General features: G+C 38.3%; 2 protein-coding genes across 2 annotated transcripts; one reads left to right on the plus strand and one right to left on the minus strand.

The window, feature by feature from the left end:
• Nucleotides 1-6,044: 6,044 nt before the first annotated feature.
• Nucleotides 6,045-7,079, plus strand: ACRALDRAFT_1062778 (uncharacterized protein). The gene is made up of 2 exons (XM_071016667.1): nucleotides 6,045-6,322; nucleotides 6,381-7,079. The coding sequence occupies exons 1-2, from the start codon at nucleotides 6,154-6,156 to the stop codon at nucleotides 6,782-6,784; spliced, it is 573 nt and encodes a 190-aa protein (XP_070876181.1). The 5' UTR covers nucleotides 6,045-6,153; the 3' UTR covers nucleotides 6,785-7,079.
• Nucleotides 7,080-32,809: 25,730 nt separating this feature from the next.
• On the minus strand, nucleotides 32,810-33,348 carry ACRALDRAFT_1093110 (uncharacterized protein; the record flags this gene model as incomplete). The annotated part of the gene is made up of 3 exons (XM_071019660.1): nucleotides 32,810-32,818; nucleotides 32,954-33,111; nucleotides 33,180-33,348. 3 exons carry the CDS (start codon nucleotides 33,346-33,348, stop codon nucleotides 32,810-32,812), a joined length of 336 nt encoding a protein of 111 aa, XP_070876182.1.
• Between the last annotated feature and the right edge of the window lie 38,741 nt (nucleotides 33,349-72,089).

Below are 72,089 nucleotides of genomic sequence, written 5' to 3' on the forward strand. Positions count from 1 at the left end.
TCAAGTAGCAGAACGATATTTTTTATTATTTATTTAAGTTAAAATTAACTAAGTTATTTAACGATTTACTTTTATTATTTATATTCGTTTTCCTTTATTCCTTTTCTTTATTACGTTATCGATAAAGGATAGAAATAAAGAATACTAAGCCATAGGTCTGATTCTGATTAGCCTAGCTTCGAAAAGTAGGTCTAAAAGTGGGTCTATAAAGCTATTTCTAGATCTCGCGGCGCGAAGAAAAGCGATACTCGTATAAAGCGAATAACAAGATTTCTATAGGCGGACTTTTTACTAAAAGCTTATATACCACGTTACGATATCCTGTTATTATAGGTAACGCGGTAGGTTAAGTGGCTTAATTATTATAGCTATTATTCGTGGAGCTATAATAACTATAAAAGCAGCTATATGTAATCCACGTATCCGTTATCCTCTTTCTTCTTTTTTAAAAAGTCCCTTTATAAACAAAGGAATAGTATATCCGATCATGATAAAGAGTCTTATTCCGATCGGGTGGTTCTTCCCGGTCAGGAAGAGCTTGGCATAGCTCTTAGTAACCGTATTAGGAAGAATAAAGAGCTTTAAGCCGTGGTAACGGCACGAACGGTTCGATTTGATTAGCTATCTTCAGGAGATAAAGGGATTTCGTACGGTCAGAGATACGGATCTGCGACCGGGGGAGGATAAAGGGATGGCCTAAAAAGGCAGGTAGGAGTCTTTTAGTATTTTACGAGTAGAATAATAGGGTAGAAAAGAGTAGATTTCCTTCTTTACTAACCCGGGCTTATAACCTTTTAATAAAATAGCCTATGAGTAGGCTGTACGCGCGGAAGAGAGGAATATTAAGTAAATAGCTGTTAAATTCGTAGATCCGTAGGGTTACTGCTTATTTTACTTATATGTAAGGAACTAATTTCTGGGATTTCTTCCTGGATCCGGGGCTGGCAAAAGACCCTAAAAGATTGGGTGGCGACTATTACGTTAACAGCCTACGTGACGGTTATCACGCCACGTTATTTAGTTAAGTAATAACCAAGATATCGTATTTACGATACCTAGTATATTTATATTATTATTATTATAATTATTACTTATTATATGTATAATATCAACAATACTTGCTAATATCAGATATAGAACCTATAGACTTAGTAAATTATGCTATAGAGGCGCTATCTTATATAATAAAATTCTTTAAATAATAAAGAGAGAGAATGCCTATAGCTACGATATATTATTAGTGTGATAATTGGCCTAGCCGAGTCTAAGCTAGACTATATAGACTTAAGCACGGTTAGAAGCCCGAGGGATGCAGGGCTTTATCTTTCCCAGGGTATATGCTACGCACCACTATTCTATATTATACCGGCACTAAAGCCCGTATAGCGCTGGATTAGCGCTAGCACTATACCGGCAGTAAAAACCGTATACCGCTGGATTAGCACTAGCACTATACCGGCACTAAAGCCCGTATAGGGCTGGATTAGTGCTAGTACTATACCGGCACTAAAGCCTATATAGCACTAGACTAGTGCTAGTACCACCTAAGTCCTAGATAGACCGAGGTTTCCCCGTGGCTATATAGAGCAGGAACCTCGCCCTCTCCTTTAGATAATCCATCCTATTTATATATTATTTATGGACCCTAAGGTTGCCTAACTCAAATCCTCTTATAGGTCCTATAGTACTGGCTGGCCAGAGATATATACGGTTAGTGTATGTTATCTTCTATCTTAATAAGGAGGCTTCCGGAGTTAGTGCTAATATAATAGGCCTTAGCCAGGTCTTTATACTTCCCTTAGAGGCGCGTGCTAAGCTAGTAGAGGATGGACCGCTAGTACGGCTAGTCTTATTATGTAAGCTATATATCCTAGGGGCAGGGCTGCTATTCGTTCTTCTAGTCTAAGGCGAGGTAGTCGGGATACCGGAACCTAACTAGGTGCTAGATCTTATCTAGCTATAATACCGCGCACTAATCGTAGCGGTAACGCTTCTATTTATAATAAAAGTAAGAGGGTGGTTAGTTATTAATAGGGTGGTATTATAACGGGCCGCCAGAACGGGGGTAGGAATTCCTATTCCCGTACCGCTATGGCTATCGCCTATACTATATATCGTCTTTATGTATTAGTCTAATTAGGGGTAATATAATAAGCTACCGGAGCAGCGTCCTGCCTTTCCGAAGTGGACTACTTCAGGGCGGCGTAGAATAGAGTCTTTAGGTAAGGGTCGGTAGCTAGGATCTCGTTAACTTTATCGGCTCTTACTTATCGCGAGAGGGCTATAACCTGGTGGACCGCGTTCCTAATAACGTCTATACCGTTATAAAGTATAAAGATAGCGTATTTCTTTGAAAGCTCTGTTAACTTATCTATATCGCTCCTTATCTATATAGCCAGTTTAGGCATTATAGTAGGCCTCCGTAAGATTATCGGCGTATACATTATCGGGTTAGCCTAATTAGGCCGAGGCGTAATAGCTAGTATCGGTTTAGTGGTTAGTATAGAAGTAGGAATATCTATAATACTCGCCACTTTATTAATAGGCCGCTTATCAGCTACCTAGATATCTTCTGCGTACTCTTTTAATATATCCGATAAATCGTAATACCTATATAGTCGGTCCTTTAAGTTAACGAACTTATACCTTATCCGGTTAGCGAGCTATATATTAATATCTCTATATAAGAGAGCGAGGAAGATATCGTAAAGCTTATAGTCTTCGACGAAGGTACCGCTAACCTTATTAGCTCTCGATTTCCAAACCGTGATGCTAGTTAATAGCTACTTAACTTACTAGACTATCTTAACCTTCTCGTGTTTATAAGTAAATTATAGCTAGCGCACTTAGTCAGATAGGTTAAGCTAATAATTAGAATCTAGGTAAGAGTATATATTAATAAGCCGCTGCTTTAAGTGCTTTTATCGGCCACTAGATACTTTAACTAGTCGGATTATCTTATTAGCCGTAGGACGGATACTAGCCTCCATGAATAGGCTAATATAGGAGATCTTATTAGCCTCGCTAACGCGGTTAAGCTTAGTATAGTCTTTATAGTCCCTAAGGAAGTTAAATAGGGCCCTTTTACTAAAGCAAGGGGCTCCCGCGGCTAAGGGGTTTAGGGGCGCGTAAGATATAATAATAGCTCTAGTTTTCGTATTATCGTATAGGCTAATATACTAGTAGATAGCCGCGAGCGTTTTTAAGGTAAGGATTACTTTAAAGTTCCTTAGGATATTATTAAGAGACGCGATATCCGTGCTAAGTGCGTAAGGCTACTAAGGAGCGCTTAGTCCGGGGGAAATAAGGGGAATAGGGGGAATATAGGGAGCGGGGGGCGCTAGCCCGCCGCTAGGGGTCGGGTTACCCTAACTAGGCGAAGGGGAAGCTAATACGGCTTTATAGCCGGATACCAGGACGCCCCGACCATAAAAGACGGTTATTAACGGGCCGATACCAGGGTCTATATCCCTTTACCTAAGTAAGGCGGTCGCGAAAGGAGGGTTAGCGGTAGCAGCGGCGTTACCCTAATTAGGCGTAACCGTGGTCGCTAGGGTTAGGATAGCCGTATATATGCTATTATTATCGGGCTTAAAGTCGTTATAGACTATAACCGTAGGGGGAGGGTCGTGATAGTCGGTCTATTATAAAGCCGTTATATTATTTAAAGGGGGGGGTTAATCTATTATAGTAACTAGTTTAGGTAGATTAGGGGAATCATAGTCTTTAGGAAAGAAAGGGTTAAGAAATTAAAAGTAATCGTGTATTATGTCTATAAGTCTAAGGATAATTCTACTTAGCGATAGGGGGTAGGAGCCCTTTTTTTAGGGGCCTTAAAGGATATAATATAAGTATTCTCCGCTAGGGCTTAGGAGGGAACCTACTATAATTAAATTAATAGAGATACCTATAAGGAATAGGATAGGGAATGGCTAGCTATTATAGAAGATTAGTTTAAGTTATATCTAGGATCCACTAGCAGGTTTACCTAACCGCCGGGTCTATAAGGGCACGGTATCTCGGGGCTCCTCGATAAGTTTTTCTAACTATCGGGGCCTTATATAACTAGATTTTCTTAAACTTCTCCGGGCTAAGGACTTACCGTTATTCGTATAGGCCTTTATTACCTTAATTATAGTAAGGTTAACCCTATACCTTTATTATTTCCTACTTAAAGGGTTATAGTAAAAGATTTTTTTATATCTAGGCTTTATAGCCCCTAATAGTCTATATCCGTAGCTTTTATTATTCCGGTAAAGGAGCGCGCGCTTTATTTCTATACCTATACTATATCCGGAATCTATTTATAGTTAATCCATTCTTTATTCTATTTATTATACCTTTTTCTTAATTATTTCTCGCGTTTCTATCCACTTCTACCTTATCGGCGGTAAGGGCCTATCTCTCCGTCTATAGCTCTTATTTTATTTTTAGTAAGGAGGATCCGTCCCTGTTTTTTAGTTATTGGGTTTTATTAAGGCTATATAGGGGGCAGGTTTCCTAGGCTATTATCGTAATCTTAATACTAGTTTTAAATCTTAATACTTTATCTTAATCTCGGCCCTATAGCCGTATACTTCCCTTTTTATTTTCGTAATTAATATATAGTTTATTTAGGTAGGCTGGAACTCCCCTCGAGTACTTTTAGTTACCCTAATTAGATGATTAGGACCTCCTAGACACCGATTAGATCTGCCTCCGAGCACTAATTAAAAAGAAAGGCGAAGCCGTTACTATATAGAACGGCTTAGGTAATATAAACTCGGATAAGTCTTCGATAATAGGAGTGCTTAAGACCACGAAGTGTATATAACTAAAATAATATATATAATGAGCAGACCTTTAAAAAAGGTGATTGGGGGTGCGCGCTGCTCTAATCAGGGTAACGTAGCTTAAACGAAGTGAATATAATAAGCGTAGCAAAACTTAGGGTTAAAAGAATAAGAATTATATAGAATAATAAGTATGCTCTGTGTCTAGGTGGCGTCGCCACGTATATATAATGTACAAGACAAATACAAATGGTACGCGCGTCTTATAACGTCACGTGATGTCCTAACGATATAGCACTGGGTCTCCGATCCACCCCTCTATAGTAGCGGCTTAGGCCGATTCTCTACGTCTTTTAATCGTTGATAGGCATAAGAGCCATATCTTAACTAACTTTATATAGTAATACTTTATTAGGAATATTATAGCCTTATTTTTACTACCCTAGTCTACCCACGTTACTTAACCTCTTAATATATCGGTCTTTAGTCCCTTATAGTCCTTATAATAGAAAGATTCAAAAAATATAGCTAATCTACGAGACTCGTCGCCTATTAGTAAACGGGCTTTTGTAGAGTGCTATTAGAAGGCACGGATTAACGCGTTAACGGCTTAGAATATTAAGGTGGGATAGAAAGCTATAGGGCTATAGCCTATTAGTCCAAGGCAGGTCCTATTAAGCTCTTAAGTAGTGGATAGGAATCCCGTTATAATCTTAACAACCCTTATAAAGCGGGTAAATCCATTAAATATATAGTGGATAACTCCTCGGAGCTTAAGGGAGCTTAGGGACTTAGCGGCGTTAATATCCACGCTATTAGGATATACAAAACTTAGGGCTATAACCCAGCGCCGGTCTAGGCGACTACTCTAGCATATAGGAAGGGCTATTAATGCTAAAAACCACTAGTTAGCTATAAAGGAGACTCGGATTAATTAGTTAAGCTATTAAATAAAGCGCCTATAGCCGTATAAACGGCTAAAGGTGGTACCGGATCCTAATACTCGATTTATTAGTATCAAGGCGATTAAGAGGGCGCAGGCTCGTGGAACGCAGCTTATTCAGCTAAAAAACATTACTACTAAGGAATAGGAGATGCACTTTAAGGAATAGTATTCCGAATTCCTACTAGAATAGCTAGTATATTACAACTATTAGTCTTAATAATTTAAGTCGCTTCTTTAAGTTATATAATCGGGAGGGTGGGTGAGCGGTTGGTCTGGGGGCGGACTTATACAGATACCGGTTCTCTATATATTTGTCTTATGCATAAGGAGAAAATTCCGCGACTCCGGCACATGGTCTGCTTGCTCCCTCCAGTTTGTTCCTTAGGAGACACACGTTGCAGTATTCGCCGCTGTTGGAAAACAAAGTACCTAACTATGGCAACGTTCCGGCGCTTTAATCCCGACGATGTGCACAGGATCTCAAAGTGCAATCTAGATCCCTTAACCGAGACATACGAGCTTAGCTTTTACCTCCAGTACCATGCTAAATGGCCATCCCTCTTTCAAGTCTGCGAGGACGCGAATGGAAATATCATAGGGTATAGTAAGTGCAGAAGCCGTAAGAACTGTTATCCGACGTTGACACTAATTCACAAATGTAGTTATGGGAAAGCTGGAATCCTCGCCTGAGGTTTACAAAGTCTCGGAGCATTATTTGCCGTGGCATGCCCATATCACTGCCCTGACTGTTGCCCCAGAGGCTCGCAGGCTTGGTATCGGAAAGATACTTACCGAACAGCTCGAGTCAGCTGCAGATGCAGGCAATGCCTGGTTCGTAGACTTATTCGTTCGGAAGAGCAACGCCAGGGCCATCGCTTTCTACGAACGGCTGGGATACAGTGTTTTCCGTGTCGTCAAGGACTACTATGGCGACCACGCCACAGACCCCTTTGCCCAAAGTGAAGACGCATACGACATGAGGAAGCCTATGAAGCGAGACAAAAAGCTGCAACATATCAGAGAGAATGGCGCGATATTTGAAGTCGATGCTAGTGACGTTTGGTAATAATGCTAAAAGCCTGGGAAGGCACATGGTAGACAGGTGATCTGACCTGGCCTACAGCGGGATATTGCAACTTAAAGAATTGCACGCTCTAAAGGAGAGTGTATAGTTTGCAAGGGCCTCGGGCTAGTTCCCAGGGGCCTCCAAAAAGTACCACTTTAAGTTTGCAAGGGCCTTGAACTCGAAATGCCAAGGAAAAGTGACTTAGGTATATCATTAAAAAAGTCCTACACATGTATCTATCGTAGCAATACAGTATATTATATTTTATATTTATAATATATATAATATATGCCTGGCATATGCCTTTATCTTTAATTATATAAATCTATTAATATATTCTTAGTAAAATAGTAAGTATATACCTAGTATATATTCTTTGCTTTAAATATAGATATCTAGTAATATATTTTAAGTATTATTATATAGTCTATGCCTAGTATATACCTAGTATATTTTAGATATTTTATATAAAAAATCCTTTATATCGGGATAGTATATAAATATATATAATACTGTGTATATATACTGTATATATTATATAGTTTGCCTATACGGAGTATATACCGTTCGAAACCCCTATAAACTTTAAAGTGGATACTATTTAAGGCCTATACAAACTAGCGCAAGGCCTCTGCATACTAGTTCCTCCTAAAGAGTAGCGGTAACGCGCATAGCCCTGGTCCGGTAACGCGCATACGACTATCCTTTTTAGGAAAGGTTGCCAAGTCGGGTTCGTTAAGTAATGTTTTTCCGGAAATTAGAATCTATGCCCGAAGTCCCGGTACATTGTGAAATCATAGACAAGTTAACAACCAAAGGAAATACAATTAACAGTCATAGTTTTAAATCGGTATACTTCGGATAGCAGTATTAGCAGAGGCAGTTTTAGTTAGATTATAAGGTTTATAAACAGGTCAAATACAGGGCAATTTAAACTAATTAAAGAACACTACGCCTTATTCTATTCCTAACCACGCCCTTTAGTTGTCCACGATCTTACGATACCCGGCGTAAAGAAACTATATACGATCGATGTACCGGGAGTTTAGGCATAAACTGTATTTTCCGGAAAAACATTACTTAACGAACCCGACTTAGCAACCTTTCCCAAAAAGGATAGGCGTATGCGCGTTACCGGACCAGGGCCATGCGCGTTACCGCTACTCCCTCCTAAAGGAGGAGTACCGGTATTTATATGCCCCCTGTTCGGTATTTGCTATCTACTCAACCCCAAACAAGAGGTAACGCGAGCGCGTGTGTAAGTAAGATCTTGGCTGTAAATGTTACGTACCTGTACACATTAGAGTAGGTAATCATGACTACGTGGTATACCTTACCGAGAAAATGGGGTGTAAAGATACAGTTGTAAAATAGCTGTTAATAGCTGCTGGACACTAGTGGACGATTGCATTATTGTGCAGCTTGGCAACCACTAGTATAATTATCTGCCGTTGCATAGCGTTACAGCAAAAATACCTTTTTGAATGTCACTATGGCTTAGGCCCTTAAGTATAGAAATTAGAGACTGCTTAATAATTATTCGATTCATAGTGGTGTAGCATGTCTGCCCGTAGCTTATATCCTTACGAAGTAAAGTTATCTGTTCTATCCTTGTGACTGTTGTAATGCTTATGACTATTATAATGTTTTAAGCGATTTCTGTAGATTGTACTTTGTAGATTATAGATTGTAGATTATACTTCGTAGATTGTACTTCGTAGATTGTACTTCGTAGATTGTAGATTGTAGATTGTAGATTACCTAATTAAGCCTCCGGAATAGAAGGCTTGATTTTCTTTTTCTATTTTCTTTTCTTATTATAACGGCAGAAAACTCTATAACGGTTGACCCATCCAGCAACTGTTGTTCTGCTAGTTACGATAAATTTTTCAGCAACACTTGCCAGCCTGTACAACTATAAACAACTATATCTTCCTCACACATCTTCCCGGTAAGGTATAATAAGGTCGCTGGACTAGGGTATTAGGATTATATAATATATAATAGGTAAGAATATTCCGTTTAGGGTAATCGGATACTCCGACTAGGGTCCTATGTTAATAGTCGGTAATACCCGACCCCTTATTCCGATTACACCTAGATATTTCTATATACTATAAGATATCCGCGTAAAATAACCGCAGCCACGATACCGACGATATACTTAATTAATTATAGCGACGATACACTTAATTAATCGTAACGACGATACACTTAATTAATTATAGCGATGGTACACTTAATTTATCGTAGTGACCATGCACTTAATTAATGGTAGCGACGGTACGCTTAATTGGTTATATACGTGTCTATAAGTACCTAAGGATAAGAGGAAGTTATGCAGCTGGCGCCAGGCGTTATCAGTAGGACCCTAGTCGGAATATCCAATAGCCCTAGTCGGAATAATCTCACTATATATAATAAGGTACTTAGTATAAGGATATTATACATTCTTAATACCTTAGGGTTAATAAACATAGAGGCAGAAATAGTAGTGATTTCGTGACTTAAGATATCTACTTTTAGTTATAAGGAATAAGGCTTATTATAAGGTATAGATATACAGTATATATAGGTAAAACCTTACTTCTATACGCGGTTACATAACCTTTTAAATATAGATTAATTAGATAGCAAAGACCGAATAGGGGCGTATAAATACGGGTACACCTAAAGGAGCTAGTAATAGACACCGAAAATACAGTATTATCAGAATTAACGACTATATATCTTTATAGTGCTAACTCGGGGGCAGCTATAACTATAATAATATAATTATACGCGTTAGATATCTATATTCTTTTGTATATATATACTCGATATATTACTATGTTCTTTTTAATATATTATGTTTAGAAATGATTATATCTATATATTTTAAAAGTAACCCTATAAAAGTATAGTATAGTTTATATTTATATATAGAATGCTTTTCTATACTAGAATATAGGCTAAATGGGGATATGTATATAAAGTTATATTATAGTAAAAGATACAGATAATATAAAAAAGAGACGTCTTCTTATTATGGACTATATAATAATACTCGTTGATAACATGGAATATATAGCTAAACGGAGGATAAGAATATTCTACTATGTCTAGATAAAATACAATTTTAAGTTTTGTATAGGGAGTAGAGAGTATTATGCATATCTATAGGACTAGTTATAGGTTAATTATACTAAGTAAGGCCAAGTAATTATATTAGCTAGAACTCAAAAGAGAAAGAAAAACTGCTATAAGGGGGTATAGGATCTACTCGGTTTGTATAAGTCTGCTATAAGGGCACCGCGCGGTCTAAGCATAGGACCTATATGATAATTAGAAGTTCCGGCTTTATAACGATACTATATATTTAATAGGGTTAACTTTTAATATCTCGCCCCTTTTTAATATCCCCTTCAGGCCATAATAAGTAAGGGCCGATTCTCTTTATTCCAATAGGGAGTAAGGGACTTGTGTGTTATATAAACAGTGTATTTACATTAGTAGTAGATATATTAATCCAATACACGCTATAGAATAGTTCTGATCTGCTAGACAGATTTACTATTAATTCTAAAAAAGATACGTTATATCAAATCCAGAATAGAATACCCTATGTTATCCCTCTTTCGGTCTGACCTATATTTTAGAGCTTCTTAACTAAATAGCTATTCAATAGTTACTTAGTGAAAACTATATATAGGCATTTTCTATTTCTTATCTATTACCATATATTAATAGATATATATCTTTTATCGAATTTATCTCTTTTCTCCTCCAAATACTCCTATAAGAACTCCTCTAGCTTATTTATATAAACCAGTCTCTATGCATTCACCATTAGGTTTTCTAAAACTAATAAATTTCTCGCTAGCTAAGGCTTTTATTAATCTATCTACGACTATCTCTACGTAATGTAGGTTACTTTAATCCGACCTATATACTCTACCTTTTATAGCTAGTTATTATATATATCTATATACCAGGGTCGCGTATTAAATATTACGACTATAAGCGGAGCCAGTTATGGGTTAATAGCAGTAAGTAAGGCTAAATAATTATATTAGCTAAGATTAAAGAAGAAAGGAAAAAGTATTATAAAGGGTAATAGGATTTACTTAGTTTATACGAGTTTATTATAAGGGCAGCGCGGGGTCTAAGAGTAGGGCCTATATGCTAATTAGCAGTTCTAGCCTTATACCGGAACTAGGCTTTTAAAGTAGTTAACCCATAGTATTACCCGCCTTCCCCCCTCCGGGGCTATAATAATATAAGGCCGATTCTCCTTTATGTTAGGGTCGCGTTATTCCGACTATACTACTTAGTTATTCCGACTATAGTTTAGACTCAGACTCTAATCTTCCTACCAATCTTCCCGTTAATCTACGTCGTTATGCTACGTTATTAATCCATACCATTAATATATAGATATAGGCAGCGGGGTCCGTTATCGTATTATATAAAGTAAGAATAAGATAACCGCGGTAGCGGAACATAAAGAGGAAGAAGGAGAGGAAGACGAAGAAGTGGAGTTAGTGCTATTGCGGTTTATAGCTTTATTAAACGAATAAGCTATCTGTTAATTAACTCCGAGAGATTAAATTAATAAAGAGACGTCGAAGTAGTTTGCGACTGTAGTTAGAAAGGGTGTATGTCTGAACTATAGTCAGAATAACTAAGTGGTATAGGCGGAATAACTTGAATCTGTTTTAACTAGGCGTAAGGGAGGCACGCACCCTTCCTTACATCAGGAGGGTATCTATCACGCTATAGTCGCGGCGTCTTCGCCTATAGGCCCCTAGCGCTTCGCACTTTACTAAACGTTTATTAGTCACATTAAATAAGACCCAGTTATTTCCTCTTTTTTATTTATACAATACTATAATAAATGGCTCCATAGGCTTTTATTCTATTCTATAGCTAGATACTATACTATACACTTAGTTTCGCCTGATTAATTATTAATAATATGTTTTTCCTTTTATAAGCCTATAACTTCGTTTTAGTAGTAACCTTAGTTACTTATTACGTTCTAATAGCCGTTTTATTCTCTACTAACTCGTAGCATAACTTTCCTATACTTATATCCTTTTTATTATTTCGATTATTAATATTTCTTTATTTATTAAATTAATTATTATACGTCTTCCGATAGGTTCTGAGTTAACTTAGCTAGTTTGTAGCTAACTCTATACGTATGCCTATAAGGATACCCCTAATAAGCCGTCCATTAACCGTTATAGGCCCTACCACCCCCTCCCCCCCCCCCAACCCTAATGCTAAGGAATAGCGTTAATCGGTTAAGAGCGTAGCCAAAAAGCCCCTCCTTATAATAGCGAATACCGGTAAGTACTTGGTTAAAACCAAGGTTCCTAATAAAGCTTAATACCTCGCTATCAGGATCCTGCTAACCGCCCGGTAATCTACGATGCCTAATAATCAGTAAGGCGGCTTTATACTTCCCCCCGGTTGTTTTTACAATACTCTCAACTAATTATATACTAGCTATATAGCTAGTAGTAAAAAGACTTTTAACTAACTATTTAGAACAAATCTAGACCCGGCGCCGTTTATAATAGGCCTAAGTGGTACGAATATACTATGGGTATTTATATATATCGTCCTATAAGTTCCCTCTATATTATTAGCTAGGTGTATACGATATATAGCCTTTCGCTGCCCCCCGGCGCTATTAAGTTTATTTAGCCTATAACGAATATAAGCTATATTATATACGATTATTAATTCAATAAAAACGGCGATTTAAGACCACTATCGCGTAACATAATTAACAACGATAAAACGAATTAGAGAAGGAACCTAACTCCCTCCTTTACGCCGTGATAGCACCGAGTAGAAGCCGTAGTATACACGCGGGGGTAGATCCGATAAAAGGGGTGGTGGTGACCGGCCTATTACTTGAAAATTCTTTAGACCACCCCCGCCGATAGCGACCACTCGACTCCTAGCGCCCGAATCAGGGTAATCCCGTATATAACCGAACTAAGACCGATATAGGGGCTTCGCGGGCCCCTAGAAAAAAAATACAATAAGTGAAGGTATTACTCTAAAGTCTACTAGCTAATAGGAACACGGTCGATTAGGTTATAAAGCTAGTAGAGGAGTTTATTAAGCTACGCTGCCTTAATAGCTAGAGTGCCGTAGCGATGCCGATTATATACCTTTATACTATTATATCGAGCGTAATTAGGGAGGAACTCTAATAATAAATAAAGCCGACCTAGGCTATAATAGCTATAGAGCCGCCTATTATAGCACTCCCTTAGGGCCTAGGCCGCCCTAAAGTAATTCTAGCTAGATACTATAAAGAAATAATTCTTAAATATAGAGACTAGCTAGATTGGGTACTCTAAGCGTAGTCGCTAAAAGAGATTATTTAAGCTATAAACATGGCCGTTAGCCGCGATAACGCCGTGGCGGCCTATAGACGACCTAGCGGCGTTATCTACTTAACCGTTACTAAAGGGGCGTAATAATAGTCTACCTTCGGGGACCACTAAGTCGATTAGGCTTTTAGTAGCGGAGTTAAAATAGCTACCCAAACCTACCTAGTCCTTATAAAAGCTTTCCCCTGCTTAATCCTAAACCTATTGTCCAAAAATAAGCTCCTATAATCCCTAGGCACCTTTAATCCTGATATAAAAATATACTAAGTAACGACCCGCCTCCTTAGATATAGTACCGGTAAGGTAGCTATACTACTTATTCAGACCACCTTACCAGAGGGCGTAGAGAGTCTTATACGAAATGGCCTCCTCTTTGAATGAGGCAGCTACCTATATAAGCCTTATAACCTAGATATAAGCCTTCTACGGTGCTTTAAATACCTATGGTTTAGGTATAAAGCTACCTAATACCTAATGGTAAAGCGGCGGTGCCGTTACTATACTAAGCCCCAGTCTACCTACTAGAATAGATTCAAAAGATGCCTACTATTGGCCCCGAAAGTCACCTAGAGATGCGCCGCCTACAATAAAAACCATAAAGTCTTTAACGATATATACTAAGTTAGGAAATAGGAAGCAATAAGAGCCCGAGAAGTATATAAGTACCGGGTAAAAGAATTCGATATTTTTGATAAATTAGGCTACGAGTAGTAGTCTGTACGCGCGGAAGAGAGGAAAATCAAGCAAAAGCTGTTCAATTCGTAGATACGTAAGATTACTGCTTGTTGCGCGAGAGTGCTAAGAACTGACTTCTGGGATTTCTTCCTGGATCCGGGGCTGGAAAAGACCCTGAAAGATTGGGTGGCGATTGTTACGTTAACAGCGTACGCGACGGTTATCACGCCACGTTATTAGCTTAACTAATAACCAAGATATAGTACCTAGTATACTTATATAATATATATCATAAACCAAGTATATATACCTATGCCATAATACGTATAGTATTATAGCATAGGTTAAGCTGTTTATAGAGTAGACGTCTAGTTATATAGCTATAACCATATACTCTTTGTTTTAACTTAGATATTATACTTATTATTATTATGATTATTACTTATTACAAGTATAATATCAACACCCCCCCGTAAGCTGACTCTTATATAATAAGTGCAGCTTAGTCGGGATATAGTTATGGTTATGTTATAGCGTAGTAATCCTAATCTATCTAAGACTAGAATATATAGAGGAATAATTTAAAAAACCTCTTCTTTTTTATTTAAGGGAAAATTCAAAAACCCTTATTATTATTATGGTTTGTTAATCAAAAGAAAATTCAGAAGAACCTTTAAGATCTAGAAAAGCCCGAAGGTAAAAACCCTTGTTATACCCCCTTATAAAGAACTAAGAATACTAAGTATTAAAACCTAGTATTTCAATTCTTTAATATTATTATAAGGCGGCTAATGATCCTTAGGCAACGTATTATCCTTATAACCTAGCTTTATATAATTGCGAAGAGTATTTTAAGTCTCTTTTGCTTAACCTTTAGTCACTATATCAGCTATGTTAAATTTCGTATTTATATATACGATGTTTATTTTATTGTTATATAGCTGTTGCCTATAGTAGTGATACTGCCTGTCGATATGCTTTACCTGTTTATAAAATTTAGAGTCTTCGGCGAGCTTCTTTACACTCTCACTATCTATTAAGATAGTAGGAATCTCGAGAGTTTTATTATTATTATTATTATTATTATTATTATTATTATTATTATTATTATTATTATTATTATTATTATTATTATTATTATTATTATTATTATTGCCTCTTGTATTAGAATCTAGACCTAGATTCTGTAGTATATCTTTATATAGATTATAACGATAGATTCCTTCTTTAGAAGCTTCTATAAGAGCCCTATATTCGGCCTGTGTTATTAATAAAGCAACGACTTTTTATTTAGTTAAGGTCTAATTAACAGCGTTATTTACTCCCACGCAGTGAATATATCCTAAAGTCGAGGTTCTATCTTCGATTATATCTGAAAAGCTGGCATTAGAATAACCGTATATACCAAGGTCTTTTTTATTATAGTTATATAAAAGACTAATATTAGGATATATATTTATATTAGCCTAGATTCGATTTAACGCAGTAAAGTGGTCTTGCGAGGGATTATTTATATAGCGAGAACGCTAGTTAACTGCGTAAGTTATATCTGGTGAAGAAAGGCGAAGCCGTTACTATGCAGAACGGCTTAGGCAGTATAATCTCGGATAAGTCTTCGATAACAGGAGTGCTTAAGACCACGAAGTGCATATAACTAAAATAACATATATAACAAGGAGACCTTCAGAAAAGGTTCCTGGAGGTGCGCGCTTACTCTAATTAGGGTAACGTAGCTTAAACGAAGTGAATATAATAAACGTGGCAAAACTTAGGGTTAAAAGGATAATGATTATATACGATAATAAGTATCCTCTATAGCTAGGTAGCGTCGCTATATATATATAATATACAAGATAAATAAAAAAGCGCGTGTCTTATAACGTTATATAACGTCCTAACGATATAGCACTAGGTCTCCGATCCACCCTTCTATAATCGGCCCTAGTTATCTTACTTATATCCTCGTGGCTATAATAACTCTAAATATAATTAGGTTACCCCAATTAAGCTAAGTATAATCTAGTAAAACGATTCTAAAACTCACTTACGCGTATAGAGGGTCTATCCGCCGACTATATAATCCTCCTTCTCGGTATATACTCGCTCTATAATAGCCGTAACTATATCCTTATCCTACTTAATCCCGGTATTATACTATAACTATCCTTCCTAGGGAATCGTATATAAAGGCGGTATATATACAGAACTATTAACGGCGGTGTTATAAAGTATCGCGCGGTAGATACTATTATACGAGTAAACCTAGTTATCTCGGGAGAATAAGCTAGGCCTGATCGGACTAATATAAGAGTCTATAGAGCGAGGATTGTATAGCCTATAGAATAGGTGGCTACGAGATATCTCGACACTCTTATCTTACTCCTCTATATCCTTAATCTATTTACCCTGGATATTAATCTTCCTGGGCTATACTATGACTTTCTTTAGCGATATCTAAATAATCTCGTAGCTATTTAAGTTAATACTAATAAACTTAGAAGATTTAGAGGACTTAGGAGTCTTCTTAGGACTCTTCGTGACCTTAGTAACCTTCTTAGGCGTGACCGGTGCGGAGGGCTTCTTAGAGATAGCCTTAGGTGTCTTAGGACGCGCCGGGATACCAGTATCTTTCTTAGGCTCCTATAACTTAGGGGCACTCGTAACTAGGGCCTAAGTCTTCTTCTTAGCCTAATTAAAGGAACTAGGGGCTATAGGCTTGGATTTAATAATAGGTTTATTAATAGGAGTGAAACCTATACTCTTAGGAGGGGGCGGTAGAGGAGACTAAGGGACTACCGGGACTACTAATATCTTCTAATAGCCGAAACCGAGAATTACTCTAATATAAGATAACTATTCTTCCTTAATATAACGCGTATAAGTAGCGCTATTACTTTTATAGTAACATCCTTATATAAACCGATAAATTTTCGAGCTTTAAGGGAATAAGTAGCCCTCTTAAATAATAGCTCGTATCCACTCGATAATAAAAAGGCTATATAAGTAATTATCCGTTTAGTAAGGACCGGGGATAATATAAAAACGGCGGGTAAGGCTAAAGACGGCCTTATTAGGCGTATTAATACTGCGTAGCTAACCTATAGCGTACTTAAATAACCGTAAAAGGCGGTCCTTAGTATTACTAGTATTCTAAATACTATTATACCTATATATACACTATATCTCTTAATCCATAATTAGACTAATAAAGTGATTATCGAAGTGGTAAATAATAGGGATAAAGCGACTTCTCTTAATACGGTTAATTACCTTAAGTGGCTACGGAGAGTAGATTAGCGTTTAGCTATTTAGCTCCTAGTAAGGCGTAATATTAATCCAGGCTATATAACGGCTATCCCCTTATCTACGCTTAAATATTATACGCATTATATCCTCTAGACTACCCTTCTCTAGCTATCTCTTATTTATTAGGTTATAGTATATCCTGAATAATAACTGTATTATAGGATAAGTATCCTATAACCTCTTACTGAATATACTCACTATAGGGATATAAGGGAGTATTACATTAATTATAGTAGCGTTAAGTTCGCTATCTATAATATTCTCGAGTAGGCGTTAGACTACGTGTATATTATCTTTAGGCTGCTAAGGGAAACCTATAAAGGGAGTAGCGTTATCGGGGACGTTAAATAAATAGTAGAGCAGACCTTACTAGGGAAACACTTATCGGCTATTATTAGGGTCGCCGATACCATAGGGGCGCGTGGTCTTATTAATAGTAACACGAGTAGCGGGTACGATATTAGCGGTAAGGATAGGACCGGCGGGAGCCGGCTCCTAGTAGTTAAAGGTGGGGGATACAGATATTCTAAATATCTCTATTAGCCTAATCACGGTAACGTGCAGGTAGCGGATATAGGGAAAATATATAAGGGCGGCGAGGTAGTAGATAGTAGAGAGATAGATAGCGGGGGTAAGTTAGAAAAATAAACTTAACGATATAGGAAAAGAGAGGAAGAGAGGGAAAACGGGTTAACTAGAGCTAGTAATAGGGGATATATATCCTTTATCGGCGTCTAATATATCTAGGCAGTGCCTCCTTTACGAGACTGGCTTTAACCAGAGTTTTTATTACGGCTACTAGTTAAATAGGGTCGTGATTATTAAAGAAAGGGTAATCCTAATACTATTTATGGCTTTCGGATAAAGGCAACTTAGTGAATCAGGCGCGGGATCTAAATACGGAAGTCGGCTTACCGTGTAACCGATCTGATTAGACAAAAAGATTAGATAGTACCTTTCCTATTATACCTATAGTCGCGACTATATAATAAAGCGATATAAGGACGGTAATCGTGAATTATACTTAAACCCTAATCTTTTTAGTAACTTAAAATAGGCTGTTTATTTAACGACGCCTCCTTAAGTCACTAAAACTATAAATCGCTAGGCCACGTTACTTATCGTCGAGGGATATAAGGCGGGAGGCCGCCGGCTAAAGACGTATCTTTTAGGCTCTACGTCTTTACCTTATCTTACGACTCGATATCGTGTTTTCCTATAAACTTCTTATTATTAATAATAAGAATAAGATTATCGATATATCCGCTAAAGCTCTAATCACGGGGCTTAATAACCTTAGCTCTTATAAGCGTAAGAAAGCCGTGGCTTATCAGGAGTTAGTCTATCCTATACCGTGTTTCTGGTCTAAGACACGACTTATCGCGGGTACGGTTAATAAGTATAATATTTTTTACAACGGTCTAGGATATAGTAGTAAGTTTTCTTTACGCTTCTTATTATATTACCCTAATTATAGTAAGCTAATATTATAGATATAGGTAAACTCGCACTTTATTTAGTACGAAGTGGCTAGTAAGGGTAGCGCTTTATATATCAAACTAGATTTCGTGGGCTAAGTTATCTAAGGTGACTCTAAGGCTACTATTATAGGCCGGGTATAGGATAGCCTGCTAAATCTTACTAATAAAGACGTGGAACAGGAGCTATTTAAGAAGGTAAGGTCTAGTAATAGTTTATCTCTGTTTTATCGCTATATATTCGTGGCTAAGGACCTCGCTAGTCCTTAGAGGGAGTATATTATAAAGACGGTGACCCGGGCTTATATAGTTAAAGCCCTGATTATCTAAGGGTTCGGGGTTATTAATAACGTGCCGTGCTAGTACTATAAGGAATAGTGGTCGGCTATAAGTGATCGGGTTAATAATAAGATCACTTATCCTTTCTTTAAGTATATATCGCTTTAACGTAACGATCGATTTCCGGACTACGCTAACTGCTATTTTTCTAAAACCGCTTATATATATCGCGATAAGGGACTCCGGAAGAAGTTCTGTTAGTCTAATCAGGAGGTCTTATAGCCAGATAGTGACTATACAGGTATTAGTTACTCTGATCTATATACTAAAGACTTACTAGTACTGCGATAGTCCGTATATAACGATAAGATACGTCTATGGCTTTCGCCTCGGTACGGCGTCTTCGTGGTAAGCACTATTACTCTATGCCGTGAAAGTGCTTAGTAGATACACGACGTTTATAGAGGAAGGGGTCTTAAACCGTAGGACTATATAATAGCATACGTCCCTATATTAGCGTATAAATATAAGGACGACCTCGAGAAGTTCTGTTATACTATTTAGAATAACCCGATAAAGAGGGATTAAGAAGAGACGATAGAGTAGTCTTATATCCCCTTTATCTCTAGGGCTTAAGTTTAGCAGTATAAGTCGGAAGTGTATAGCCTTAGTAACGGTAACTATAAAAGCCAGCTAGAGTAAGATATAGATAAGTGATTTAGGTAATAATTACTATAATCAGGGTAACCTTAGTATAATTAGGATATTTTATTTCGGTACGCGGCGTAAACGGGTAAAGGAAAGGTAAATAAATAATAAATATATTTAGTGGATATATCTTTATAGTATCTACCTAGTTAGTGTATATAAATAATAAATAGTAATAGTAAAATATAAATAAAAGAACTAATAAATAAAATAATAAGTGGAAGGGCGTGGAATAGGGTGATTAGGGTAATAAAGGGTAAACAGGAAAGAAATAGGAAAAAGAGCGAGTAAAGGAGTCCTAAAAGCGGTGTTTTTGTTTTAGCGGGTAATAGTTAGTTTTTAATAATAAATAGATAGCGGTACCTTATATATCCTTAGCCCTAATACTATATATAAGACTCTTATTAAGTATAGTATTACCACGATTAGATTAACTAGGTAGGAAGTAATAGTAGGGGATAAAGTATAAGGTCCTAGTATAGTCCTTATACCCACTTCGGTTAAAGTCAGGATCTCTAGGGATATAGACTTTAACTCTTCCCGACTATATCGCTTTCCGGAGCTCTATTTCTAACCTTTTATAATACTCGCCTAGTAAGTCCTAAAGTCTTACTAACTATTATAAAAATACGTTAACGGTCTAATTAAGGGAACCTACGTTATTTTAACGCTCGTTATCCTCGGCCCTAGTATCTTTATTAATAGATTCTCCTAGGAGGAGGGGTACTTTAACTAGCTTTTTATCGATAAGGACGCCGCGGGCAGGGTACGTAATTATTAGTTCTTTAGCGTAGTCCCTTTCTAGTATCGTCTAGTCCTCCGGCTCTTAGTATCCGTCTTTATCCTGGATGAATTTCTTAAGGCGGTTAGCGGTAAAAGTAACGCCTTAGAGCTCTTCCCCTAATAAAGTCGATAGCCTAAAGGTCTTATTATCCTGATTAGACGATATAATACAAAATAGCCTATTCTAGCGGTAATCTAGCTTCTTATCGCGGCTTATATTAATAGCTAGCTTAGTATCGTGTATAAGGATAAGGTCGCCGACTTAAAGTCTTTACTTATATAGGGTCCTAACTCTTAAACAGTTAATAGAGTCCGTCTTCTGCCACCGTTACTTATTAACTATATCGGTAATAGTCCTCCGGTCGGCTTCTAACTAGGCGAAGGCCCTTAGGCGTAGTAATATCTCCTTTTTAGGGGTCTTAACGCGGGCCTAATTAAGTACTCCCTAAGTAAGGCAGGTTATTTCGATAGGCGTGATAGCCTTATAGCTATATAGGAGGTAAAAGGGGGTCCTTCTAGTGGATACTCGGATAGTTATACTGTCCGCGAAAAGGACTATAGGCAGGATCTTATATAATATACCGCGGTAAATCTTTTACTAGATAATAAGCGTATAAGCGATAGGCTTATATCCTACCTTATTTAGACTATTGGCGCGGGGGTAGTAGGCAGAGATAACCTTACGCTTTATTAGGTACGCCTAATTTAGCTTAATTATACTACCCTTATTCTTAGGACCTCTGTCTATAATAATATACTAGTATAGTCTATACCGGCAGATAACTTCTTCCTATAAGAATATCGTAACGGCTCGCGACGTGTTTTTCCGTAGTAGACAGGCTTCGACCTATCCCGTGAATATATATCGAGCTTTTACTAAGTAATACCGGTTAAGATACTAGATATTAAGACTTACCTATATAAAGGGGAGGGCTTATTAAGGCAGTTAAGTAGTAATTAAGAGATCTTCGTATGCTTTACCTCGGCGGCTTTAATACTTAGCGTATACTTCGATAACCTCCTTAGTCTACTTATAGATCCCGTCCTAGGTATATAGGGGGGTAAGCTTCCAGTACGTCTAGTCTCTTATATAGTAGCGTGACTTATCGTAGGCTTTCCTAATTAGGGTAACCTAAGTCTCTTTATCGTTAATCCACCTTTTAGGAGTCGAATCTTTGTTAGTAACTCTTATTTATAGTAGACTATCCTTTACGAAAACACGGGTCGACCGGTCTTTAACGCGGCGGCGTTATAAGGGTCTATTCTAGAGGGTATCCGCAGGCTTATTAAAAATAAGGCCACTTATTAAGAGAACTGGCTCTAGGTAACGTCCGGATCTAAAACGTCTTCGGCTAGGGTAGTGTTATTAAACCTTTTATCCGTATTTATAAGGAAGATTCGGCTATTAATAAAATCGTTAATATCTCCTTTTATAGCGTTATTAGCCTAATTAGACGGAGTGGCAGGTATCCTCGAAAGTCTATAGGCTATAGTGTTCTTAGTTCCCTTAATATACTTAACCTCGAAGTCAAAGAGTCGGATCCAGGCAATCCACCGAGTAATAAGTACGCCGGGCAGGTCTATAGCAGAACCACTAAGCTAGGACACTAAGGCTTAAGTATCTATTTCTAGTATAAAGCGGACTCCGTAAAGATAGTTATAGAGTCGGCGAAGTACCTTTAATACTCCCCTTAGCTCTAGCTTACCGGTATTATAGACCTTCTCCGCCGGGTTTTATCTACCGCTTTCGTACCGGGTAATAACTTTTTTCCTATCGATATACTAGCCTAAGATTCGGCCCTAGCCCTTAATATATATATCGATAATTATATAGATAATACTAGCCCCTTTACCGTACTTAATAGTAATCAGAACTAGTATAAAGGTTAGGGTAACCTTAAGAGTATCTAGAGCATACTATTAAGGCTCGTTATATAGGAAGACGGAAGTCTTTTTTAGTAGGTCTATTAACGGCCTCGCGATAATAGTAAAGCGGTAGATCCAGATACGGTAAAAGGTAGCGAGACTAAGAAAAGAATAGACTTCGGAAATAGTCCGGCACTTCTACTACTTAGTTAACTTAGCCACCTTAGCCTACTTAGGGGAACGGCTATTACTTCTATACATATAGCCTATAATAATAGCCGCTTTCTAATACTATTAGCTTTTAGCGCTAGCTATAATGTCTTTAACGAGCTTTATATTAAAAAGGACTTTATCGATATTACTAATATACTCGGCTATATAACGGCGAATTCTAGGCTTAATTAGGGTATTATTATAAGTAGCAGTCGGCCCTTTAACTATAATATCGTTAATAAAGGGTCGGTAATACTAGGGAATAAGGTTATAAAGGATATGGGTTATAGTATATATAAACTAGGCCACTAAGTTAGTCGCCCTTTACGGAAGGGTGTATATCCTAAAGAGTCCTAAAACCGTAGCGAAGGTTATTAAGTCCCTTAACTCCTTATTAAGGGTGACCTGGTCGTAGCCAGAGAAGAATTCTAAAAGGGAAACTATCTTATATATACTAAAGTCCTCGGAAAACTCGTTAGCCCTAGGTGGGATAAAGGTATCGTGTAGGGTAATAGTATTAATCTTAGTAGCAGAGTTAATAAGGCGTATATTACCGTCTTTCTTTTTTATAAGGAACTAGGAGTTTTAGTAGGCCGTATAGCTTTCCTTAATAACCCCCTTATCCTTCCTATCTTTAATTATCTTAACGATAATAGACTCTAGGGCTCTCGGGATAAGGATCCCTTTTACCTACTATACCTTATACGGAACCACCTTAATCTTTTACGGCGGGGCGACTCTAGGGTTAAGCCTCCTATATTCTTATTAATCCTATATAAGGGTAGCTTCGAGGTTTAAGAGGGTCTTCGTTAAGAGCTCCTTTTTTATACGTAGTAGATAGTCGGTAGAGGCTAAGATATCTTTAAGTCGCTTTTCCGTAAGTCTTAAGCGAGGGGTAATCTTAGAGAACTTTAGGGTAATTAGGCTAATAAAACAGTTATCTTCCTATTCCTATATATCCTCGGGGATTTCCGCTAAGATCTTCTGTTTCTAAAGGGGGTCGCCTTCGGGGACGGAATTATCGGATAGCACGTCGTTTATAGGGTAAATCTTAAGGCCTTTCGGCTTATATATAGTATAGATAGCCTAATTAGGTTTATAGTATACCTCCTTGATTAGGTCTTAGTGCTTTCTCCTCTTCGCGGTCTATAGCTTCTTCACGGCTATTATAACGGCGCTAGTAATACGCGCGTCTTCGGCCCTTAAAGCCGATAATGCTAACGATTAGTAAGACTTCTATGCTTCCGACTTAAAATTAGTATAAGTGATATAGTATAAATTAGGCTAATTAGGGTAACTATAATAAGGACTTATAGATAAATATAGTAGTAAAGGAAAAAAACGGTGGTTATAGGATTATCGGGCTTCCTTATCGTATTTCCTATACCCTTAGCTTTAATTCCGTAGCATCGCCCTTAAGGCTATATATACCCTTAGTAAAAGTGGCTTAATCTCCTTAAAGAATATAAAGGCTACTAGAAACGCTACGTTAGCGTCTCTAATTATATATTAAATCTTATCGCCCTCCTTTAGAACGTCTAAAGGGTAATAGTTAGCCTTACCCTTAACGGATAGCGAGGTAGCGGCCCTAGGCTAATAGGTAGGGTCGCTATCCTAAAGCTAATATTAATTAGCCTAATTAGACCGATCCTTATCGATCCGACGCCTTTTATTAGCCTTATAGTTCGGCTAGCTTTAGTTCCTCGGTATCTCCTTAATCTACTCGTAATAGGCGATAAGTATAAGAATACGGGTATTACTAAGCATAAAGTCGGTATCGATCTAACTATCCCGGAAAAAGAAGGACGCTCTAGTCTCCTAGATCCACGGTATACTAAGTAGTATATTAGGCCCTAGACTAGGGAGGACTTAGGAGTTAAAAACTCCGCTTCGCTCGCTAACCTATAAACGTTTTTCGAGGTATCTAGTATATAGTTACCCCTCCTGGTTATTAACGCCCTTAATTCGGATCTCGGTCTAGCTAATATAATATTCTAAACCGAAGCGTCTTATAATAGCTATAGAGATAGTATTAAAGGTAGCCCCTATATCGATAATAGCCTTTATAAAAACGTTAGGGTTATACGTCACGGTATCCTTTTAAGTAAGCCGGCACTTTAAGACTATATACCGGGTAATAACTAAAGGGTTATCGGTTTTAGGGACTACCTCTCTTTTAACGATACTAAGGGTACTCGAGCTAGTATTATCAGGTTAGGCTTATAAGACGGTATATCCCTTTAATAAAGGTAGGGGAGGAGGTATACTAGGGGGACCTCGTCTATTAAGGAAGAAGGCTTTACTAGCGGTTAGATAAACGATCTCGCGTTATAGTTAACTAGTCTTAGCGGCGTGTATCCTCTTATCGTTTCTTAGCTTTATATCCGGGTCGGTAAGAAAGTGGTACTAGATAGGAACCTTAATACGGAGGTCCCTGATTTACCTATCTAGGTCTAATTAAGCTTACTCTAGGTTATAAGGCTAATCTACGGAGTAGCTAGGCTTATATTTACTAATAGTCTTTAGTTACTATTACTTACGCTATATCGGCGCTTTATTTATATCCACTTTTTTATTAATACTCTTAGCTATAAGTAAAGTCAGGACCCGGTAGCCTAGACTAGGGTTTAACTTTTATAAGCGCTATTTAATAACTTAATTAGGGAAACGGACGGCTTTAGGAGTGGCTTTAACGACTCTCCTGCTCCTAGTCGTGTAAAAAGGCTACGAGGGGGGCTACTCTTTCCGAGTATCCTTTAACGCGGTATAGATATCCGCCTACTAATTATCGGATATAATAGATATAAAATTAACGCTAAAGCTTATTATAGGAGCCTTAGCCTTCGCTTCTTCCTCCTTTAGCCTAATATAATCTTTTAACGTTACTCTTATAACGTCTTTTATCTTAATAAGGAGGCTTCTAGAGTTAGTGCTAACGTGGTAGGCATTAGCTAGGTCTTTATACTTCCTTTAAAGGCGTGTGCTAAGCTAGTAAAGGATGGACCGCCGGTACGGCTAGTCTTACTATTTAAGGTATATATCCTAGGGGTAGGGCTATTACTCGTTATTTTAGCCTAAGGCGAGGTAGTCGGGATACCTAAACCTAACTAGGTACTAGGTCTTATCTAGCTATAGTACCACGCACTACTCGCGGCGGTAACGCTCCTATCTATAGTAAAAGTAATAGAGGGGTAGTTTATTAATAAGGTAATATTACGATAAGCGGCTAGAATAGGGGTAGGAATTCCTATTCCTATACCGCGGTAGCCCTCGCCTATACTATATATCGTCCTTATATATACTAATATTAGTCTAATTACGGGTAATATAATAAGCTGCTAGAGCGGCGTCCTGCCTCTCCGAAATAGACTACTTTACGGCGGCGTAGAATAGGGTCTTTAGGTAAGGGTTGGTAGCGAGGATTATATTAACTTTATTAGCTCCTACTCGACGCGAGGGGGCCATGACTTAGGGAACCGCGTTCCTAATAACGCCTATACTATTATAAACTATAAAGATAACGCACTTCTCTAAAAGCTCCGTTAACTTATCTATATCGCTCCTTATCTATATAGCCGGTTTAGGTATTATAGTAGGCCTTTATAAAATAGTCGGCGTATACGTTATCGGGTTAGCCTAATTAGGCTAAGGCATAATAGCTAATATTAGTTTAGTGGTTAGCGTAGGAGTAGGAATATCTATAATACTCGCTATTTCGTTAATAGGCCGCCCGTCGGCTACCTAGACGTCTTCTGCCTACTCTTTTAATATATCCGATAGGTCGTAATACCTGCGTAGCCGGTTCTTTAGGTCTATAAACTTATACTTTATCCGATTTACGAGCTATATATTAATATCTCGGTATAGGATAGCGAGGAAGATATTATAAAGCTCGTGGTCCTTAATAAAGGTACCGCTAACTCCGTTAGCTCTTAACTTCTATACTATAACGCTTATTAATAGCCGTTTAACTTATTAGACTATCTTAACTTTTTATACTTATAAGTAAGTTATAGTTAGCGTATTTTATTAAATAGGTCGAGCTATAAGTCGGGGTCTAGGTAAGAGTATTTATTAATAAGCCGCTGCTTTAGGTTCTTTTATTATCCGCCGGATACTTCGACTAGTGGGATTATCTTATTAACCGTAGGACGGATATTAGCCTCCGTGAATAGGCTAACGTAGGAGATTTTATTAGCCTCGCTAAGGCGGTTAAGTTTAGCATAGTCTTAATAATCCCTAAGGAAGGTAGATAGGGCTGTCCTATTAAAGCGAGGGGCTCCCTTAGTAAAGGGGTTTAGGGGCGCGCGAGATATAATAGTAGCTTTATCCCTCTTATCGTCGTATAGGCTAATATACTAGTAGATAGCCGCGAGCGTCTCTAAGGTAAGGCTCGCCTTAAAGTTCTTTAGGATATTATTAGGGGGCGCGACCTTTATACTAGGAGCGTGGGCCTGCTAGGGAGCGCTTAGTCCGGGGGAAATAGGGGGAATAGGGGAAACGGGGGGAGCGGGGGGAGTTAGCCCGCCGCTAGGGTTCGGGTTATCCTGACTAGGCGAAAGGGAAGCTAATACGGCTCTATAGCCGGATACCGGGATACCCTGACCGTAAAAGACGGTCGTTTATAGGCCGATACCGGGGTCTATATCCCCTTACCTAAGCGAGGCGGTTATAAAAGGAGGGTTAGCCGTAAGAGCGGCGTTACCCTAATTAGGCGTAACCGTGGTCGCTAGGGTTAGGATAGCCGTATATATACTATTATTATCGGGCTTAAAGTCGTTATAGACTATAACCGTAGGGGGAGGGGTATAATAGTCGGTTTATTACGGAGCTATTATATTACTAAAAGGGGGGGGTTAATCTATTATAGTAATAGGTTTAGGTAGATTAGGGGAATTAGGGTCTTTAAAAAAGAAAGGGTTAAGAAATAAGAAGTAGTTATATATTAAGTCTATAAGTCTAAGGATAATTCCACTTAGCGATAGGGGGTAAAAGGAGCCCTTTTTTTAGGGGCCTTAAAGGATATAATATAAGTACTCTCCGCTAAGGCTTAGGAGGGAACCTATTATAGTTAGATTAACGGAGATATCTATAAGGAATAGGATAAGATATCGCTAGCCATTATAGGATATTAGTTTAAGTTATATCCGGGATCTATTAGTAGGTTTACCTAACCGCCGGGTCTATAAGGGCGCGGTATTTTAGAGCTCCTTAATAGGTTCTTTTAACCGTTAGGGCTTTATATAACTAGATTTTCTTAAAATTCTTAGGGCTAAGGACTTACTATTATCCGTATAGGCCTTTATTACCCTAATTATAATTAGGTTAACCCTACGCCTTTATTATTTTATACTAAAAGGGTTATAATAAAAGATTTTCTTATATCTAGGCTTTACGGCCCCTAATAGCCTATATATATAGCTTTTCCTATTCTAGTAAAGGAGCGCGCCCTTTATATTTATATCTATACTATATCCGGAATCTATCTTATAGTTAATCTATTCTTTATTTTATTCATCGTGCCTTTTTCTTAACTATCTTTCGCTTTTCTATCCACCTTTACCTTATCGGCGGTAAGGGCCTATCTCTCCGTCTATAGCTCTTATCTTATTTTTAGTAGGGAGGATCTATCCCCGTTTTCTAGTTATTAGGTTTTATTAAGGCTATATAGGGGGCAGGTTTCCTAGGCTATTATCGTAATCTCTATTCTAATTTTAAATATTAATACTTTATTTTTAATCTCGGCCTCTTAGCCGTATACTTCCCTCTTTACTTCCGTAATTGATATATAGTTTGTTTAGGTAGGCCGTAACTCCCCTTAATTATTTTCGGTTACCCTGATTAGACGATTAGGACTTCCTAGGCACTAAATAAATCCGCCTTTAAGCACTAATTAAAGAAAGGCTAAGCCGTTACTATATAGAACGGCTTAGGTAGTATAATCTCGGATAAGTCTTCGATAACAGGAGTGCTTAAGACTATAAAGTATATATAACCAAAATAATATATATAATAAGGAGACCTTCAGAAAAGGTTCCTGGAGGTGCGCGCTTGCTCTGATTAGGGTAACGTAGCTTAAATAAAGTGAATATAATAAACGTGGCAAAACTTAGGGTTAAAAGGATAATGATTATGTAGGATAATAAGTATCCTCTATGTCTGGGTGGCGTCGCCACGTATATATAATGTATAAGATAAATGAAAAAGCGCGCGTCTTATAACGTTACATGACGTCCCAACGACATAGCACTTGGTCTCCGATCCACCCCTCTATACTGGTCTTGAATGCAAGGCTAGATATAATAAAGCCCCGATTTTCTATTAGTATTTATTTATATTATTAGTTAACGCTTATTTAGGATTTGGTACTAGGACCTTTTTGTGTATATAAGGGGTGTTAACTGTTTTTAGACTTCTACGGCAACCCATAGGACCGACTATAATAACTTCCAAAAATAGTAATAGTCGACTACTACGTATACGCCGCTTATAGAGTTAGTAAACCTATATACTATAATTTATAGTATTATCGGTAATAGTTAAATAATGAATCTAGATAAAACTGTTAGATATATAGCGCCTATAAATTTATATAGAGTCCGTAGATTGTATTTCTGATTATACGCTAGCGTATAAGAGTAAATATCGATATCGTATTTTATTTCTAGCTCCTTAGAGCTGGATTCCATTTATAACTCATAGATAATAACGAGGAACGTTATCTTATTATATCCGGTCTTAAATATTAACTATATAATTCTATTCTAAGCTAATCTATATTAGGCACGTTATATAAGCTATTATAAATCTTGAAACTACGCAGACCGAGTTATGAGAGAAATATCTCCTAGCTCTTCGGATATATCGGTTATTAATCTAACTGATATAACGCCCCCTCGAAAGGAATATAAGAAAAACCCAGTCCTAATCGGCGCTTTATAAGCCCCTAGGGCGTAGGAATATCGTGCACTACTAAGCGCACTTAAAGATAGCGAGGCAGAATAATAGGCTAGTATTATATAAACGAAAAAGGAGAAGGGGCTATCTCCTACTAAGGAGATCAGTATTACACTATATAGCGGCGAATACTACTTAGTTTCAAGCAGGGGCATTCCGTTTTGTTATTTTATAAATATGCTTAGGCAGAAAATCATAGGATAAGTCGCTATTCTTTTAAATTTGCTTATACTAATACAGTAAGATCTAGTTCGATATATTATCGTATAATTTAATACTTAGCCGGAATAGTTTAAATAAGACTTTATATTATTTTCTTATAATAAGAGGAATCCAAAAAAGTTAACTTTTATCGTAGCGAGACGTATAAGACTATTATTCTCGGAGCGCTTCTTCGCGAGCCGGGATATTAAAGGAATCTTATCTTTATTTTCTTTATATAACTAAAGTCGAGTTCGAGTAGCAGGATCCTAATATCTCGCGAAAAAGGGCAGGACGGAAAGCTAATATCTAAAAGGAACCGGAACTAAGCGAAGACGTGCTAACTATAATAAAGAAAGCAACTATTTAGTAGTCTATGATAAAGAAAGAAATTATTGGGTAGTCCGTACTAAAGAAGGAAATCGTCGGGTAGTCTATAATAAAGAAAGAAACCGTCTAGTAGTCCGTTTAGTAGCCTACGATAAAATAAGAAATTATTAAGTAGTTATATCTTAGAAAGAAATAAGAAGAATAGTGCTGCTCTAAGATAAGCGGAGAGGCGTAACTATCTATACAGGTGGAGAAGGAGGAACTAGTCTAGAAAAAGCCTTAATAGTTATGAAAAATTAGTATACCACTATTAATAATGGATTTATATAGCCAATTAACGTCGTTAACTACTAGACGTAAGCGTATAATTTTAAAGGTTAAAGGGAAAGATTAAGAATAGTCTATTCTTTATAATAAAGATATTTACTTTATTAGTATTATTAGTATCCTAAGTATCTATCTCTATATCACTATATTCTTCGCTAGTCGATAACTCTTTAGTTCTTATTCCCGCTTTTCTAAGAAATTCCTTAATAAAGGTAATACCGCCTTATAGAGTTAGAAGTAAAGTAGGACGTGGTTCCTTCTTTTTATAATCGTATAAATTAAGACCCTTTTGTATATATTCGTATAAGGGTAAAGCAGGATATTCCTTTCCTTATATAATAAGAATTTCTTAAAGGCTAGTTATAGTTTTCTTAATTCCAGAATAAATATCTATAATCGTCTCTAGAAGATATATATCTATTTTCGTAACATCGTTAGCGAGGATATTTTTAACTATATGAAAGCGTACACAATTAACTCGTACTTAGAAATCGGGATTAGTCTAGTAATAAAGTGCCTAGGGTGTACTAGTAACGATATATAGTCTTAATCGTTATGGGCGAATCATATAAGCGTTATAGACTTATGTAAAGCAAGCAAAGTCCATACGAATACGCGGCTTATAGATATAAAAGAGGGCGATTCTGTTTACATTTAAACGAGGATCAGAAAGATCGTGTTCGGTAAGATAAATAAAGAATCCCTATAGTATATTAGTATATAATCAAAAACATTAAGAAGTATTGTTAGACTTCCACGCTAAGAAGCTACGCGAGACTAACAGAGTCTATTCCATTAAGATTTAATCCGTTAATTATAGATACTCTTCCCGAATACCCAGCAATCGTTAGACGAAAGGGTATAGAGTAGTAGGAGCTATTAGCTATAGTAAAGAGCCTCGAGTATTACCGCTATTATCTTAAAGGTATAGGATAGATGTTTATAGTATTCATAGACTATTAGGCGCTTAAGGGCGTGCTAAACGCGCCGGCGCGGGACCTTCGCGGAAAGCTCGCTAAATAGGTATACCGATTATTATTATTCGACTTTAAGATTTAATATCGCCCGGGTAGGATAAACCCGGTAAACGGCCTATTAAGATAGCCGGATTATATAGTGGATAAGACGCTATACGATAATATGCTTCTTACCTTATCGTAAAGATTACTACTAGTTAGCGGCCTCCCGATTAGCGTTTATTATTGGATTGCGAGTATCTACCTTACCCTAATAGGTAACGCGGTAAAGATTATATACGTTTAAGCTGCTTAGGTAATATTACCTTTATATAGGCCTAGTAAGCGTAAGCGGGTGTAGACTCTATAGGAGGGGGCCCTGCCTAGCTTAAGAGATAAGGATAAGAAAGGGCTATAACGCTTACGTGTACCCGATAATACCAGGTATATTAGTATCGTTACTATTACCCGCTCCTAAACACGAGACGTGGGGTATAAAGCTATTACCTAGTAACGAGTCGCTATTAAGATATCACCGATGCCCGAGGCTAAGGCTAGGGTTATTATAATACTAGATTAGTATATCGTATATTCTATAACTAAATAGCTAGCTAAGAATAAAACGGTAGGTCGGTATATTATTAGCGAGGAACTAGAAGATCTGGTCAGTGGGCTATAAACCACTAACCCGGATTATATATCCTTAATTACAAATGTTCGCTAAGGGACTAGAAAAAAAGCAGGGTCCTCTCTCGGAGAAAAGGACATACTATTATTTAAAAGACGGTTAGTACTGCTTATATAGGGCGCCCTAAGAGCCGAAGTCCTGCGATAGCACTATAATAACCCTAGGGCTATATATATAGGAGCGAATAAGACGCTTAAGCTGATTTTAATAAAGTTTTACTAGGTAGACTTAGCGGCGGATATTTACGATTATATCGCCGTATATTTAGCGTGTTAAGGGGTATAGGTGCTATAATATAAGCCGTACGGTTAGCTATAAACGCTACTATTACCCACGTATCAGTTCTAAGAGATTAGTATTGCTTTTATTACGGGTCTACCGCTTATAAAAGGTGCTAATAGATAAACGTATAACGCTCTCCTAATAATCGTTAACCGGTATATAAAATACGCTCTGTTTATTCCTACGGGGAAGGACCTAATAGCACCCTAACTAGCGGCGCTATTATATAACGAGATTAAATACTAATTCGGTAGCCTAAAGGGTATAGTAATAGACTAGGATAGGCTATTTACTAGTTAGTTTTAGATAGAGTTCTGCCGTGAATAGGCGAATACTCCGCGACTATCCACTATATACCACTTATAGATAGATTGTTAGACGGAATAAACGTATTAGTTCCTAATTAAGTACCTATAAATAATCGCTAGTAATATAATAATATAATAGCGCGCTTAGTTATTAAAAGCAGGGTCCGCCTATAATAATAGCGAGTATGCCTCGCCTAGTATCTTATAGTATAAAGCGCTATACGGGTCCTATCTATATATAATGGTTCGAGTTATTCCGACTATACCACTTAGTTATTCCGACTATAGTTCAGACATAGACCCTTCGTAACCACGGTTATAAACCACTTCGACGTCTTTTTTTATTAATTTCATCGCTCGGATTTACTAAGTAATTAACAGATAGCTTATTCGATTAATCGAGCTAGTAGCAGTAACTCCCATGTCTCTGTCTTCGTATTCGTCTTCGTCTTCGTCTTCGTCTTCGTCTTCGTCTTCGTCTTCCTCTTCGTCTTCCTCTTCGTCTTGGTCTTCGTCTTCCTCTTCGTCTTCCTCTTCGTCTTGGTCTTCGTCTTCCTCTTCGTCTTCCTCTTCGTCTTTCACGTCCATACCGACGCCCACGCGACCGCGGCTATCTTATTCTTACTTTATATAACGAGGTAACGGAACGCGCTGCCTGTATCTGTAGATTGACGACGTAGATTGACGACGTAGATTGACGACGTAGATTGACGACGTAGATTGACGACGTAGATTGACGACGTAGATTGACGACGTAGATTGATGACGTAGATTAACGACGTAGATTGACGATGTAAATTGACGATATACATTGACGATATACATTGACGATATGGATTGACGATATGGATTGACGATATGGATTGACGATATGGATTGACGATATGGATTGATGAGGAAGATTAGTAGGAAGATTAGGGTCTAGGTCTAAACTATAGTCGGAATAACCAAGTGGTATAGTCGGAATAACTCGAACCTATATAATAGAGTATACTCGACCTAGGGATAATACCCGGGTATAGGGTATTTAAGAACGTATTAAGAAGCTAGCGGAGATTCGGCGGAAGGTCCGTGACTACTAGGCGCGTGCCACGGAGCCCTAGGCTTAGTATTATAATAAGCGTTACTAGCTATAGTAGTATAAGATAGGCGATATTATTAGACTATCCACGAAGAATTTCCGATTCCGCTAAGGGTTAAAGCTAGCACCACGATATATTCGGGTATAAGTAATTAAAAGGATTAGCGAATAGGCGTGTAAGGTCCGCCTTCTAATATAGGATATAAGGATATATAATATATTCCCGGTATCCTTATCATAACTGTGGAAAGACTAAGTGGCTATAAAGCCGCCGGCGAAGAATCTCCCGCTTCTAGAGGAGGAGTAAGATAAATAGGAGGTACAAGATATCGTAAGTTATAAAGAAGAATAAGGTAAGACGTTTTATCTTATAAAGTAGGCGGATTAGCTAGTAGAATATAATACCTAGGGACCAGAGGACCACCTAGAAAACGCTCTAGGGATCCGGAAGAGGTACTAAAAGCATAAAAAACATATATATAAGAATTAGGACGACTACGAGATAGTATAAGGCGCGGAAGTGTTATTAGATATAAAATAAGAACTTAATTATAGGTTATAATAACCTTCTCCCTTTAATAGTAACTAAATAAACGGGGTCGAGCCCCGACTAGTCCTAAATCCTAAACTATTAGTATAAAGTTTAATACTATTCTAGGCGATTATTACCGGCGATTACTTAGTAAAAATAAAAAATTAATTACTAAAGCTATAGAAATCGGTCTTATTATCGATATTACCGACCGCGGTAGTATTATTATTAGAGTCGAGTTATTCCGACTATACTACTTGGTTATTCCGACTATAGTTTAGATATAGACCCTTTATAACTATGTTCGTAAACCACTTGGATGGTTTTTTTTATTAATTAAATTGCTATGACTTAATTAACGGATAGCTTGTTCGTTCGATCGAGCTAGTAGTAGCAGTAGCAGTACCTCGTTTATCTTCGTCCTCGGCTTCCTCTTCGTCTTCCACGCCCACGCCTACGCTCACGCGACTGCGGCTATCTTGTTCTTACTTTATATAACGAGATAACGGAACGCGCTGCCTGTATCTATAGATTGACGACGTAGATTGACGTCGTAGATTGACGACGTACATTAACGACGTACATTAACGATATAGATTCACGATATAGATTAACGATATAAATTAATAAGGTAGATTAGTAGGAAGATTATAAAGGGTCTAGGACTAAACTATAGTCTGAATAACTAAGTGGTAAAGTCGGAATAACTGGAACCTATTATTATTAGGAGCCGACTAGGTGGCGGGTGCAGGGCGGCGGGGCGTATAAATACGGCGATAAGGAATATCTTCCTTAATAGAGGAGGCAAAAGCCGGCGGCGTATAGTCGATATCGCTAGAGGGAGCCGGAGTGTTGGTGGCCGACGAGACGGCAGAGGCTCGGTGATAGGCAGGGCGGGGATAAGTCGCGGCGGGATAAGGAGCAGGCTCGATAGCCTTATTAGAGTTATTAGTAAAAGGAGTATTATCGCTATCGGCGGAGGTAGTATAGCCGTGGCGACTAGCCGCAGAACGACTAGTAAAACGGCCCGCGAGAGCCTGCGATAAGGGTTATTAATAGCCGATAAAAGACCGGTAAGACCGTCTAATAACGGGAAGGCGTTAAGGCCCTATAAACGGTCCTTATAATTAAATAGGTAGTAACCGTTTGTGACTAAGTCCTTAACGAAGGTAATAAGCGACTTAATATCGCGGAGGTCGCCCTTACGAGGAGGACGAGTTTAGTCTAAAAGCGCTAACGCCTTAGCGTTCTTAATATAACTAAGACGGTGTATAAAGTTAACCGTTATTATAGAACGCAAGGATAAGATGTTTACTAAAACCAATATCTACGACCACTAACTATTAAAAATATAGCTTAACGATTAGCGACTATAAAAAGGACTTATACCCTTAGCAGTAAGTATCTTTTTACCGCGGTCTATAACTACACGAAACTACTTATAGACCTTGAAAATAGGCTTATACGCGCGACGCCGAGCTATCGGCGTTAGATTATTATCCACTGTATAGACGCGCGTACTATTCTTCTATAGTCACTAAGCAGCGCCTAGCAGGAAGTCCGGAATCTAATAACTAATTAGTATAGGAAAAATGCAGAAAGATCGGCGAACTTATAGCGATATATTATTAATGGGTGCGGGCGTAGGCGATATAACAGCTAGAGCCGGTGCTATTACCAGCCTTATTAAAGTAATCGATACGAATAGAAGCGTCTAATCGGCGTATATAAAATAAGCAGGGAGCTTCGTCCCTAATCGCGGACTCCTAACCCTTATCGATCGTACCATAGCTTACGAAAAGTAATTATAACTTATAGGTTAACCGACTATATTATAGCGTATAGTCGGCGACGATAATAATAATAGTAGTGTTTACGATAATAAGGGAACTTAGGTAGTATAATAATCGGCGAACGATTAATAATTATAATAATAGAAGATAGCTATAGAAGGAAGGTTAGAATTGCTACGAGAAGAATTACGTGATAGAGCTATATACTTATCGCCGAACGGTTACCTAAGGCTAGATATAATATCCGCGAATAGTTAGAATACTATAGGTAATGATAATAAGCATCGCGGAGTTTATATAATAATATTCGGATAAATCACGAGGTATATAGTTGGCGATAGAACGCCGATAAGTAGGTAAACAAAGGAGCAGCCACTGTTTTTTCTTACGGGTTTTTAACGAGGGCTTATATAGAAATAGAACTAGATAGAGATATTTAATTACGATAAACACGTAATTAAGGGCGTCACGATAAGACGAGTCTGCGGGACTAGACTTATTAGGGGGGGGGGGCAGTCTAATAGGATAACCATCGACCTATCAGGATATAGTCGGACCGATGGCCGCGCACCGACCACCGATCCGAACTTATCTCTATACGTGTGTTAAGGGATGAGTTTAATCCCTTAAGTTAAAGTCTTAGTTTAAAGTCGGCGCTCAGTTAACGAATATACTGCGATCACTCAGCAATACCAAGTTATCGAGCCTTTTCTATGATATCCTTTTCTCGACTAAAGTCTACGGACTTTCCTTTTGTTATATCCTTATCGGGGTTAGTACTGCTTCGGGACCATAGCGGCTCTGGTAATAACTCGATACGTATCTGAATTACACCTTTAGTCTAATAGCTAATAAGGAGGTAGTAGGCTAGGGAAAAGGTTAGCCTAGGGAAAGGACCGGCCTGTCTAGGCAGGGGACTAAAGGCCGAAAAAGGTCCGCGGCGGTGCCGTATCTCCGGTAGTCTCCCTTTATCAGGGTTGCCGGCTTTATTACGCCTTCCTATTTCCGATAGTTTAGTATATATACCAGCCTTTATTATATATACCTGCAGTATTTAGTAGGCTTCTATAGCCATAGCTAGGTTATATAAAAGGACTTAGAGGCTAATGCACTTCTTTAGTTTTTCACTCTTATAACCCTTATTTCGCGTTTTCGTAAGTTTTGCCTTATTAAGCCGCCTCTCTACCGTCTCTATTCCCGTCACGGTGCCGTAGTTTATTAATAATAGGCACTTAGTTACTATTACTCTAGTTAGGAGTTTCTTTACCTTATCGCGGGTCTATATATAAGTGATGATATAAGCGGGGAAGCTGTGCTATAGGGCGGGCTACTAAGATATGTTATAGTTAATTACTCTATAATTAATAATAATTAAGAGCAGTATTCCCGTACTATTAATTAATATATGTATAGGGGTATCGCGGTCTGGCTTGGGTTCGCTAACTAATATACACTAACCGTATACATCTCTGGCTAGCTAGTACTATAGAATCTATAAGAGGATCTGGATAAGGCAACTATAGGGTGTAATAAATAATAAGTAAATAGGATAATTCCCTAAAGGAGAGGGCGAAGTTCCGGCCCTGTATATCTACGGGGGAACCTTAGACTATCTAAGGCTAGGCGCTATACTGGGTATAGTGCTAGGATGGTGCTGGCACCGGTCTAGTGCTGTACTGGCTTGGTCCTCGTATGGGTCTAGCACTAATCCAGCGCTATACGGGTGTAGTGCTAGCACTAATCTAGAGCTATATGGTTTTAGGTCCTGGTATAGTACAGATAGTGGTGCGTAGCATAGACTCCGGGAGAGATAAAGCCCTATGTCTCGCGGGCTTCCCCGTCTCTTAAGGTCTACGATGTCCGGCTTAGACTCGGCGTGGCCGATTCTTATACTAGTAATAAGTGGTAGACGTGGTTATAATTCCTTATTTTTAGCCGAGGCTAAATAATCAAAAATAAGGAAAAGCTATAATATAGAATAGCGCTGTATAGCGTATACTCCTAACTCCGTTAGGCTCCGTTTATAACGCTAGTAATTACGTCCGGCCGGCCGTCCCTCTGTTATATACTTACTAACCTAGGACTCGATAAAAACAAAAAACAATAACTAAATAACAATAATAAGTATCCTTCCACCCTTACCTTATTATAGTATCTTGACCTCCAGGGCGTCCGGTTCTATATTAGACAGGCCCTAGTCCTGTACAGGCAGCTCGAAGATAGTGGCCGCGTCTTCGGGGGAGATTTCTTCTAGACGGCTCTCTAGATCGTCACCCACCAGGTCGTATAAGACCAGAAGCCCCTTACGGCTATTCTTAGCGTAGTAGTTATAAATAGCGACGGTATAATAAATAAGGTCTATCACCGTTTAGGCGCTATTAGTTAGGCGGCAGGATATAGTATTCTTCTTAGCCTCGTTCAGGTCCCTATTACCCTCTAATCGGGCTCCCTATATATTTTATTCTATACGCTATATCGCGATAAGGAATAGCAGATCGGCTACCTGCCAGACTTCGCTACGTACAACGTGGTGTTTAATAAACTGTATCACGAACTTAGCGGTGAGTAGCGGTGTGATAATAGCATAACGGCGCTAGCTTATAATAGCTAATATGTAACCGTCTATTTCCAAGTCCGTCCTCTAAGCCCGGGCGTTAGGGTCCTTAAGCCTAACAGCGAAAGCCTTAGCCGCATATAGCTATATTTTATCCTCTCTATATCTAGTAAGGAGTAGCCTCTTACTTAGGCCCGCGGTGCCCGACCCGTTATAGAGCCGTTTCCGGGAAGCGGTGGTATTGCTTAGTATAGCGGCGCTAGCATTAGTTAGGGAAGTTTATAGGCACGTTTAGGCCAGAATATCTATAACTAAACGGATAGCTAGCGTCGGACGTTCCTTAAGCGTTTATATATAGTCCTTAATAACTATAGTATACTATTAGATATATTCGCGCTGCTCTTTGGTCGCGGTAACAAATAAGTCTATGTTAATATTGCCTTCGCTAAGCTTATCGATCGCCTTAGCTAACGTAAGGCTAATACTATTAGTCTCGTTAATCTTATTAACTATCGCGGCAGACAGCTTAGCCCCGCGTAGCGTCGGGCTTTAGCGAGCGGTTAGCGTATTCTTCACGTGTATAGGAGAACCCGTCTCTATCACTATCACTCTACTAGCCTGGTGGGCCGATCTGTGCAGGAACTGCATATCTGGGCCGCGGGGAGTACTATATCGCGCTTTTATAAGGTATTACTTAAACGACTAGTTAGATTACGGCTACTAGGCGACTATCTGATTATTATCTAGCAGGAATTATTACTACGGGTATTCTAATATAATCTATTTAGCCCTAGCTATGGTAATATATCTATTAGCGATAGGCTCTAGTATAAAGACAGTGCGTTTAAGTCGTCTATTTTAAGGATCGTCCTATCCTTTTTCGGTGGCCTAGCGGTGGTAGCACTTTATAATAGCCTTATACTCCGTGATTCACTACTTAATTACCAGACCGGCCGTTATAAGGTAGTAAGTGACCCCGTTCCTTTCGCTAAATAGACTAATAGCCGCAAAGTACCCGTCGAATATTAAGCCAGAAGCGTCCTGGCCGTTTTTAAACTACTAAGTAAACTCCTCTCTATGCTCTTAGTCCTTTAACCGGTGGATATCGGGTAGGTATATAACGATATAGAAAGTAGCGCTAGGGGGCATAAGACTAATTAGGAGCGGATTAGCCGGGGTAGTAGTAGACTTATATTAGGGAACAGTACCTGATATAGTAGCGAAATACAATAAGGGTAATAGGGCTTTATGATTCTATACAAAGGCGATTGACCCTAAGGTACGTATTGCCTATAATAGAGATAGAAGTTATGTTAGGGCGTGATTAAGCGAAGAACGTGGTTACGATAGTTATTATAATCGCTTAAATATAGGTAAAGAATAGAGGAAAATAGTGATACTATACGCAGTAAAGGGAAGTCTTTTATTTTCGAGCTAGCTATACTAATTTACGTGTACGCCGGGGCTATATAGCTGGTAGGGCTTCTATTCTTACCTGTTCGAGATTAGATAGTGTTATTCTTTTTATACCGATTATACCTTCTAAAGGGGTTTCCGTTATAAAGAGGGATGGTTCTTTAGCCCTAGCCTGGCTCCGCCTCGAGGCTAAATAGGTCTCTTTAGTTCTTTAGAGCTCGCCGTTCTTAGGTCTTTCGACCTCTTTTATTCCCTTTAATACTAATCGAAGCACCTCTAAAGCTCTTTAACGGTTTTCGAATTCCTTTACTAAATCCGGAGCTTTCATTATATCTGCCGGTATCTAGATATTCCACTAGTCCGGCTAGTCCTTGTACCGAATAAGGTACTCTATACGTGGCCTACCTTTTGTTTTTACGAGTGATCCGTTTATCTAGGATGGCTTTGATCTCGTAGTGCTTATATAGGTCCCGCTATTACTCTCGGTCTTTATCTTATACGTCGACGGGTTCTTTTATCTCGGGTATCTTTATAAACCTAACGGTTTAGAGTTAAGTAATACTAATAACGGGGTGTATATTAAGACTCTTAGGCAGATCTAATTGGTATACTAGCCGCGATACTTACTTAAGGACCTTAAAGGGGCCTATCCGTTAGGCACTAAGCTTAGGGCTGGCCTTGCCTAGGAGCGAGTACCCGCGGCTAAGGGAGATATATACGCGGTCGCCGGGCTAGAACCAAATATTATGCTGTTTCTTATTGTATAGACGCTTTACATATATTTAAGCTATTATAATAATAAGTTTCGTGTCCTTATGGAATGTTATATACGAACTAAGGATTAATATTACCAATTAGGTTAAGCAGACTATTCGTTTTAGTACTGTATAGTATCTTATTTAGTATATAACCGAGCGTCTTATTAAAGGCGTTATTTAGGTTAAACTATAAAGGTTTAATTACCTTTGGCTATATGGCGTTTAAGTTATCCGCTAGGTATATATATATCCTGATTTTAACGGTCTGGTTCTTTTCTCGGAAAGACCGTCGGTTTAGGGATACTAGGCCGTTAAGAACTTTAGCTTAGTTCCGGCCACCTTCTATAGAGTCGTCTAGAAGTCTAATAAGAACTAAGAGTTATAACCCTAGATACTAGCGCGGGGCATACCCTAGTTACCTATCTAAAGGGCTTTAAAGAGTATAGACACCTAGTCCTTTACGGTATAGGTGCTATAGCCAGGGATAAGCAGGGAGGCCTTTAAGAACTTATCTGTGATGGTTAGGAGGGCGTTAAATAAAGGGAAGCCGTTACGCTACTAAGCTGTCCCTATAAAGCGCACTTCGGGTAGTCCAATAATAAAGTCTATAGCGATAGTATATAAAGGGATTAGGGGCGTTAGGATAACCTATATCTTATTAAGGGGAGCCTGCCGATCCGTTTAATAGGTACGATATATCTTATATTAAGCGATATACAGGTCGACCTCCTTACGGAGTCGCGGGATTATCAGGCGGCTAACTAAATCGTATTATATACGTTTAGCTCCGAAATAATATCGGTTATTATAGACGGCCTAAAGGAATTCCGTATACAGGGAGCAGGGGATACAAAGGCGTTTTCTTCTATTTATATTCACTTAGTATAGCGTATCCTTCGATAATCCTTTATCGTATGTTATCCTTTATTTAGATGTCGCTAATATAGTATATAGCCTAGTCTTCCTAAATCCGGTCTAATTCCCTAAACTACTAGCCTGGGGGCTATCGGTAATAGGTAGCTAAGATAAAGCGTTAGCTATTATATTCGTCTTACCGGGGATATATCAATAATCTAACTAAAATTAGCTAAGGAACTCGAAGGCGAGGGTAAGCTTTATATTTAGACTGGTTTTATTAGTGCTAGATAGAATAGTCAACTTTATAATACCGACGGTAGCGGCGTGGTCTATAAGGACTATAGTCGGGTTACGATAAGCGGACGAAACAATAGTACGGGTCTTACGAATAGCTTATACTAGATAGACGACCTTAAGTTCCGTGGGCCAGTACTTCTCTTTAGCTGCGTTAAGTTCCTTATTAATAGAGGGCACTAGTCGAATATCGGGTTTCCTAAAGGGTCTTTTAGTAAGCTATTTAGTCTTATCGGCTAATTAGAAGAGTATAGCGGAGAACCCGTGCTTTTTAGAGCCGTTTAGCTAAATAAAGAGGATCTTAGTAGGGATATAATAGAATGGGTAAGTATCTAAGGTAATAGCGCTAATAAAATCCTGGAACGTAGCTAACTCTTTAGTAGTGGCCTTAAATATCGTGCCTTTAGTATACGCCTTATAGGCCTATGCCTTATCTTTCCTGATCTAATAAGCCTTAGTAAGAAGGGTCGTCATTTATTACTAAAGGGGAGCGATTCGATAAGAGAATCGGGGAATAAGATAGTAAAGCCACCCTATTATCCCGATCTAACGTTCTAAGGACTAAAGAGAAGTCGGGGGGCGAATATTTTATAAAGCCTCGGTACGTTCTTTAGTATTCGATAGCCTAAGAGCGTTAACCTCGAATCCTAGTAATTAGACTAACGGATATCTAATAAATGATTTATCGGGAAAGATACTAATCCTTTTTTTACTAAATAAGGAGAGCATCGTATTTAAGTGCTTAGTATAGTTATCCTTAGTATCCGATATAATAACGATATTATTAATGAAGGCGGAGATAAAGTCCTACTATAAGCAAAAAAGCGAGTCTATATAGCGTTGGATATACGCGGGATAGTTATAGAAGCCTATTAGGGCGACCTTTAGTTATTCCTATCCCCGCTAAGAAATAATAATATACCGCTCGCGGTACGGTTCGTATATAGGGAACTAGTATATAAAGGCCCGGGCGTTAATAACGGAGATAAACCTCTTTCCTTGGAGTCACTTAATAACCTTATCCTAAAGCGGTATCGGGTATATATCTATGATAGTTATCTTATTTAGGGCATAAAGGTTAACTACTATATAGCCTTTACGTTTACCTTTTATCTCTTACTATAGAATAAAAACTGGAGTACTAAAAGGCGTTAATACTAATATCTATTCTATACGGTCCTAGTCGTAGAGTCTGTCCAGGGCATAGTGTAGAAAGGCTTAGTCCTCGCGGCTAAGCGGATATAGCTTCTAGCTAACCCTTTAGGTATACTACCCGTTAATTAGGGGAACGCGTATATAGCCCTTCTTATCTATATCGATAGCGTCTTAGTCCGTCTATACCTTAGGATAACTACTAATAATCCTAGTAAAGCATTATATAAAGCGGGCTTCGTGGTTATAAATAGTCACGCCTTTTAAAGTCGCTTTAGTTAGCGTATCCGGGCTCTTAGCGATTCTAAGCTTCCCGCTAATAAACGAATCCCCTCTGAAGATATCGCCTTATCCTTCCAGACTTAGGGACTTCTCGGCGCCCTCTAGTTATTTATTATAGGTTTTGTGTAAGGAGTAAAGAGAGTCGTTAAGACTACAACAAGAACAGGTCACGAAGCTAAGCTCAGGGGGGGGGATAATTATACGATTATTCGTCAAACCCTTTTAAGTCAGGACTTAACCGGAAACACCCTACTTAAGGACTAATCACTATCCTCCCTTGGATCGATACATAATAACCTAAGGCTCTAAGATATATAGGTCTTAGGCTAGCTTAATAATCCAATACTATAACTCGGTCCTAAATATCCCTAGGGTTAACCTTAAGGCCAGTTCCGGGTCCTTAACTATCACGGGCATAATTCATAGAAGTCAGGGATAGTCTAAATAGGAGGAAATAATATATCTTAATAGTCACGAAGGGGATTAGATAGGGCGTGGCGTTCGGAGACGGATAGTCGAGTCGGCTCCGGGACTAGTACTATCCGGACCGACCTAGTATAGTGTGATAGGGAGGATTACCGGCGGATAGATCGTGGTCCTAGAAATATCTTTAAGGGGACTCTATAAGGGGAAGAGGCTCTGGTTATCTATAAAAGGGATAGGTGAAGCTGAACTCCTGACTTAGAGGTTTAGCAAATAATTTAACTCTTAATTTAACCTACTAGTTTATATTACCCTTTTAATTATCTTATAATGTCTCTTTACTCTTTATATAAAAACCTCTAATATATTATTCGCTTAACCGTTCTAATAGGTATAAAAACTAGTAAGAGTTATAACTATAATTTACCTCTGCTAGTTAGCTAATAAATAACTATGCCTCCTTATACACGCTTTAGTACTATTCCCCTTAAGGACGGAGATCACGAATCGGTTCGTGAGTATACGCTATCTCCTAGTCCTAGAAGGGACACCACCGCGCCTCTACCTAGTAAATAGGAGACTATTATCCCATAGGGCCCTCTAGAGCTTTAGCCAGAACCGTCTCTAGCACCTTAGCGTAAGTAGCGCGAAATACCCGTGGTGAAGAAAGGCGAAGCCGTTACTATACAGAACGGCTTAGGCAGTATGATCTCGGACAAGTCTTCGATAACAGGAGTGCTTAAGACCACGAAGTGTATATAACTAAAACAACATATATAATAAGGAGACCTTTAAAAGAGGTTCCTAGAGGTGCGTGCTGCTTTAATCAGGGCAACGTAGCTTAAATAAAGTGAATATAATAAACGTAGCAAAACTTAGGGTTAAAAGGATAATAATAGTATAGGATAATAAGTATCCTCTATGTCTAGGTGGCGTCGCCACGTATATATATAATGTATAAGATAAATAAAAAAGCGCGCGTCTTATAACGTTATATAACGTCCTAACGATATAGCACTAGGTCTCCGATCCACCCCTCTATAATCGGCCCTAGTTATCTTACTTACGTCCTCGTGGCTATAATAACTCTAAATATAATTAGGTTACCCTGCTTAAGCTAAGTATAATCCAGTAAAACTATCCTAAAACTTATTTACGCTTACGGAGAGTCCGTCTACCGACTATATAATCCTCCTTCTCGGTATATACTCGCTTTATAGTGGCTATAACTATATCCTTATCCTACTTAATCCTAGCGTTATACCGTAACTATCCTTCCCAGGGAATTACGCGTAAAGGCGGTATATATAAGGAACTATTAACGGCGGTATTATGAAGTGTTACCCGGTAGATACTATTATATAAATAAACCTAATTATCTCAAGAGAATAAGCTAGGTCTAATCGGACTAATATAAGAGTCTATAGGGCAAGGATTATATAGTCTATAAAATAGATAACTATAAGATATCTCGACGCCCTTATCCTGCTCCTCTATATCCTTAACCTATTTACCTTAGATATTAATCTTCCTAGGCTACACTAAGACCTTCTTTAGCGATATCTAAATAATCTCGTAGCTATTTAGGTTAATGCTAGTAAACTTAGAAGATTTAGAGGACTTAGGAGTCTTCTTAGGACTCTTCGTGACCTTATCGATCTTCTTAGGTATGCTCGGTGCCGAGGGCTTCTTAGAGATAGCCTTAGGTATCTTAGGACGTACCAGGATACTAATATCTTTCTTAGGAGTGCTCCTAATTAGCGCCTAAGTCTTTTTCTTAACTTAATTAAAGGAACTAGGGGTAGTAGGCTTAGACTTAATAACAGGTTTAGGGTGAAACCTATACTCTTAGGAGGAGGCGGTAGAGGGGACTAAGGGACCACCGGGACTATTAGTGTCTTTTAATAGCCGAAACTAAGAATTACTCTAATATAGGATAGCTATTCTTCTTTAATATAACGAGTATAAGCTACACCGTTATTCGAGTAGCAGCGTCCTTATACGAACCGGTGAATCTTTAAGCTTTAAGGGAATAAGTAGCCCTCCTAGATAATAGCTTATATCCACTTAATAATAAAAAGGCCGTATAAGTAATTATCCGTTTAACGGGGACCAGGAATAATATAGAAACGGCGAGTAAGACTAGAGACGGCCTTATTAGGTGTATTAATGCTACGCAGCTAACCCATAGCGTACTTAAATAACCGTAAAAGGCGGTCCTTAGTATCGCTAGTATTCTAAATACTATTATACCTATATATACACTATATCTCTTAATCTATAATTAGACTAATAAAGTGGTTATCGAAGTAATAAATAATAGGGATAAAGCGACTTCTCTTAATACGGTTAATTACCTTAAGCGGCTAAGATAAGTAGACCGCCGTGCGGCTATTTAACTCCTAATAAGGCGTAACACTAATCTATACTATAGGACGGGTATCCCCTTATCTACGCTTAAATATAGCGCGTATTATATCTTCTAGACTACCCCGCTCTAACTATCTCTTATTTATTAGGTTATAATATATCCTAAAAGATAACTAAACTACCGGGTAAGTATCCCGCGGCCTCTCGGCGAACGTGCTTACTATAGGAATATAAGGTAGTATTATATTAACCGTGATAGTATTAAGCTCGCTATCCATAGTATTCTTAAGGAGGCGTTAGACTATATGCATATTATCTTCCGGCTACTAGGGAAAACCTATAAAGGGGGTAGCGTTATTAGGGACGTTAAATAAACGGTACGGCAGTCCTTATATAGGGAATACCTATCGGCTATTATTAGGGTTATTAATACGGCGGGGGCGTATAGTCTTATCGATAATAACACAGGTAACGGGAATAATATTAGCGGTAAGGATAGGACCGGCGGGAGCCGGCTCCTAGTAGTTAAAGGTAGGGGATATAGATATTCTGAATATCTCTATTAGCCTAATTATAGTAATATACAGGTAGCGGATATAGGGAAAAATATATAAGGGCGGCGAGGCAGTAGATAGTAAAGAAATAGATAGCGGGGGCAAGTTAAAAAAATAAACTTAACGATATAGGAAAAGAGAGGAAAAGAGGGAAAACGGGTTAACTAAAGCTAGTAATAGGGGATATATATCCTCTATTAATATCTAATATTTCTAGGCAGTGCCTCCCTTATAAGACTGGCTTTAACCGGAGTTCCTATTACGGCTACTAGTTAAATAGGGTCGTGATTATTAAAGAAAGGGTAATCCTGATACTATTTATAGTTTTCGGATAAAAGCAACTTAGTGAATTAGGCGCGGGATCTAAATACGGAAGTCGGCTTACCGTGTAACCGATCTAATTAGATAAAAAGATCAGATAGTACCTTTTCTATTATACCTATAGTCGCGACTATATAATAAAGCGACGTAAGGAAGGTAATCGTAAATCACGCTTAAAGCCTGATCTTTTTAGTAACTTAAAATAGGCTATTTATTTAATTACGCCTCCTTAAGTTACTAAACTATAAATCGCTAGGCTATATCACCTATCGTCGAGGGATATAAGGCGGAGGGCTACTAGCTAAAGGCGTATCTTTCGGGCTCTACGTCTTTATATTATCTTACGACTTAACGTCGCGTTTTCCTATAAACTTCCTACTATTAATATTAATAATAAGATTATCGATATATCCGCTAAAGCTTTAATTACGGGGCTTAATAACCTTAGCTCTTATAAGCGTAAGAAAGCCGTGGCTTATTAAGAGTTAGTTCGTCCTATACCGTGTTTCTGGTCTAAGACACGACTTATCGTAGGTGCGGTTAATAAGTATAATGTTTCTACGACGGTCTAAGATATAATAGTGTATTCTTTTTACGCTTCTTATCGTGTTACCCTAATCAGGGTAAGCTAATATTATAGATATAGGCAAACTCGTATGTTATTTAGTATAAAGTGGCTAGTAAAGGTGGTGTATCGTATATTAAGCTAGACTTTATAGGCTAGGTTATCTAAGGTGACTCTAAGGCTACTATTATAGGCCGGGTATAGGATAGCCTGCTAAATCTTACTAATAGAGACGTAGAGCAGGAGTTATTTAAGAAGGTAAGGTCTAGTAATAGTTTATCTTTATTTTATCGCCGTGTATTTATGGCTAAGGACCTCGCTAGTCTATAAAGGGAGTATATTATAAAGACGGTGACCCGGGCTTATACGGTTAAAGCTCTAATTATCCAGGGGTTCGGGGTTATTAATAAGGTGCTATGCTAGTGCTATAAGGAATGGTGGTCGGCTATAAGTAATCGGGTTAATAATAAGATTACTTATCCTTTCTTCGAGTACGTATCGCTTTAACGTAATAATCGATTTCTGGACTACGCTAACTGCTATTTTTATAAGATAGCTTACACGTATCGTGATAATAAACTCTGAAAGCAGTTCTATTAGTCTAATCAGGAGGTCTTATAGCTAGATAGTGACTATATAGGTATTAGTGACTCTGATCTATATACTAAGAACTTACTAGTGCTGCTATAATCCGTATACGATAATAAGATACGTCCGCGGCTTTCGCCTTAGTACGGTGTCTTCGTGGTAAGCACTATTACTCTATATAGTAAAAGTGCTCGGCAGATATATAACGTTTATAGAGGAAGGGGTCTTAAACCGTGGGACTATATAATAGTATAGGTCCCTATGTTAGCGTATAAATATAAGGATAACCTCGAGAAGTTATATTATACTATTTAGAATAACCCGATAAAGAGGGATTAAGAAGAGACGGTAGAGTGGTATTATATCCCCTTTATCTCTAGGGCTTAGGTTTAGCGGTATAAGTCGGAAGTATATAGCCTTAGTAATAGCGATTATAAGAGTAAGCCGGAGTAAGATATAGATAGGATTACTATAATCAGGGTAACCTTAGTATAATTAGGATATTTTGTTTCGGTGCGCGGCGTAAATAGGTAAAGGAAAGGTAGATAAATAATAAATATATTTAGTAGATATATCTTTATAGTGTCTACTTAGTTAGTGCGTATAAATAGAAAATAGTAATAGTAAAATATAAATAAAAGGAACTAATAAATAAAATAATAAGTAAAAGGGCGTGGAATAGGGTGATTAGGGTAATAAAGGGTAAACGGGAAAGAAATAGGAAAAAGAGCGAGTAAAGGAGTTATAAAGGTGGTATTTTCGTTTTAGGGGGTAGTAGTTAGTTTTCGATAATAAGTAAATAGCGGTGCCTTATATATCCTTAGCCCTAATACTATATATAAGACTCCTATTAAGTATAGTATTACTATAATTAGGTTAACTAGGTAGGAAGTAATAGTAAGGGATAAAGTATAAGGTCTTAGTATAGTCCTTATATTTACTTAGGTTAAAGTTAGGATCTCTAGGGATACGGACTTTAACTCTTCCCGACTATATCGCTTTCCGGAGTTCCGCTTCTAACCTTTTATAATACTCGCCTAGTATATCCCGAAGTCTTACTAACCGTTATAGGACAGTATTAATAGTCTAATTAAGGGAACCAGCGTTATCTTAACGCTTATCACCCTCGGCCCTAGTATCTTTATTAGTGGATTCACCTAGGAGGAGGGGTGCTTTAACTAGTTCTTTATCGATAAGAATACTACGGGCAGGGTACGTAATTGTTAGTTCTTTAGCGTAATCCCTTTCTAGTATCGTCTAGTCCTTTAGCTCCTAGTATCCGTCTTTATCCTGGATAAATTTCTTAAGACGGTTAGCGGTAAAAGTAACGCCCTAGAGCTCTTCCCCTAATAAAGTCGATAGCCTAAAGGTTTTATTATCCTAATTAGACGATATAATACGAAATAGGCTATTCTAGCGGTAGTCTAGCTTCTTATCGCGGCTTATATCGATAGCCAGCTTAGTATTATACACGAGGATAAGGTCGCCGACTCGGAGTCTTTATTTACGCAGGGTCCTAACTCTTAAACGGTTAATAGAGTCCGTCTTTTATTACCGTTACTTATTAATTATATCGGTAGTAGTCCTCCTATTAGCTTTTAACTAAGCGAAGGCCCTTAGGCGTAGTAATATCTTTTTTTCGGGGGTCTTAACGCGGCCCTAGTCGAGCACTCTCTAAGTAAGGCAGGTTATCTTAATAGGCGTGATAGCCTTATAGCTATAAAGGAGGTAAAAGGGGGTCCTTCTAGTAGATACTCGGATAGTTGTGCGGTCCGCGAAAAGGACTATAGGCAGGATCTTATATAACGTACCGCGGTAAATCTTCTACTAGATAGCTAGCGTATAGGCGATAGGCTTATATCTTACCTTATTTAGACTATTAGCGCGGGGGTAGTAGGTAAAGATAACCTTACGCTTTATTAGGTACGCCCGATTTAGCTTAATTATACTACCCTTATTCTTAGGTCCTTTATCTATAATAATATATTAGTATAGCCCGTGCCGGTAAATAACGTCTTCCTATAAGAATATCGCGACGGCTCGCGATATATTCTTCCGTAGTAGATAGGCTTTAACTTATCCCGTGAATATATATTAAGCCTTTACTAAGTAATAGCCACTAAGATACTAGATATCGAGACTTACCTATATAAAGGGGAGGGCTTATTAAGGTAGTTAAGTGGCGATTAGGGGATCCTTATATGCTTTGCCTTAGCGGCTTTAATACTCGGCGTATACTTCGATAACCTCCTTAGTCTACTTATAGATCCTGTCCTAGGTATATAAGGGGGTAAGCTTTTAGTATATCCGGTCCCTTATATAATAGCCTAACTTATCGTGGGCTTTCCTAATCAGGGTAACCTAAGTCTTTTTATTATTAATCCACTTTTTAGGAGTCGAATCTTTTTTAGTAACTCTTATCTATAGTAGACCGTCCTTTATAAAAACACGGGTTAATCGATCTTTAACACGATAGGCGTTATAAGGGTTTATTCTAGGGGGTATTCGTAGGCTTATTAAATACAAGGCTATTTATTAAAAGAACTAGCTCTAAGTAATATCCGGGTCTAAAACGTCTTCGGCTAGGGTAGGGTCTTTAAACCTCTTATCCGTATCTATAAAGAAGATTCGGCTATTAATAAAGTTATTAATATCTCCTTCCGTAGCGTTATTAGCCTAATTAGACGGAGTGGTAGGTATCCTCGAAAGTCCGTTGGCTATAGTGTTTTTAGTCCCCTTAATATACTTAACCTCGAAGTTAAAGAGTCGGATCCAGGTAATCCACTAAGTAATAAGTGCGCCGGGCAGGTCCGTGGTAGAACTACTAAGCTAGGATACTAAGGCTTAAGTATCTGTTTTTAGTATAAAGCGGACTCTATAAAGATAGTTACGAAATCGGCGAAGCACCTTTAATATTCCTCTTAGCTTTAGCTTACCGGTATCGTAGACCTTCTTTACCGGGTTCTATCTACCGTTTTTATACTAGGCGATAGCTTTTTTCCTGTCGATATACTAGCCTAAGATCCCGCCCTAGCCTTTAATATATACGTCGATAATTACGTAGATAATACCGGCCCCTTTACCGTACTTAATAGTGATTAGAATTAGTATAAAGGTTAGGGTAACCTTAAGAGTGTTTATAGCGTACTACTAAGGCTTACTTTATAGGAAGACGGAAGTCTTTTTTAGTAGGTCTATTAACGGCCCCGCGATAATAGTGAAGCGGTAGATCTAGATACGGTAGAAGGTAGCGAGACTAAGAAAAGAACGGACTTTAGAAATAGTCCGGCACTTCTACTATTTAGTTAACTTAGCTACCTTAGCCTGCTTAGGGGAACGACTATCGGTTCTATACACGTAGCCTATAATAGTGGCCGCTTTCTAATACTATTAGCTTTTAGCGCTAGCTATAGTGCCTTTAGCGAGCTTTATATTAAGAAGGACTCTATTAATATTACTAATATACTCGGCTACGTAGCGGCGAATTCTAGGCCTAATTAGGGTATCGTTATAGGTAGTGGTCGGCCCTTTAACCGCGATATCGTTAATAAAGGGTTAATAGCACTAGGGAATAAGGTCGTATAGGATACGGGTTATAGTATATATAAATTAGGCTACTAAGTTAGTCGCCCCTTATAGAAGGGTGTATATCCTAAAAAGTCCTAAAACCGTGGCGAAGGTCGTTAAGTCCCTTAATTTCTTATTAAGGGTAACCTGGTTATAGCCGGAGAAGAAATCTAGAAGGGAAACTATCTTATATATACCGAAGTCCTCGGAAAACTTATTGGCCCTAGGCGGGATAAAGGTATCGTGTAGGGTGATAGCGTTAATCTTAGTAGTAGAGTTAATAAGGCGTATATTACCGTCTTTCTTCTTTATAAGGAACTAGGGGTTATAATAGGCCGTGTGGCTTTCCTTAATAACCCCCTTATCCTTCCTATCCTTAATTATCTTAACGATAATAGACTCTAGGGCTCTCGGGATAAGGATCCTTTTCGCCTATTATACCTTATACGGAACCACCTTAATCTTCTACGGCGGGGCGACTCTAGGGTTAAGCCTCCTATATTCCTGCTAATCCTATATAAGGGTAGCTTCGCGGTTTAGGAGGGTCTTCGTTAAGAGCTCCTTTTTTATAGGTAGTAGATAGTCGGTAGAGTCTAAGATATCTTTAAGTCGCTTTTCTATAAGTCTTAAGCGAGGGGTAATCTTAGAGAACTTTAGGGTGATTAGGCTAACAAAACGGTTATTTTCTTATTCCTATATATCCTTAGGGATTTCCGCTAAGATCTTTTGCTTTTAGAGGGGGTCGCCTTCGGGGACGGAACTATCGGACGGCGTGTTGTTAATAGGGTGAATCTTAAGGGCTTTCGGCTTATATATAGTATAGATAGCCTGATTAGGCCTATAGTATGCCTTTTTAATTAGGTCCTGGTGCTTTTTCCTTTTCGCGGTCTATAGCTTTTTTACGGCTATTATAGCGGCGCTAGTAATACGCGCGTCTTTAGCCCTTAGAGCGGATAACGCTAACGACTAGTAAGACTTCCATGCTTCCGACTTAAAATTAGTATAAGTGATTTAGTATAAATTAGGCTAATTAGGGTAACTACGATAAGGACTTCTAGAAAAATATAGTGGTGGAGGAAGAAAACGGTGTTTACGGTGTTATCGGGCTTCCTTATCGTATTTCCTATACCCTCGGCCCTAATTCCGTGGTATCGCCCTTAAGGCTACGTATACCCTTAGTAAAAGTGGCTTAATCTCCTTAAAGAATATAAAGGCTATTAAAGACGCTATATTAGCGTCCCTAATCGTGTATTAAATCTTATCGCCCTCTTCTAGAACGTTTAAAGGGTAATAGTTAGCCTTTTCCTTAACGGATAGCGAGGTAGCGGCCCTAGGCTAATAGGTAGGGTCGCTATCCTAAAGCTAATAGTGATTAGCCTAATTAGACCGATCCTTATTAATCCGACGCCTTTTATTAGCCTTATAGTTTAGCTAGCTTTAGTTCCTCGGTATCTCCTTAATCTACTCGTGATAGGCGATAAGTATAAGAATACGGGTATTACTAAGTATAAAGTCGGTATCGATTTAACTATCCCGGAAAGAAAAGGACGCTTTAGTCTCTTAGATTTATAGTATACTAAGTAGTATATCGGGCCCTAGACCGGGGAGAACTTAGAAGTTAAAAACGCTACTTTATTTACTAACCTATAAACGCTCCTTAAGGTATCTAGTATATAGTTACCCCTCTTAGTTATTAATGCCCTTAATTCGGATCTCGGTTTAGCTAATACGATATTCTAAACCAAAGTATTTTATAGTGTTTATAAAGATAGTATTAAAGGTGGCCCCTATATTAATAATAGCCTTTATAAAAATATTAGGGTTATACGTTATAGCACCCTTTTAAGTAAGCCTATATTTTAAGACTATATACCGGGTAATAACTAGGGGGTTATTAGTTTTAGGGACTACCTCTCTCTTAATAATAATAAAGGCACTTAAGCTAATATTATCGGGTTAGGAGAATAAGACGGTGTATCCCTTAGATAAAGGTGGGGGAGGAGGTATACTAAGGGGACTATATCTATTAAGGAAGAAGGCTTTATTAGCGGTTAGATAAACGATCTTATACTACGGCTAATTAGTCTCGGCGGTGTATATCCTTTTATTATTTCTTAGCTTTATATCCGGGTTAGTAAGAAAGTGGTATTAGATAGGAACCTTAATACGGAGGTCCCTAATTTACTTATCTAGGTCTAATTAAGCTTACTCTAAGTTAAAAGGCTAATTTATAGGGTAGCTAGGCTTGCGTTTACTAATAGTCTTAGGTTACTATTATTTATACTATATCGACGCTTTATCTATATCTATTTCTTTATTAACGGTTTCGGCTATAAGTAGAGTCGGGACCCGGTAGCTAGGACTAGGGTTTAACTTCTACGGATATTATTTAATAACCTGATTAAGGAAATAGATAACCTTAGGAGTAGGCTTAACGATCCTCCTACTCTTAGTCGTGTAAAGAGGCTAAAAGGGGGGCTATTCTTTCCGAGTATCCTTCGATACGGTATAGATATCCGCCTACTAATAATCGGATATAATAGACACGAAATTAATGCTAGTGCTTACTACGGGAGCCTTAGCCTTTACTTCTTCCTCCTTTAGCCTAGTATAATATTCTAACGTTACTTATATAACGTTTTTTATCTTAATAGGGAGGCTTCCTAAGTTAGTATTAACGTAGTAGGCTTTAGCTAAGTCTTTATACTTCCTTTAAAGGCGTGTGCTAAGCTAGTAAAGGACGGACCGCCGGTACGGCTAGTTTTACTGCTTAAGGTATATATCCTAGGGGCAGGGCTACTACTCGTTATTCTAGTCTAAAGCGAGGTAGTCGGGATACCTAAACTTAACTAGGTGCTAGGTCTTATCTAGCTATAGTACCGCGTATTACTTATAGCGGTAACGCTCCTATCTATAATAAAAGTAACGGAGGGGTAGTTTATTAATAGGGTAGTATTATAACGGGCCGCCGGAATAAGGGTAGGAATTCCTGTTTCTATACCGCGGTAGCCCTTACCCGTACTATATATCCTCCTTATATATACCGATATTAGTCTAATTAGGGGTAATATAATAAGCTACCGGAGCGGTGTCCTACCTCTCCGAAATAGACTGCTTTATAGCGGCGTAGAATAGGGTCTTTAGGTAAGGGTCGGTAGCGAGGATCGCGTTAACCTTATCGGCTCCTACTCGATATAAGAGGGCTATAACTTAGGGAACCGCGTTCCTAATAACGCCTATACCGTTATAAACTATAAAGATAGCGCACTTCTCTAAAAGCTCCGTTAACTTATCTATCTCGCTTTTTATCTATATAGCCGGTTTAGGTACCACGGTAAGCCTCCGTAAAATAGTCGGCGTATACGTTATCGGGTTAGCCTAATTAGGCCGAGGCGTAATAGCTAGTATCGGTTTAGTGGTTAGCGTAAGAGTAGGAATATCTATAATATTCGCTATTTTATTAATAGGCCGCCCGTTAGCTGCCTAGACGTCTTCTACCTACTCTTTTAGTATATCCGATAAGTCGTAATACCTGCGTAGCCGGTTCTTTAGGTTAATAAACTTATACTTTATCCGATTTATAAGCTATATATTAATATCTTAGTATGGGATAGTAAGGAAGATATTATAAAGCGCGTAGTCCTTAATAAAGGTGCCGCTAACTTTATTAGCTCTTGACTTTTATACTATAACGCTTATTAATAGCTATTTAACTTATTAGACTATCTTAACCTTTTTATATTTATATATAAGTTATAGTTAGCGTACTTTATTAGATAGATTAAGCTGCTAGTCGGGGTCTAGGTAGGAGTATTTATTAATAAGTCGTTATTTTAGGTTCTTTTATTAGCCGCCGGATACTTTAATTAGTCGGATTATCTTATTAACCGTAGAACGGATATTAGCCTCCGTGAATAGGCTAATATAGGAGATTTTATTAGCCTTATTAAGGCGGTTAAGCTTAGCGTAGTCTTAATAATCCCTAAGGAAGGTGGATAGGGCTATCCTATTAAAGCGGGGGGCTCCCTTAGTAAAGGGGTTTAGGGGCGCGCGAGACGTGATAATAGCTTTATCCCTTTTATTATCGTATAAGCTAATATACTAGTGGATAGCCGTGAGCGTCTTTATAGTAAGGCTCGCCTTAAAGTTCTTTAGGACGTTATTAGGGGGCGCGACCTTTATACTAAGAGCGTAGGACTGCTAAGGAGCGCTCGGTCTAGGGGAAACGGGGGGAATAAGGGAAACGGGGGGAGCGGGGGGAGCTAGCCCGCCGCTAGGGTTTAGGTTATCCTGACTAGGCGAAGGGGAAGCCGATACGGCTCCGTAGCCGGATACCGGGATACCCTAACTATAAGAGACGGTTATCGACGGGCCGATACCGGGGTCTATATCCCCTTACCTAAGCGAGGCGGTCGTAAAAGGAGGGTTAGCCGTAGGAGCGGCGTTACCCTGATTAGGCGTAACCGTGGTCGCTAGGGTTAGGATAGCCGCGTATATACTATTATTATTAGGCTTAGAGTCGCTATAGACTATAACTATAGGGGGAGGGTTATAATAGTCGGTCTATTATAAAGCCGTTATATTATTAAAAGGGGGGGGTTAATCTATTATAATAATAGGTTTAGGTAGATTAGGGGAATCAGGGTCTTTAAAAAAGAAAGGGTTAAGAAATAAGAAGTAGTTATATATTAAGTCTATAAGTCTAAGGATAATTCCACTTAGCGATAGGGGGTAAGAGGAACCCTTTTTTTAGGGGCCCTAAAGGATATAATATAAGTACTCTCCGCTAAGGCTTAGGAGGGAACCTACTATAGTTAGACTAACGGAGATACCTATAAGGAATAGGATAAGGTATCGCTAGCCGTTATAAGAGATTAGTTTAAGTTGTATCCGGGATCCACTAATAGGTTTACCTAACCGCCGGGTTTATAAGGGCGCGGTATCTCGGGGCTCCTTAATAGGTTCTTCTAACTATCAGGGCCTTATATAACTAGATTTTCTTAAAATTCTCGGGGCTAAGGACTTACCGCTATTTATATAGGCCTTTATTACCCTGATTATAGTAAGGTTAACCCTACGCCTTCGTTATTTCGTACTTAGAGGGTTATAGTAAAGGATTTTTTTATGTCTAGGCTCTACGGCCCCTAATAGTCTATATCCGTAGCTTTTCTTATTCCGGTAAGGGAGCGCGCCCTCTGTATCTATATCTATACTATATCCAGAATCTATCTTATAGTTAATCTATTCTTTATTCTATTCGTCGTACCTTTTTCTTAACTATCTTTCGTTTCTTTTCCTACCTTTACCTTATCGGCGGTAGGGGCCTATCTCTCCGTCTATAGCTCTTATCTTATTTTTAGTAGGGAGGATCCGTCCCCGTTTTCTAGTTACTAGGTTTTTATTAAGGCTATATAGGGGGCAGGTTTCCTAGGCTATTATCGTAATCTTAATACTAATTTTAAATATTAATGCTTTATTTTAATCTCGGCCCCTTAGCCGTATACTTCCTTTCCTATTTCCGTAATTAACGTATAGTTTATTTAGGTAGGCCGGAACTCCCCTTAAATACTTTCGGTTACCCTAATTAGATAATTAGGACTTCCTAGGCACTAAATAGATCCGCCTCTAAGCACTAATTAAAGAAAGGCGAAGCCGTTACTATATAGAACGGCTTAGGTAGTATAATCTCGGATAAGTCTTCGATAATAGGAGTGCTTAAGACCACGAAGTGTATATAACCAAAATAATATATATAATAAGGAGACCTTTAAAAGAGGTTCCTAGAGGTGCGTGCTGCTTTAATCAGGGTAACGTAGCTTAAACGAAGTGAATATAATAAACGTGGCAAAACTTAGGGTTAAAAGGATAATAATGGTATAGGATAATAAGTATCCTCTGTGTCTAGGTGGCGTCGCCACGTATATATATAATATATAAGATAAATAAAAAAGCGCGCGTCTTATAACGTTACGTGACGTCCTAACGATATAGCACTGGGTCTCCGATCCACCCCTTTATAGTGGTTTAATTATCTAACACTATAAAGCCATAACCCGATCTTTAGCCGAATATATATTATAATATTAAGGTGCTAGAGAATTATCCTATAGATTAACTGCTTCCCGAGGAGCTAGACTTCCTTTTAAGTTACTATAAGGAATATAGGGAGTAAGAGCGTAAGTTAAAGCGTCTAGAAGCTGTCCGTCCTGGCGAAGACCCGGATGCTACCCTAACCTCTTACTTAGCGAGCCACTATTATCCCCGAAGTCGTCGCGGCGATTTATTTAAGGTAAACCTTTTTACCCTAGAATAGGACGGTAAGTCGTACGACTAGTTTAGAACCTTTATTAAAGAGATTAAGGAACGCTTTTACCTTAGTCCAGCTAGTTTTATAACGGAGGCGAAGAAGGTTTACTTTACCGCTAGTTACCTTAAGAGGAATACGAAGTCCTATTAGCGAGCTTACTAGAGGAGGACCTATAGTTCTTCGATAAAGGCGATGTAGGCCGAGCTAAAGGCCTTCCTAATCGAGTAATTAGTTACTAATAAGACCCGCGAGTTACTAGTTACGAAATAGATCTTTTCGGAACGGACCTCTTAGTAACCCGGTTAGACCTATAATTAATTACTCAATAAGTTAGATTTCTTATTTAATAAAGTATCTATCCCCCTTCCTAATAAATAGCGTATATAGTTTATTATATCTAAATTAAATAGACTTCTACGCGATTAAATTATTACTAGTATTTTGCCTAAGACCTTCTAGGAGCTAAACGTTATGGCTCGATAAGCTAAGGTTATATTATCTTATAAGGGTGAACCGTCTAATTAGGACCGCGGCTATTATATACCCCGTGATTAGGGATATAAAAGGAAGCGCGGAACTAGTAGTGAACCCTTATTATCCTAAGCTAGCGGTTCTTATAAAAGCTCGCCTACGCCCCCTACTACTATAACCGCGGCTATTACTACTACCCTTACTTAATTCCGGGATAACCCTAGCGCAACCTCGGAATTCTTAGGCCCTTAGAAATATTATAAATACGGAGAGGAGGGCTATATTCGACCTTTTTACCCTTATCTACGGAATAGGCGGGCCAGCTAAAGTTCTACCTTAGTTATTAACCCTAATTAAGAGACCGTGGCTCCTAGTCAACCCACTTTAGGTTAGGTATAGGCCTTACCCTAAGCCCTATAGGGTTAGGCCTAGGATAACACGCTATTAGAGTCGGACCCTCCCCTTAGTCTAGTAAGGGTAAAGCTTAATATACGACTAAACGGTGGATAGGACCGTTAAGTTATAATTCTGGATAACGCTACCGACTTCGATATTATTAATAAACGCGTAGTGCCCCCCGGTAAAATAATCACCGGACCTCCTAAGAAAGTTAGGTAGTGAAATAAGGAATATATAACCTGGATACTCGGATCGATCTTATCTAAAGTTCGGATTATAGATAGTTAGAATCATCCGCGGATATAGTGTATAGAGTTATATATTATGGATTTAGGTAAAGATAGGTTAGAGGTTATCCTCGGGATCCCCTAGTTAACTAAGTATAACCTAATAATTAATTAGGCAGAGAAGAGTTAGACGTTTTAGATTTAGCAGAGGGAGTTAAAGTTTATAAGTTTATAGAAGGAGTTAAAAAGGGCTACGAATAGGGCGAAGGTTACTATTAGGCTTATTAGAACTTAGGTGGCGCGGGTTAGCCGTGTTTAAGCTTATATCTCGGAGGACACGACCACGCCTACTCTCTTACCTAAACCATTACCCGAACCCCCGGAGGAACACTTACCCGTGGCTTAAGAAGAGTTATTAGTAGCCGTGCCAGAGTAGTATTATAATTTCTTAGATATATTTAATATAGAGGAGGCTAGTAAGCTGCCTAGTTACTATTAGTGGGACCACGGGATTAAGTTAAAGGAAAGGAAGACGCCCCTGTTTAGGTCGATTTATCTATTAGCAGAGAAGGAGTTAGCGGCGTTACGGGAATACCTCTAGGGCGCCCTTACTAAAGGTTAGATTCGTTATTCCACTAGCCCTATAGGTACTCCTATCCTTTTTATACTAAAAAAGGGTAGGAAGTTAAGACTATATATAGACTTTCGGGGGTTTAATAAGGTTACGCGTAAAGATTATATACCGCTCCTATTAATATATAAGATTATTAACCGGCTTTTATTATTAAAGGCCTTTACTAAGCTAGACCTTAAGGACGCCTATTATCGACTCCGTATAGGACCCGGCGATAAGTGGAAGATAGCTTTTAGAACTTATTATAGTTATTTAGAGTACTTAGTTATACCGTTTAGGCCTACTAATACCCTAACTAGTTTTTAACGGTATATTAACTAGGCCTTAAGTGGGTTAGTTAATACGATTTACGTGGTTTATCTAGACGATATCTTAATTTATAGTAAGGACCTTAAGGTTTATCGAGTATACGTTAAGGAGGTTTTAGTGTTATGGGTTTTATATAAGGAGTAAAGAGAGTCGTCAAGAGTATAATAAGAATAGGTTACTAAGCTGACCTTAGGGGGGGAATAATTATAAGATTATTCGTTAAGCCCTTTTAACTCAGGACTTAACGGGAAACACCCTACTTAAGAACTAGTGACTGTCCTCCCTAGGATCGGTATATAATAACCTAAGGCTCTAAGACTATAGGGTCTTAGGCCAGCTTAATAATCCCAAAACGTAACTCGGTCCCAAATACCCATAGGGTTAACCTTAGAACCGGTTTCGGGTTCTTAATATATTCCTTAACGCCTCTAAGTCCTATCTGATTCCCTTAAATAGAATGTCCCTGATATTTAGGGAGGTTAAGGGAGTAGTTGTTATATACGAATCCCGAGAAGTGTGTGTTTAAGACTTAAGAGGTGGAGTTCCTAGGGTATATTATTAGAGTGGATAGAGTTTATATAGATTAGTCTAGCGTCGAGGCTATTCGTGATTAGTAAGGGCCGAACTCGGTAAAGCCTATTTAAATCTTCCTAGGTTTTACTAGGTTCTACCGGCGTTTTATTAAGAACTATTCTAACATTATAGCGCCGCTCTTAGACTTAACGAAGAAGAGTAGAGTAAAGGCGGTGTTCGTGTTATCTATAAGGGAGATGGAGGCTTTTAACGAGTTACGCTAAAGGTTTTAGGAGGCTTCGGTCCTATAGTATTTCGATCCTAAGTTACCTATTCGACTAAAGCCTGATATATCGGGGTTTATTTTAGGGGCGGTGATTAGTTAGTATATAGATCGGGTATAATACCCTATTATATTCTTTTTAAGCAAGCTTAGGGGTACGGAGTTAAACTACTCGACTCTAGATACGGAGTTAATAGCTATTATTAAGGTATTCCGGTATTAAAGGCACTACCTAGCCTATAGCTAGACCCTACTAGAAGTTCTAACAGACCACCTTAAGTATCGGTACCTAATAGATAAGCTAAAGATTAAGCTATAGTATATATAATAGCTAAAGGAGCTATTAGTGTTCGACTTCGAGATTAAGCACCGCCCAGGAGCTTAGAATCCAGCTGATAGTCTATTACTAAAGCTATAGTATATTTCCGATTAGGCGGACCTAGACGCGGAGCGTTAAAAGCCTATTAACAGGTTTATCCCTAAGTTTATCTTAAGAGTAGTAAAGAAAGCGGGTAGAGCACCTAGGGTCTCTAAGGACTTATTACTAAGTTTAAAGAAGGAGGTGGCCGATACCTAAAAGGAAGATCCCTTTTATATTTCTCTATCTAGGAAGGACCGGTTATCTAACCTATAGTTAAAGGTTAAAGAGGGCCTAATCCTTTTTAGAAGTCGCTTTTATATCCCGAATATATAGGGGTTAAGGAAGAAAATCTTATAGGCCTTCCACGATAAACCCACCGCTAAATATTATAGCTCCGGTAAAATAATTAAGAGGATTTCGGACTTATTCTATTAGGAGTATATATCCCGGGACGTAAAGAAGTTTATGCCTACGTATAGAGTTTATTAAAGGACTGAGGGGACGTAGTATAAGCCTTATAGTCTATTAGCTAGTCTTCTAGTACCGTCTTATCCGTTCTAGGAGATCTTAATTAATTTTATCACGGGTCTCCTTTTATTAATTAAGGCGGAAACAAAAAGGATACGATCCTTATAGTGGTTTACCGTTATATAAAGTATTCCCTTTATATCCCTTATAGTAGTATACTAACCGCTAAAGGTTAAGCCGATATTCTATAGTTAAGAGTTTTTAGTGTTTATATAGTAACGAATAGTATTATTTCGGATCGGGGCTTTTTATTCACGAGTAAGTTCTAAAGGACCCTATATAGTCTTATAGGTGTTTACCGTAGGATATCCACTACGTTCTATCCTTAACCTAACGGCTAGACTAAGCGCTGGAATTAGAGTATCGAGTACTACCTTTATAGGTATTACTTATAAAAGCAGACCGACTAGGTGGATAAGCTATCCCTTACGCAGTTTATCTATAATACCGTAACACTTAGTAATTAAGCAGACGCCCTCCGTGGCGTTAATAGGCTATAACCCTTATAGTCCTAATAATATCCGGTTACCTAAGTCGTTAGATATTAGATCGGTATCCGCTAAATAACGGGTAAAGCACCTAATCGCTAATCGTTAAGTAATAGAAACTTTGATTCGGAAGGCTTAAGAGTCCTATAAGAGGTTCTATAACACCGGGCGGACTTAATAGCGGTTTAAGGTAGGAGACTACGTCTTAGTCTCCTTAAAAAACATTAAGTAAAAGCGGCCTAGTAAGAAACTCTTAGATAAGTACCTCGGGCCGTACCGTATTACCTTAGTTATTAGTTATTATAGTCTCGCCTATAAGCTAGACCTCCCGTAGTTAATAAAGATTTATAATATTTTCCTGATCTCTTTATTAGAGCCCTGGCGGTCTCGTGATAGTTAGGCTCCTGAGCCTATAGAGGTGGATATAGAGCCGTAGGAGTCGGAGGAATATAAGGTGGAGGAGTTCTTAGCTTATCGGTTTAATAGGAAAAGAAAGCAGTATTTAGTTAAGTGGGCGGATTATAGGTATAAGGATAATACCTAGGAACTAAGGCGATATATCCCGGAGGAACGTATTTAAGAATATTATAATCGGTAAAAGGAGAGGGCGCGGAAAGTATAGAAACTATTATAAACCTATAAGGTCCTTTATTAGTATTATTAACTTATCTTAGCATAACCCAGGAGGGTTTTATCGTTATCTTTATTAATTTATTATATTATATCCTAAACGCTAAAAACAAAACAAATAGTAGTGGTCGTATTATATATATATAATACCCCTTTGGCTTAGATTAACGGATCTATTTCTTACTATATGCCTATAAACCCTCGAAATATTTATTATTATTATTATTATTATCGCTATTATCCTACGCACTATCGCCGACCTTTAATAGGTCCCGGATTTAATAAAGGGCTTTCGTCTATTTACGAGTCTCTCGTGCTTAGATATTATACTAACGGATCTAGGCCTCTACGACTATATTAGTCTAATAACGCTTATACCAAGCCGTATTAAAGTCTTAGTTATTATAGTGCTGATTATTAGCGAGGGCGCGGCGTAACTTCCCCTAGAGCTTATCGGCGGCACGCTATTATAAAGATATTAGTATAAGGACACGAGAGAGATAAGGTGGAGATAACTTATAAGTTTCTTATTAATAAAGCCATCGTATTTTATAATATCTATAAGCGTATCTTATATATCGATAGTAGCACGGGTAGCGCGGAGGTTTATCTACGACTAAGTTAGTATACCGGGGCGGTCTATATCGGACAGGGAGCATAACTCTACCTCCTCGTATTTCTTACTATTCTATTCTGCTAGTAGTAGTGGCACTTAGAGGACTACCGGCCGGAGTCACGACATAAATAAAAGATAATAGAACCTTAGCTATCTAAGATAATATTAAGAAATCCTGGGTAGCACCGTTAATAGGGGGAATTATAAAGGTCGCCCCCTATAATCACCTCCTAAACCAGGTAAAGGCCCGAGAGAGTGTCATTATTATAAGGCATAGCGTCGCTATCGCCCCTATTAGCCCCCGGATCTTTATCGGTAATATTATCGTTACCGAAGATATTATTACCTAGGAAGCTCTTACTTTTACTAAGGATAAAGTTATTATCCTTACTCTTATCACTATTAATATAGAGGATACTATCGGTGCTACCCGATATAGTTATATCCTTATTATAGTTAACGATACTATTATCGTTATCGTCGTTACTATCGTAGTCTACTAGAGCTAGAGTCGGAGTCCTCTGGCTACTAGCGGACTAGCTACTAGGCAAACTATTATCCGACCTAATTACCGGGAAGACGCGGGTAAGGACCTTATTAACCTAGGGGTTAGGAACCATAAAGGTTTCCTTATTAGGGCGGGCTAGGCCCCTCGCTTTAATAGGAGTCGTAAGCGACCCCGTACTAAGTACGACTAACCCCTTTATTTTAACGGGTACCTTAGATACTATACTAGACATAGCGGACCCTTTATTATTTAGGCGCGCTTTAGTAGGAGCCGCGATCGACTCCGTACTAGGCGCGGCCGGCCCCTTTACTTAGGTAGGCGTCTTAGACGCCGTACTAGGTATAGTTAACCCGTTATTAGTGCTATCTTTTTTAGTAGTCTTCTTAATAGCGCTATTCTTAATAACAGAGGGCTTATTAGTAGCAGTATTAAGGCCACTACTAGCCTTCTTACCGTTCTTTCTAGTAAAGAAAGGCGAAGCCGTCACTATACAGAACGGCTTAGGCAGTATAATCTCGGACAAGTCTTCGATAACAGGAGTGCTTAAGACCACGAAGTGTATATAACCAAAATAGCATATATAATAAGGAGACCTTTAAAAGAGGTTCCTAGAGGTGTATGCTGCTCTGATTAGGGCAACGTAGCTTAAACGAAGTGAATATAATAAACGTAGCAAAACTTAGGGTTAAAAGGATAATAATGGTATAGGATAATAAGTATCCTCTATGTCTAGGTGGCGTCGCCACGTATATATATAATGTATAAGATAAATAAAAAAGCGCGCGTCTTATAACGTCACGTGATATCCTAACGACATAGCACTAGGTCTCCGATCCACCCCTTTATAATCGGCCCTAGTTATCTTACTCATATCCTTATAGCTATAATAACTCTAAATATAATTAGGTTACCCTGCTTAAGCTAAGTATAATCTAGTAAAACCATCCTAAAACTCACTTACGCTTACGGAGAGTCCGTCCACCGACTATATAATCCTCCTTCTCGGTATATACTCGCTCTATAATAGCCGTAACTATATCCTTATCCTATTTAATCCTAGCGTTATACCGTAACTATCCTTCCTAGGGAATTACGCGTAAAGGCGGTATATATAAGAAACTATTAACGGCGGTATCGTGAAGTGTCGCCCGGTAGACACTATTATATAAATAAACCTAATTATCTTAAGAGAATAAGCTAGGTCTAATCAGACTAATATAAGAGTCTATAGGGCGAGGATTATATAGTCTATAAAACAGATAACTATAAGATATCTCGACGCCCTTATCCTGCTCCTCTATATCCTTAACCTATTTACCTTAGATATTAATCTTCCTGGGCTGCACTAAGACCTTCTTTAGCGATATCTAAATAATCTCGTAGCTATTTAGGTTAATACTAGTGAACTTAGAGGATTTAGAGGACTTAGGAGTCTTCTTAGGACTCTTCGTAACCTTAGCGATCTTCTTAGGCGTGCTTAGTGCCGAGGGCTTCTTAGAGATAGCCTTAGGTATCTTAGGACGTACCGGGATACCAGTATCTTTCTTAGGAGTGCTCCTAATTAGCGCCTAAGTCTTCTTCTTAACCTGATTAGAGGAACCAGGGGCAGTAGGCTTAGACTTAATAACAGGTTTATTAATAGGGGTAAAACCTATACTCTTAGGAGGAGGCGGCAGAGGGGACTAAGGGACTACCGGGACTACTAGTGTCTTTTAATAGCCAAAACCGAGAATTACTCTAATATAGGATAGCTATTCTTCTTTAATATAATAAGCGTAAGCTATACTATTATTCGAGCAGCAGCGTCCTTATACGAACCAGTAAATCTTCGAGCTTTAAGGGAATAAGTAGCCCTCCTAGATAACAGCTCGTATCTACTTGATAACGAAGAGGCCGTATAAGTAATTATCCGTCTAATAGGGACCGGGAATAATATAGAAACGGCGAGTAAGACTAGAGACGGCCTTATTAGGTGTATTAATGCTACGTAGCTAACCTATAGCGTACTTAAATAACCGTAAAAGGCGGTCCTTAGTATCGCTGGTATTTTAAATACTATTATACCTATATATACACTATATCTCTTAATCTATAATTAGACTAATAAAGTGGTTATTAAAGTAATAAATAATAGGGATAAAGCGACTTCTCTTAATACGGTTAATTACCTTAAGCGGCTAAGATAAGTAGACCGCTATACGGCTATTTAACTCCTAGTAAGGCGTAACACTAATCTATACTATAGGACGGGTATCCCCTTATCTACGCTTAAATATGGCGCGTATTATATCTTCTAGACTACCCCGCTTTAACTATCTCTTATTTATTAGGTTATAATATATCCTAAAAGACGACTAAACTGCCGGGTAAGTATCCCACGGCCTCTCGGCGAACGTGCTTACTATAAGAATATAAGGCAGTATTATATTAACCGTGATAGTATTAAGCTCGCTATCCATAGCATTCTTAAGGAGGCGTTAGACTATATATATATTATCTTCCGGCTACTAGGGAAAACCTATAAAGGGGGTAGCGTTATTAGGGATATTAAATAAATAGTACGGCAGTCCTTATATAGGGAATACCTATCGGCTATTATTAGGGTTATTAATACGGCGGGGGCGTATAGTCTTATCGATAATAACACGGGTAGCGGGAATAATATTAGCGGTAAGGATAGGACTGGCGGGAGCCGGCTCCTAGTAGTTAAAAGTAGGGGATATAGATATTCTGAATATCTCTATTAGCCTAATCACGGTAATATATAGGTAACGGATACAGGGAAAAATATATAAGGGCGGCGAGGCAGTAGATAATAAAGAAATAGATAGCGGGGGCAAGTTAGAAAAATAAACTTAATAATATAGGAAAAGAGAGGAAGAGAGGGAAAACGGGTTAACTGGAGCTAGTAATAGGGGATATATATCCTTTATTAACGTTTAATATTTCTAGGCAGTGCCTCCCTTATAAGACTGGCTTTAACCGGAGTTCCTATTACGGCTACTAGTTAAATAGGGTCGTGATTATTAAAGAAAGGGTAATCCTGATACTATTCATGGTTTTCGGATAAAGGCAACTTAGTGAATCAGGCGCGGGATCTAAATACGGAAGTCGGCTTACCGTGTAACCGATCTAATTAGATAAAAAGATTAGATAGTACCTTTTCTATTATACCTATAGTCGCGACTATATAATAAAGCGATATAAGGAAGGTAATCGTGAATCACGCTTAAAGCCTGATCTTTTTAGTAACTTAAAATAGGCTGTTTATTTAACTACGCCTCCTTAAGTCACTAAACTATAAATCGCTAGGCTATATTACCTATCGTCGAGGGATATAAGGCGGAGGGCTGCTAGCTAAAGGCGTATCTTTCGGGCTCTGCGTCTTTATATTATCTTACGACTCGATATCGTGTTTTCCTATAAACTTCCTACTATTAGTATTAATAATAAGATTATCGATATATCCGCTAAAGCTCTGATCACGGGGCTTAATAACCTTAGCTCTTATAAGCGTAAGAAAGCCGTGGCTTATTAAGAGTTAGTTTATCCTATACCGTGTTTCTAGTCTAAGACACAACTTATCGCGGGTATAGTTAATAAGTATAATATTTTTACGACGGTCTAAGATATAGTGGTGTGTTCTCTTTACGCTTCTTATCGTATTACCCTGATTAGGGTAAGCTAACATTATAGATATAGGCAAACTCGTATTTTATTTAGTATAAAGTGGCTAGTAAAGGTGGTGTATCGTATATCAAGCTAGACTTTATAGGCCAGGTTATCTAAGGTGACTCTAAGGCTACTATTATAGGCCGGGTATAGGATAGCCTGCTAAATCTTACTAATAGAGACGTAGAGCAGGAGTTATTTAAGAAGGTAAGGTCTAGTAATAGTTTATCTTTATTTTATCGCCGTGTATTTATGGCTAAGGACCTCGCTAGTCTATAAAAGGAGTATATTATAAAGACGGTGACCCGGGCTTATATAGTTAGAGCTTTAATTATCTAGGGGTTCGGGGTTATTAATAAGGTGCCGTGCTAGTGCTATAAGGAACGGTGGTCGGCTATAAGTGATCGGGTTAATAATAAAATCACTTATCCTTTCTTTAAGTACGTGTCGCTTTAACGTAATAATCGATTTCCGGACTATACTAACTGCTATTTTCACGAGACAGCTTATATATATCGTGATAACAAACTCCGTAAGCAGTTCTATTAGTCTAATCAGGAGGTCTTATAGCTAGATAGTGACTATATAGGTATTAGTTACTCTGATCTATATACTAAGAACTTACTAGTGCTGCTATAATCCGTATACAACGATAAGATATATCCGCGGCTTTCGCCTCGGTACGGTGTCTTTATAGTAAGTATTATTACTCTATACCGTGAAAGTGCTTAGTAGATACGTGACGTTTATAGAGGAAGGGGTCTTAAAGCGTGGGACTATATAATAGTATAGGTCCCTGTGTTAGCGTATAAATATAAGGATAACCTCAAGAAGTTATGTTATACTATTTAGAATAACCCGATAAAAAGGGATTAAGAAAAGATAGTGGAGTGGTATTATATCCCCTTTATCTTTAGGGCTTAGGTTTAGCGGTATAAGTCGGAAGTGTATAGCCTTAGTAATAGCGACTATAAGAGTAAGCCGGAGTAAGATATAGATAGGATTACTATAATCAGGGTAACCTTAGTATAATTAGGATATTTTATTTCGGTGCGCGGCGTAAACGGGTAAAGGAAAGGTAGATAAATAATAAATATATTTAGTGGATATATCTTTATAGTGTCTACTTAGTTAGTGCGTGTAAATAGAAAATAATAATAGTAAAATATAAATAAAAGGAACTAATAAATAAAATAATAAGTGGAAGGGCGTGGAATAGGGTGATTAGGGTAATAAAGGGTAAACGGGAAAGAAATAGGAAAAAAAGCGAGTAAAGGAGTTATAAAGGTGGTATTTTCGTTTTAGGGGGTAGTGGTTAGTTTTTAACGATAAGCAGATAGCGGTGCCTTATATATCCTCGGCCCTAATACTATATATAAGACTCCTATTAAGTATACTATTACCACGATTAGGTTAAGTAGGTAGGAAGTAATAATAGGGGATAAAGTATAAGGTCCTAGTATAGTCCTTATATTCACTTAGGTTAAAGTCAGGATCTTTAGGGATACGGACTTTAACTTTTCCCGACTATATCGCTTTCCGGAGTTCCGTTTCTAACCTTTTATAATACTCGCTTAGTATATCCCGAAGTCTTACTAACCGTTATAGGAGAGCGTTAACGGTCTAATTAGGGGAACCAGCGTTATCTTAACGCTTATTACCCTTAGCCTTAGTATCTTTATTAATAGATTTACCTAGGAGGAGGGGTGCTTTAACTAGTTTTTTATCGATAAGAACACCGCGGGTAGGGTACGTAATTATTAGTTCTCTAGTATAGTCCCTTTCTAGTATCGTCTAGTCCTCTAGCTCCTAGTATCCGTCTTTATCCTGGATGAATTTCTTAAGACGGTTAACGGCAAAAGTGACGCCCTGGAGCTCTTCCCCTAATAAAGTCGATAGCCTAAAGGTCTTATTATCCTAATTAGAGAATATAATACGAAATAGGCTATTCTAGCGGTAGTCTAGCTTCTTATCGCGGCTTATATCGATAGCTAGCTTAGTATCGTGTATAAGGATAAGGTCGCCGACTCGGAGTCTTTACTTACGCAGGGTCCTAACTCTTAAACGGTTAATAGAGTCCGTCTTCTGCTACCGTTACTTATTAACTATATCGGTAATAGTCCTCCTATCGGCTTCTAACTAGGCGAAGGCCCTTAGGCGTAGTAATATCTTTTCTTCGGGGGTCTTAACGCGGCCCTAGTTAAGCACTCTCTAAGTAAGGCAGGTCGTCTTAATAGGCGTAATAGCCTTATAGCTATAAAGGAGGTAAAAGGGGGTCCTTTTGGTGGATACTCGGATAGTTATACGGTCCGCGAAAAGGACTATAAGCAGGATCTTATATAACGTACCGCGGTAAATCTTCTATTAGATAGCTAGCGTGTAGGCGATAGGCTTATATCCTACCTTATTTAGACTATTAGCGTGGGGGTAGTAAGTAAAGATAACCTTATACTTTATTAGGTACGCCCGATTTAGCTTAATTATACTGCCCTTATTCTTAGGTCCTCCGTCCACGATAATATACTAGTATAGCCCGTGCCGGCAGATAATATCTTCCTATAAGAATATCGCGACGGCTCGCGATATATTCTTTTATAGTAAACGGGCTTCGACCTATCCCGTGAATATATATTAAGCCTTTACTAAGTAGTAGCCACTAAGATACTAGATATCGAGACTTACCTATATAAAGGGGAGGGCTTATTAAGGCAGTTAAGTAGCGATTAGGGGATCCTTGTATGCTTTGCCTTAGCGGCTTTAATACTCGGCGTATACTTTAATAACCTCCTTAGTCTGCTTATAGATCCTATCCTAGGTATATAAGGGGGTAAGCTTTTAGTATATCCGGTCCCTTATATAATAGCCTGACTTATTATAGGCTTTCCTGATTAGAGTAACCTAAGTCTTTTTATTATTAATCCACCTTTTAGGAGTCGAATCTTTCTTAGTAACTCTTATTTATAGTAGACCGTCCTTCACAAAAACACGGGTTAATCGATCTCTAACACGATAGGCGTTATAAGGGTCTATTCTAGGGGGTATTCGTAGGCTTATTAAATATAAGGCCACTTATTAAGAGAACTGGCTCTAAGTAACGTCCGGGTCTAAAACGTCTTCGGCTAGGGTAGGGTCTTTAAACCTTTTATCCGTATCTATAAGGAAGATTTAGCTATTAATAAAGTCGTTAATATCTCCCTTTATAGCGTTATTAGCCTAATTAAACAGAGTAGTAGGTATCCTTAAAAGTCTATCGGCCATAGTATTCTTAGTCCCCTTAATATACTTAACCTTAAAGTCGAAAAGTCGGATATAGGTAATCCACTAAGTAATAAGTGCGCCGGGCAGGTCCGTGGCAGAACCACTAAGCTAGGATACTAAGGCTTAAGTATCTATTTTTAGTATAAAGCGGACTCTATAAAGATAGTTACGAAGTCGGCGAAGCACCTTTAATACTCCCCTTAGCTTTAGCTTACCGGTATCATAGACCTTCTTTACCGGGTTCTATCTACCGCTTTTATACCGGGCGATAGCTTTTTTCTTATCGATATACTAGCCTAAGATCCCGCCCTAGCCCTTAATATATACGTCGATAATTATATAGATAATACCGGCCCTTTTACTATACTTAATAGTGATTAGAACTGGTATAAAGGTTAGGGTAACCTTAAGAGTGTTTATAGCGTACTACTAAGGCTCGCTTTATAGGAAGACGGAAGTCTTTTTTAGTAGGTTTATTAATAGCCCCGCGATAATAGCGAAGCGGTAGATCTAGATATAGTAGAAGGTGGCGAGACTAAGAAAAGAACGGACTTCGGAAATAGTCCGGTATTTCTGCTATTTAGTTAACTTAGCTACCTTAGCCTGCTTAGGGGAATAACTATCGGTTCCGTATATATAGCCCACGATAATAGCCGCTTTCTAATACTATTAGCTTTTAGCGCTAGCTATAATGCCTTTAGTAAGCTTTATATTAAGAAGGACTCTATCGATATTACTAATATACTCGGCTATATAGCGGCGAATTCTGGGCCTAATCAGGGTATCGTTATAGGTAATGGTCGGCCCTTTAACCACGATATCGTTAATAAAGGGTCGATAGCATTAGGGAATAAGGTCGTATAGGATACGGGTTATAGTATATATAAATTAGGCTATTAAGTTAGTCGCCCCTTATAGAAGGGTGTATATCCTAAAAAGTCCTAAAACCGTAGCGAAGGTCGTTAAGTCCCTTAATTCCTTATCAAGGGTAACCTAGTCGTAGCCGGAAAAGAAATCTAGAAAGGAAACTATCTTATATATACTAAAGTCCTCGGAAAACTTATCGGCCCTAGGCGGGATAAAGGTATCGTGTAGGGTAATAGCGTTAATCTTAGTAGCAGAGTTAATAAGGCGTATATTACCGTCTTTCTTCTTTATAAGGAACCAGGGGTTACGGTAGGCCGCGTAGCTTTCCTTAATAACCCCCTTATCCTTCCTATCCTTAATTATCTTAACGATAA

Source organism: Sodiomyces alcalophilus, assembly GCF_042370955.1.
Source record: "Sodiomyces alcalophilus JCM 7366 unplaced genomic scaffold ACRALscaffold_3, whole genome shotgun sequence".
Taxonomy (NCBI): Eukaryota; Fungi; Ascomycota; class Sordariomycetes; order Glomerellales; family Plectosphaerellaceae; genus Sodiomyces; species Sodiomyces alcalophilus.

Excerpts from the sequence above, each read along its gene's own strand:
- ACRALDRAFT_1062778 (XM_071016667.1), top strand. The coding sequence starts at position 6,154 with ATGGCAACGTTCCGGCGCTTTAATCCCGACGATGTGCACAGGATCTCA. Across the intron at positions 6,323-6,380 it reads TGGAAATATCATAGGGTATA|TTATGGGAAAGCTGGAATCC; the intron begins GTAAGTGCAGAA and ends TCACAAATGTAG.